The 72,089-nt window shown below is 36.0% G+C and overlaps 2 pseudogenes; both read right to left on the reverse strand.

Annotated features, from left to right (window-relative positions):
* Positions 1-7,987: 7,987 nt before the first annotated feature.
* Positions 7,988-25,993, reverse strand: LOC114210979 (RNA-binding protein EWS-like; annotated as a pseudogene).
* Positions 25,994-46,359: 20,366 nt separating this feature from the next.
* Positions 46,360-56,114, reverse strand: LOC114210980 (coiled-coil domain-containing protein 9 pseudogene; annotated as a pseudogene).
* Positions 56,115-72,089: the final 15,975 nt, after the last annotated feature.

Below are 72,089 nucleotides of genomic sequence, written 5' to 3' on the forward strand. Positions count from 1 at the left end.
CTGCTCAGCAGGGAGTCTGCTTCTCACTCTGACCCTCTTCCCTCTCATGCTCTCTATCTCTCATTCTCTCTTTCTCTCAAATAAATAAATAAAATCTTTAAAAAAATAACTCTTCAGAGATTTAAAACAAACTATTAATATAGTTATATATATAATATATATGGGAGCAATTTAAATATGATAATAATAATAATTACAGTGTTAATTGCCTCTGAAACAGTATTATTAGCCACAACTAAAACAAAAAGCAACAACCATAATTTCTACTGCTCAGCATTGTAAAATAAGTCATTTCCAGGCCAGTTTTATGCCGTTTCAGGCACGGTACCAAGTTCTTTATACGAATTTTAGCTTTTAATCTTCCCAACATGCACAGAAGGCAGATTGACAATTCTAATTTTTAAAGCAACAGAATTGAGGCTTACAGAATAAGAATGGCTATTTGATAATATGGTTTATCTCTCTGCCCTTTTAAAACCCCACTAAAATTAAAACAGGCACTAGAGGAAAATCAAAAAACAGAAGTCTATCTATCATAAGAAATGCCCAAGAAAATGCAATTGAACATCAGTCCATCAGTTTATCACCATCAGTTTCTGGTAGTGAGAGATTTAGGGGAAAGATTTGACATTATGTGTGCTAGAATTCCATTTCCCTTTCCACTCTTCCAAAGCGAGGGACTCTTTAAAAGAACTCTGACAGTTCACATTATATTTCTAAAGAGAACCATGATTAGTGTGTACCATCACTCTCAAAAAGAGCTTTTGAACAAAAGACTAGCTGAAGAAGCCTGAGGAAGCAATATGTAAGTTGGTGTGCTGGTATAATTTAATAATCACCAGACACTACCCCTACTCCTGGTCCTGCCTCCCCCCAATTTTTTTAAAAGCTCTGATTTGTAGCATTTGCCGTTTCCACTATGTAAATATTCACACTGTGGTGGATTTCAAGTTACCACCATGCAGTCACTGAACACAGAATCGGAAATTGATGCAGTTTGCTTTCTTGAGCCCTAGGAGCAAGCTGCATTCCTGTAGCAAGCATTATTTTGCAACATTAAAGTGCTAGCAGGGGATGCTGTCAGAGGAAAAAGCGTCCCATGGAGGAAAAAAGCCAGCATCCAATACAAAGACCCAGCATTAAGTTACAACCGAATCCATCAAGTAAGGCCTTTTTTTGCCCCCTCAGCAATCCTCGACTCCCCGGTACCTGACACTGTGGAGACCAGAAATGTGAGGTAAGAGGTGCCAGAGAGTGAGGAAAGAAGTGTATCAAAAGAAAAAAAAAAAAAAGGAATGACCTCAATCATGACTTTCTTCCGCAGTGCAGCCTGTGACATGTGTGAGCTTAAGTAGGAGAGAAATTTAAATTGGATAGTGGTCTGTATTTTTATGAGAAAGGCCTACATATTTTGGTTATTTAGATGTTGTCCAAAAACCATGGAATCTACCCAACTTCATCTAGGAAAAGGAAACCAAAACAACAAATCTTCAGATAGAATCCGACAAATCTTCAGGTAGATACTGGAGTGCCTGGCTGGCTCAGTTGGTAGAGCATGTGCCTCTTGATGTCAGGGTTATGAGTTTGAGCCCCACATTGGATGTGGAAATCACTTAGAAAAAGAAAGTAAAAATCTAAAAGAAAAGAATCTTTTTAAATTCTTTTCAAGCTGAAAAGAATTCTTTTTAGATTCTTTTTAGAATTCTTTTTAGATTCTTTTCAAACCTGAAAAGAGTTCTTTCACTTTTTGGTAGAGGTGAAAAAGGATAGAGTTGTGCTACGTGTGCACCACCTAGTCCAACTGGTTCAATTCATTGGTTTTATAATATAGGAACTCAAGCAAGAATAAATGTCTAGCAGAGATATAATTTGAATAAAGAAAAGCCCAGACTTACCTGAGCTATGCTCTGCTATTACAATCACATTGTCAGAATTAATCACTCCCTCTGACCCCCCAGTGAAGGTTATTCATCCTATAAAGCTCTTATTTAGCACAGTCTTCCTTGGGTTTCCTCTTGACTACCTAATCTCCTCTGACTGTGAGCAATTGGGGGTGTTTACTTTCGTATCCTTGAACTGCTTGGAACAAGGTGTACTTTAACCTGTATGTAGTTGTGGACCGTAAGTACTCGAGAAACCTTTGCTCCCTTCAGTAGATTGAAAAGATTCTTTGTTCTTGGTATGGAATTCATTTGTTCAACAAGTCATTTTATGTTGACAGTATAAAGGTCAGTTTAATCCCCATTTCAGTCAATAAAGTCACAAATTTCACTCAATTAAGATGAAAACTAATGACATTTTATTACCCAGTGTGGAAAATTCACAGCTCATACAAACCTGATAACCGACAGAAGTTGGAAAGAGCACACTTAAATGTTTAGATACACTGAATCCTTAACTCTAACACCATAAAAATATTCAACCCTTCTGAAGAATGCCTTCCTCTTGGAATTTTATTCCATAAAAAGAATAGCTTCTTAACTGCATGTGTAATATGTGTCATATTTTAAAAACTACAAAGAGAAATGTTGTCAGACATTCTATAATTTTTGTAAATTAATATTAAATACATGTTAGTTACTATTTTGTGGTAACCAAGGAGAAGAATACTCTTTAAAAATTCACTGGGACAAAGTCTGTTAGCTCTTAAATTCATTCTGTGGTCTAAAGTCTGAGTCATTTTCCCTGCGTAGTGGGCTTATTCTTGATCACATCTATTTTGGAATTTCCTAATTCATGCTCTCGATGTACTTCCCTCCCAAACTTTCTACAAGCGTAGCTTTCCACAACTCAGTTGACAGTAACACTATCATTTTATTGTTGTTCTGGCCAAAAACATTAGCATCATTCATGAGTCCTTTGCCCACACTTCACATTTATTCTGCCAGGAATCTTGCTGGCTCTACCTAAAAATATATGTGGAATCTGACCTTTTTACTAGGTCCAAACTACTATCTGAAAGAGTTACAAAATTGATACTCCTATTTCTACCTTGCCCTTTTACCATTCTTTTTTCTTTCATGATAAACATTACCTTCTTACAAAAAAATATTAGTCACTTTCTAAAAATTATATTTTATTCTTCAATGGCTATTTCTCCTACCAAAATGAAAGTTCCACTGGGGCAGCATCTTTCTCTCTTTTTTGTTGACTTATGTATCAATGTTCCTCAAAACATTAGCTGGCTTACAGTAGCAGTCTTTAAATATTCATTGAATGAATAAACGCTTTTATATATATATATATATGTGTGTGTGGTTATGTATACATATGCATACATGTAAGTATGTATGTGCATTATTTATATTACAATTTATTCTTTTTGTGGACTGATTGCAAATATATTATTTTGGATCTTATTAAAAATATAATATTTATTCTTTCAAAATTCCATTCCACAAAAAAATCATGGCTTAACTTATATCTATAAATTTTAAATCAGCACTTTTAATGAAGACAACAGAAAATTAGCAAAGACTTTGAGGAAATAATAGAGGAATGGACTTATGTTGCCTCTGAATATATCCACAAAAAAAAAAACAGCGTGTTGCTTGTGTTATTTAACAGAAACTTCAGTAAACTAACCTCCTCATTCAAAAATATTTTTTAAATATGTACTATGTGCATGTTTTTGTAAATAGTTCTGTGTGAGTGTTTGTATGTACACAAAAATGAATGAGACACAGACATTGCTCTTAAAGCCCTAATAAATATTTGAATTTTATTTAATGTAAAAATAATTATAATATGTGAGTCATACTGTTATCTCAGTCATTAGTCTACCAGGAGCATATACATAGTGTTATAGCTACTCAAAGAAAGGAGAGATAAATACAGAATTTTGTGTTTTTATCTCCTTATTGTGCTGCTGTGAGAAGAGAAAGGAAATTTTTTTCAAATTGGAAAAGTTTTCTTTCTATTTTGAAATAAAATATCTGTAAAAGTCTATTAAAATTTCATATGGCAACTAAGGACATTTTAGAAGTATCTTTTTTTTAATTTCAAAGCTATTTCACTTTGAAACATGAAATGGTTAAATTTTTATAACATGAGGGACTACAGAGCTTTGTTTTTATTGAACATTGTATTATGGTTATTTCAACAAAAAACATCCAAACCAGACACTAATTAGCTATATATCAAAAGGGTCATCCATATAAAAAGAATCTTAAATACCCCTGGAATTAAGGTAATTTGTGTTTATGATTAAATATAGGAATAATTAGCCCATCCCTAAATTATAGAATGAAGAATATAAATTCATGTTACAGAAGCAATGATCTCAGGTAGCATTTACATTTAACTATAAAAAACACAGTGAAATACATTTGCATTTTTGAAAGCTGGTCTAATTATTCTTGACTCAAAATTCATAGTTAATCCACTTGGCAGTTTCTGAGTATAAATTTTATTCATTTGTTCCTTAATATATCTATTTCTAGAAGAGAAAAAAAACACAGATATGCCTAAGATATGCTTTTCTCCCCAAAATGACAAATCTCATAAGTTCAAAATATTTGGAAAGTTTTCCCTAATTCTGTTTTTCCCTGTTCCCATAGAATATGACCCACTTCCCTGGTATTTATTCTTCTTTTATTCTTGACATTTTACCTCCAACCTCTTTTACAAATTTCCCTGAGTTTCCTACCCATATGACTTTGTGTTTATTTTTTTCTAAAATCATCTTATATTCTGTTACATATTAATACATCCATAAGCTTTTAGATTTGGAAGAGTGAAAACTCTTATCTATTACACTGACATCATCTATAAAAATCCAGTGGTGTGCTGGTAAACTGGATCTCAAAAGAAAAAAAAAATACTAATTTATACTGTTTGCCAATTTCTCTAGTGTAAATATTCCCAGGTTGTTGATTTCAAGTTACCAACCCAGCTGGCAAAATTCCTAAATATTTAAAACTAGGCTTTCACACGCTGGGAGCTGCTAACTCAGGCACATGCTGAAGATACTCAACTATCTCTATTTGGAATTTTAAATTACCTGTAACTACTTCATGAAGTAGCCCATGTATTGATGGACAGTTCAAGTTTAAAAAAAAAAAAAATCTCTTATGTTGGCCCAACATATTTTCCCATGAAATTTGTCCCTGCATTGGCATTAATCACAATTCAAAAGCTATACAATGTAAATAGAAACCCTTTGCCATATGACAGTCATTCAGACTTTAAGGAAGCTTCTGTGAGTGTCTTTTCTCCTAGGTTAAATACAGTTCCTTCTAACTGTTCATATCTGAGGGTTTCCATAGTCTTTAACAACTGATCTTATTCCTGGGGCGTACTGTAATTAACTGTCAATGGGGTCTAGAAATTAACACATAACTCCAGATGTGGTCTGGCTAAAGCAAAGAGTCAGAGAATTATTAATTTTCTTTCCCTGGCCACTATAATTTTGCTAGTACAGTTTGAGGATTCATTAGATATTTTTGGCTGCCACATCACACAGTTGGCTTGCATAGAATTGTAAAACCAACTTTATCCACCCAGTTGTTTGTTTTTACCTAAAAAGCAGTTAAGCCAGTTTTTGATCATTCTGTGCGTGTCCAACTAATTTCTGAACCTAGGTGTAAGAATTTACATTAATACCTCTTACATTCCATCCTATTAATTAGGTTCTTCTTTTCAAACAATACAATTGAATCCATAGCCTATCTACTCTTTCCATTTTTGTGTTTGTGGTATTTTCAGGTATAAAAGTATGCTTTCCCTCTTTTCACTCAAACTAAAAATAATCTAAAATGGTAAAAATGATAAAAATGAATTGAATGCCTTTCTGTAGGAAGCAGCATATGGAAAAACCTTAACTTTAGATCTTTTCATTTTCTCTTGTTCCCTGTTCCTTCCCTCAACGTCCATCATTCTTAAATGAGGAGCTGTAGCCCAGAAAACACAATTAAGCTTTTTGATATCATCTAGATGGACTTAATTCCAAGTGTATCTTTGTCTCCAAAATTATTTTTTCAGTTAAAGAGTTGACAACTGCACCTGTATGATCCAAACTCCCTGCCCCAAATCCTTCAGGCTTCAAAGTTACTAGAGATATAGTTCATGTTCCTTTCTGAGCTATCACTCATTTTCTCATGACTCAGCAGAAGGAAACAGCTTGAGCTTTTTCTAGGTTTTGGCAGATTCCTCCTTATCTCAGATAAGAATTTCTTAGAAGATAACACCTTTCCCAATAAGCTGTGGGGAAAGTTTATATAACCAACTCTCTGTACTTCAAAGAAAATAACTAGTGCTAATTATAAGTCTTTTCTCCAGGAAACAATACTATTTTTTTTGTACAAATCAGGATCTGTTTTAATCATCTTACATCTCACAAAGGACTGAAATCACTTAACAGGTTTTTGTTAATGTGTTTACATACACATCTTTTTTAAAAAGATTTATTTATTTGAGAGAGAGTGCGCCCAGGCGCCTGCGCGCATAAAGGGTGGGGAGTGGAAGGGAAAGTCAGAGGGAGATGGAGAGAGAGAGTGTCAAACCAACTCCGCACCGAGTGTGGAGCCCTACAGGGGGCTGGATCCCACGACCCTGAGATCACGAACTCAGCCAAAACTAAGAGTCAAACCCTTAATCGACTGCACCACCCAGGCACCCTTACATATGCATTTTAAGTGAGAATTTTCTCAAGGGGCTAACTGATATAGTAATGTGATTATAAGATTAATTAAAATCTCTCTGGAAACACTGCTGTTTCTGTATTGAAATAACAACCATTTTCTCCATCATTCCCCAATGAATTAGATACCAAGAAATAATTTTATCTTGCATTCTTATATTCCAACTCCTTTTTTAACAACCCACTTCCCTTCTCACATGTAACTTGCTCCTTTTTACTTTTTGGTTTTATTGCTTCCAATTAGATGTTTCTTTCTGTCCTTATTTTATCGATTTGTGTTTCTCATATCAAACTCAAGCTCCCAACAAAGCTTTTCTAGGTAACCTTTCCTTATTATCATACTTGACCTTAATCAATCCTTTCTATGCATTCCCTCGAGCACTGAAGTACCCAGTGTGATGCACACTAAATCAAACATATTAATATATTGTTGATATATTAGTGCTCATTATTTTCAAATCTCTTTTGCATGCTTCCCCCCCGATATGACAAAAGTTAGTATGAAAAATAAAATTTCTAATTAAGAAGATTTTTAGAGTTTAATGAGACCCAAAGACTTTTTTACAGGTACTGTAAAAACTTTTTACTCTTCCATTAATTTTCAGATCTATGAAATGGTAGAAGGGAAGCATTAGGATGCTCATATGACAAGTTCCTTAATCAAAACACATGGCAGTTGCAATTTCAAAAGGCCATTGTAAAAATCAGTATAGTTGTTTAGAACCAAATACGACAAACTTTTTGATGTGTTATAAATTGAAGCAGGCTTAAGTTAACAATGACATTCAAAAATACTAGTTTACTATTGGGAGAATGTCTATAGGTAAAAAGTAACCAATTATATTTAATTCTGAAAGACAAAAATACTAGCAACTGCACATTCAGAATCAAGTCTATTCATTTCCACAAAATCTCTCCTACAGTGGATATTCTTTATTTTTTACTTATACATTGAATAGCTTCCTAATGGCTTTTTCCAGCTTCAATTTTTTTTTTTATTATTGTTTATGAACATTTGGAATTTTATTTAAAAACAAAACAAAACATCACAAACACCACTGTTACAGTTGGAGGCCCTCTTGGGTCTCTACAATGATAGCGTGCTCACAACGGGTTCCCATTATTTAGTCTTAAACAACCATCTTTAAAAGAAGGAAGAAAAAACTTGCCCCACTACCATTTCACTTGTTTTAATGTTTCTTCACAAATGGTAAAAAATACTAAAGTACAGAAAAGGAATAATCATAATGCTCTGGCTAATATTATAAATGTGAAATTATAAATTTAAAACATTTTCTGGTTTAAAAATAAATCTGTAGTCAAAACAGCTGTGCGGGGTCTCTGCATCTAGTAGGGCTGGTCTCTGCGTTCCTGACAGTGCTCACTTTTATCCATTTTTCCAGGTCCTCCACGACCGCCTCTTCTTCCTCCCATTTGTTCTGTCAAAGGTCCAGGGGGCCCACCAGGGCTGCCCCATCTTCCTCCACTAAAGCCACCTCGGTCCATGCCCCAGCCACCATGGAAGCCCCCTTTGTCTCCACCATGACCACCTCTGAACATCCCACCCCAACCACCGCGGTCCATGGGGCCACCTCTTCCTCCCTGCCTGCCACCAGGGCTGCCTCTGCCACAGTCACCACCCAGGGATGGAAAGGATGGTTGGAAGGAAGGCTTCGAGCTTTGGAGCCTTAACATTGCTTGCATTCTGTTCTTCAGGGGAAGTTCTGGTTTCCACACCCTGGACTGGGGCACTGCCGGTCTCCAGCTTGGTGTTGGACGTTTCCTCCTCCGGATGGGTTCCCTCTGGAACCTTGGGGCCCTCTTGGGGGAAAGCCACCCCGTTTCCTCCACGGCCTCCCATGTGACCCACTGGGGCCCCCAGGACCTCTTTGGCTCCTCGGACCTCCAGGGAGTTGCTGCGGCATCCCACTGCCCTTACGGGGAGGCATGCCACACTGCGTGCTGTGCATCAGAGGCTTCTTCCTAGCAAGAGAAAACTTGAATTTGCTCCCTTAAAAATCTTTCCCATCAAACCACTCCGTGGCAATCTTGGCAGTTGGTGGGTCTTCATAGGACACTGCAGCATCACCTTGAGGCTTTCTTGTTTCCTTCTCCAAGTAGATCTGGATCGTGGGTTGTCCGTTTCTCTTGTTCATCTTAACAACTCCATACTGTTTAATGAAGTCTGCCAGATCATCTAGAGTCCCATTGTCATTTAAGCTTTGCACATAAATTGCACTGTTGTCAGAGTCTTCGTCTGGATCTACAGGTGGGCCTAGATCAAGATCTGGTCCTTCGACCAAGGGCCCATTGGACGTATTGAAGCCACTTTGCTCTCCAACACCCATTCTACTGCATCCTCCTTCCTGCCGACCTCTGCTCATTCCTGCACGACCAAATCCCCCTCTTCCCCTGCCCCATTATCAGGGCCACTCATACTCTGATTCTTTCCTGGTCCAGAAAATCCTCCAGACTCCTGCCCATAAACACCCATGCTGCTGGGGGGGTCCTGTCGGAATGAACTCTGCTGCCCGTAGCTGCTGCTCTGTTGGTTATATTGACTTGGAGCCTGGCTGTAGGATCCAGTTTGGGAGGGATAACTAGTGGGCAGCTGCTGCCCATAGCTGCTTTGTTGACCATAGCTACTTGCTGTCCATAGCTGCTGGGCTGCCCATAGGTGTTCTGCTGAGAGTAACTGCTCTGATCATAACTAGTTGGCTGTGCAGAGGAATAGGGGTAGGAAGATAAGATGGTGGTGCCCTGACTGGCTGCAAGAGGTAACTCCCAGGTATCTGGGGATAACTATAGTTACTCTGTCCATATCCTAGGCTGGGCTGGTTGTAACCTCCTGTGCTAGATTGAGGTTGACTAGTCTCAGCAGATTTGTTACCATCCTGCGGTTTTGCAGGTTCAATGGCTGCCAGCTGCTGCCCATAGGCTAGGTAAGCAGGCTGAGTGCCATATGCAGACTGAGCTGCATAGGAGGCCTGGGTGGTAGTGACCGTAACAGTGGTGGTATCATGAGCACCAGTGCCGTCCCTCTGGACAAACTGTATGCCTGGGGTGGGTGGAGGGGGAAGTTGGAGTAGTATAACCAGCAGGATGCTGTCCATAAGAAGTTGCATAGGTGGTCTGCCCATAGGTCACAGTGGTCTGAGCCTAGGTATAGCTGACATCAGTGGGCTGTCCATAGGTTCCATAACTTTGCTGCCCATATGCCTGGGTGGTCTGTGCATGTTCTTGAGTGGACTGGGCAGCATATCCACTGTAGCTTTGCTGGGCTGCAGCTTGGCTGTAGGTACTGTAATCTGTGGACGCCTTTTTCTCTACTTCCTTCTCGGTCTCTCCTTTTCCAGCTTTAATCTTGACCTACCATAACAATTCCTTTGAAAATTGGCCAATATAGTCTACCGAAAGCATAGTTCTGATCACATGCCATCTCTACTCATTAATTTTTAGATGACAGGCATTCTTGAAAATTGCAAAGTGATTAAAAAATTTTAATCAAGTTGAATTTTCTCAAAAGAAGTACAAATGATAGAAATCCAAGAGAAAAATCCTTTGTGTTTTAACATGTTACATGAATCTAAATAAAATATTAATATTTACAGAGAAAAGTGAAACTTCAGACAGCATTAGTCTATAACCATGAATTTATTATCCTGCCTCTCCATTATAAATTTCTTTTTATATTCAAATGTCTGCCATGATTTTTATATTTAGTTACATTATACTGGCATTGATCTGGTTGAGTTTTCACTATGGTGAAGCAAGTTGAGAGCCACAACATATTCTTGTATTCTCAATGATGAGCCCCATTTTTCCTTTGTGGTGATGGCCTTTTAACAGTTATCAGAGGTCTTCTCTTGAAATGAAAGGATTTTTTTTTTTTACTTTTGATTTAATTTAAAATAAAGATTAAAAGAAAAAATAACTTGGGATAAGTCTACATTCATAAACCTAGCATCTGAACAATATGAATTCAGTGTCATTTGGGAAGGCCGGGTCCACTTAGGAAGTCACCTGTCATCTTGCTCAGTACTTATCTTGCTTCCTTTATTTGCAGGGATACTGAAATGAGTTCCTACGAAGGACAAATGCTTAATACTCAAATGATGGGATCTCTTAGTTTTTAAATTTCTCTTATTAATCTGAGTACACATTTTAAAGAAAGGACTACATCTCATCTCACCACAGTGTTTCTTTTTTTTTTTTTAAGATTTTATTTATTTATTTGACACAGAGGGAGAGAGAGAGAATGAGAGAGATCACAAGCAGGGTGGGGGGGCGTGGGCAGAGGGAAAAGGAGAAGGAGGCTCCCGGCAGAGGAGAGAGCCTGATGCAGGGCTCGATCCCAGGACCCTGGGTCATGACCTGAGCCAAAGGCAGACGCTTAACCCACTGAGCCACCCAGGCACCCCTCACCACAGTATTTCAAAAAGCATATCAATTAATCATCCATAAATGAAAGGCAGGTATATAGTATTGGGATTCTTATATTCTACCTTGCATTCTACATACAGTTATGCATTTCATTCTCTCCTAGTTGATCTGGAGCTCCTGCAGATCAAATACCTGCCTTGTCTATTTCTTTTAGCACTGACAGAATATAATACATTGCTTTATTCATCAGAGTAGGTACATAAAAAATGTTTATTGAGTCAAATTGTATTCGATTAAATTTCATGACAGGATAGCTATTTTGAAGAGAGGGAAGATGTATTTATTGGTATTGTTGTTTTGTGATTATACACTGCAACATTCATTAAAAGGTCCAAGCAATTTATATTTAGAAATGTATACTCCAAGCAACATTAATCTTGATTAACAAAAATTCCTCTACCAAAATTTCACCACACTAGTAGAAAATGGGGAGTTTCATTGCTGGCAAGAAACATTCACATAGAAACCAAATGATGAGAAATATCCAGCACCTGCTGCCTTTAGGCAACTCTAAATTAAAGCTTTCTATGTTTAGACATACTATACATCTAGATAGCTAAAGTGTAAAATTATTTTGCTTGGCAAGATTTTCCTACTTCATCTTCTTGATGTACAGATATCTGCATGAAATAAGTCAGTCAACCACTATTTTTTGGCTAGGTGACAAAATCTTTGTACCTTCCTATCAGAGAGTTCACTGAATTTATTGATTGGTCTTCCCAGGGTTTCCTTCTAACTATACAGCTATTAATTTATGATTTACAAAAATGCAAAATCATAACTCTCACATAAAATGAACATGAGCCAAAATTTTTATTTAACTCATGAATTGATGAGGGAACCAATAAGATACTATAATGAATTCAGAGATTTTGGCAATTGGGCCTTCAGAAATGCTGGAATTAACCTGCAAAATTAATTAGATGCAAAACTGCTTAATCTTCCATACAGCAATAATGGGTAATATTTGGTGTTATGTTTTCTAGAGGGCAGAAATAAATTTTATCTTTCTTTCTGGGCCATACTGATTTGTACTACTAACATTTTTTTTAATGTTATCTTCTACTTTTACAGAGATGTAAAATGGCCCTAATCAGCAGAAAACCAGTTAAAGCTACATACCCTGGTGTGTAGAAAGCCAGTTAAAGCTACACACCCTGGTAGAATCTGTTAAAACCCAGAGGGTCCACTAAAAGCATATCCAATACTCTTCTTTGTCAGTTTGGGCAATTTTTTCCTGAAAGTTTATCTAATGTTGGAATGTGACCTTGATATTTAATCTTTTTCAGGACTTTTTTTCTCAGCAGTAGAGCTTATTGCAGTTTATTAACACACTGTTACTCAACAATGTGATTGCCTTTTTAAGGGTATTAACTTTTGACGGGCAACATACTGGTTCAAGATTTAGCTAGTTACAAGAATCATTCAACTTAGGAGGGAACACTTAGGAATTTCTGATTCTGTGTCTTTCCTGAGCTCAGTCCTTTCCAGTCCAAACTGTACCTTCCTTTCTCTGCTTCTCTAACCACTAAACAAGGATTCGTTATCTGTTTTCAAATATGAGCCCAACGCCCTGATTAAATTCAAAGCTGCTTCCAGTTCCGAAGATCAGAAACTCATTCTATTTCCTCCTTAACTTCCATGTCCGGAAGTTCTTTTAGTCCTATGATATGTGGGCCAGGACAAATTTCTTTACTGTCAAAGAGAGTCAAGACTGGGAGTGGAAGGGGAGTTTAAACATTTTCTGTGTCAGTGGATCACTTTATTCCCTGAGGAAAGCCAGGAGTAGTTGCACTTGCAGGAGTGGTTTTGAGGGGTGGATACATGAGCTTAGAGCCATGTTTCAGCCAGATAGATAATGATAACCCTTTAAAAAATGCCTCAGAAAGTATCTCCCCCCCTTCAAGTCAGAGGGAGCATTTGTACGGAGCTAGATTTCCAAGGACTCAGCCTGTAGGAGTATAGCTTATGGGGGTGAGGAACTAATTATTTTACAAGCAAATCATATTCTATATTTGGTGACCTGAAGAATGACATTCCAGATTATTCACCGACTATAACAATATGATTAATTGCTCCTTGAAGCTACTTTCAAATATAGTCAAATCACACTCTACTGATATAAATTAAACATGCTTTCATGTGCTGTTACTTGCAGTGGTATCAAAGGTGAAGTAAAGACAGGTAAGAATGAAGGCAAGGAGCCCAATTAAATGGTTACTTTAATAGTCCACCTAAGATGTAATGATAGTCTGGACCTAGGGCAGTTGCTATAGAAAAGAAGGGATAGTTCAAAAGCATATTTAGCAGGACGTGATGAATTAGGTATGAGGGAGAATGCAGGATCTAAGATGACTCAAAGGTGTCAGCATCTCTGTAAACAGCATCTCTGTAAACAGTAGAGGTTTCAGGATATTACATGAGAGTAGAGTATAAGCGTTTGGGAATCAGTAATGATTATGATCCTTCCAGACTTTGAGCATGTGGAAAAACAAATATTTTCTTTTGGGGAAAGATTTAAGAGTTTTCTTCTAGTAAGAGAGGTAGAAAGAGTTGGCTTTTTATTTTATTTTGTTTTATAAATATTTTTAAATATTAGACTAGTAATTCATTAGGCATATTTAAAAGGTACGGCAAGGGGGGTGAGGGAAATAACAGCTTTGTATGAGAGTGAGATTGGGTAAATGGTATATAAAAGAGAGGTTTCCATAATGAATGGTGATCAAGATGTAAAGATCAGGATTGTAAAGTTGCAATGATCTGACCATAAAGTTTGAACTCTAATATCAACTTGGGCACAGAATCTGGTGTCTCAGCAAGAGAAGCTCAGATAGGGGCTTAGAGTCTTCTAATTCTTTTGGAGTCAGAGTTGAGGGAGTTTCTCGCTTCTAGTCTGAGTATAGTGTTTGCCTTTATGAATAGCTTTTAGATGTTCCCCCTTTTTTCCACGAAACGATCTCCTATACCATTGTTTCCTTTTCATCCAAGATTCTCTCTTTTGAGCAAGATTTGTCTTTTTCAATGTCTTTCTTGGTGTGGTACTCAGAAATAGTGTACACAGTGGTATCCTAACCTAACTAGATAAGAAGACTAAGATATCCCCAATGGATAGATGAGTATAAGTTCAGGAGCATACTGTGGTTAGCTCATTTGACATCATACTATCGACTTAAATTGAAGTAACTTCCAATAAAGCCCTAATTTTCTTTTTCAATATGTATTATGTATGTGTGTGTGTGTGAAATATAGTTAGGTTTGATCAGTCAATATTATATGGCATCATAAATCCTGTACTTAGAATCCTTTCCAATACTGTGTTTTCAAGCATGTCGATAAGTTAGAATCACCAATGATAATTACAAATGTGAATTACAACAAAGATAGAGCCTGTGTCATGATGTTAGAAACCTCTTTTCAAATTGACATCCATTGTGTATAGTGATTTATTCACTTACATTTAACTGCACTATCGTCTTTTCCACATTTATGTATTATCTATAAGTATCCTACAAACAATGTTGCAGATTGCTCCATTAGTGCTATGCAGTCTCTTTACTTGAATCCAATAATCCCATAGATCCACATGTTCTAGAATTTTTAGATATACATATATGTACACATATATATTAAATGTCTAATATGTTAGACATTTATATATCATATCTAGATACTTTAGATACGATGAAAATACTTTGCTAAATCCAACCTCTGAATGCTCTTGTTTCCCTATTTCCCCCAATCCCTTCAACACATAACTCTAAACTTTTGGTCAGTTAGTTTTGTTGAGACGAGTATTTTGACTAACGGTTTTAATATAAGGTTTCTAGAGTATCTTTAACTGGAGAGTCTGTGGAAAGTTTGGGATAATCATAAAAGCTGATGTCTAATTTATAAATGGTCTGACAATAAATATCACTCTCTCTCTCAAGACTTAATCAAGTCATTTATTTATCAAACAAAGGACTCCTTATATCTTACACATATTAAGGTCACTTTTTGTTAACTATTGTATGTACCAGGCCTAGGGCAGATATTGGAGATACAAAGATAAACCTTCATTATTAGTTCTTATCCTAAAGGAGGTAAGTAAGCATCTAATAACAGAAATAGGTAGTACCGAATGGTAAGAGATATGAATAAAATATTATGAGAATATAAAAGAACTGAAGCATGTGCCAGCTAGAATTTAAATCTAAAGAAATTTATAATTGTTCTCAAATTAATACTACTTATATAGAGTTTTATCTGAAACTTTTATATTCTATAGAAAAGTCTGTTTCGAGGCAAACACTTCCATGAAGCATTGCATCAGACCCGCCGTGGCCCACCAACATGAAACTGCCACCCACACCCATATTCACCAACCCATTCTTTTATATTTTTGTTGTGGTTGTGTTCTTGGGTTTAGTATACTACAGTCAGAACCTTCTTGGGTATAACGCAGAATGCTGAATAACAATCAAGTTTAGTCTCAATTTCACATGAACCTGGGGTCTATTTCCCCACATATATCGTTTAGCACAAAAGAAAAGAAATGCATTGCTTTGTGGAGGAGAAAGCAGGCCTAGGCTTGTTGACACCTATCTGCGGCTCCTTTCCAAGGGCTTATTTTCAAAAGCCAGATCCCCATCCTTTTGTTGAGTTGAAAAATTGAAAACAAATAAAAAGCTATAGGAAACTTCCTTTGTTGAAGAAGAAGCCATGTGTGAAGAATTTTCATCCACCGTGCACTGCCAACGTTTCTAAGTGTAAATAGCAGGAGCATTGCCTCATGATTGAATTTGCCTACAAGTGATTAAGGTCATACATTACATAAAGAAAATGAGCATACTGCTAAAATAATTGCTCCAACACTAATTCCACCCTGTTATGTCTTGCTAGGAATCCTTTGCCATTAATGCAGTCCCATCATGTTTATTGCAGGTTTCAAGCCTGGCCTATTATGATAGGCTTTTTCACTAAAACTTACTCCTTTATTACCTTTCAGGATCAGGAGGACTAGATAATGAAAACTTAAATTACTCCCATTTGTAATTCTGTTGCTTACAAGGTCGTCAAAAGCTACAGAATTTTATTGGTATGTTTAAAAAGCCATATGAAAGAATTAACTTTATATGCTTTTATGCTGGCGGCTCTATTACGATATTCTTTTTCAGTTTCTATGGAAAGTACTTTCATCCACAGAACGACAAAATTAAGAGACATGCTGCAGTGAAATAAGTTCCTTTCATGTTTTAAGGACTACAGTGATTTACAACTCCCCACTGAGATGAAGGTGCTCAAATTATTCCCCCCACCCATCTTTCTTTTCAAGTTTAAAATGAACTAAGTGAGTTTGCCTTTGGTGTTTTATAATGTCAATGAACTTTAAAGAGCTTTTGAACAGCCACCAGGGACTAGATCATCATTTTCTTTATGTTCCTATCCAGTTGAAACTGCCTCACTGATTTAAGCCAGGGCTCCCCAACCTGGATGCCTTGGTACTTTAGGGCACCATGGACACTCTTCCCAAAAAACTTGCCCAACTGGGCTTTCCTTGAAGATGAATACATTGCTCTCCTGTGAAGAAGGACTACAATCAGAAGATGGGCTTCTTACACACAGGTGATTTGGCCCCTCCTTCAAGTTAAGTCTCCACTCTCTCAAATAAAATCTCTCTCTAAGACTCCTGTTGTGTACCTGACATTTTCGTAAGAGCTTCATCCTTTGACACCGGCATGCCTGCCCACCACCCACCACCTACATCCCATTCAAATTAGAAACTGTCTCATTCTCCTTTCCTCAGGCACCAACAGATTTAGGACAACCACTGCTGTTTTAGTTGTGCGGCAGCTAAATTGCCTTCGATGAACAGAAGTTGAGCTTGCTTGTAAAATCAGACATTCAAAGCTTGGGACTTAATTTGCCAAACAGGTACAGGTACAGAGCATAACTAATATAAAAGTAATAGTTCTTTTCAATTCTGAGGATTATTAGCTGTCACAGACCAAGCAGGCTTGGGCCTGTATCTCTCAGGAATGATAGACCTTGAAATAAACACATGCTCCTTCATGAATCTTGTTGAATCTTGAGAAACATTTTTTTTCAGGGTTGATATTATTTAGAAAAAAACTAGATAGTGCTCTCTTGAAAGGTTTAGCTATTTAAAGGTATATTTAACATAATATGTTAAAAGTTTCTTTTCATAATAAAGGCTATAAGTACCTCTAAAAAGGTAAAAGCCTTTCTAAAAAATTAGAATAGTTTTTTAAAGTAAAGTCAAATTTATTTCTTTAAGACGCAACTCAAATGTTACCATTCTGATTTTTCCCAACATAATTCAATACAATTTCCCTTCCTCATCTATAGTATTATTTTAGCCTTGATTATACTCATTTATTATACTCCATCTTTGATACAGATATTCATTTAGCCTGATTACAATCTAATACAAATTAGATTTGTATCCTAGATATTTAAATAAATGAGTGAATTGTATTTTATTATAAATAACTATATTTCACAATTTGGTAAATTGTTTGATATGCCCTTAGGCAGTTCTGTAGTAACTAAGTTTTGGAAGTTTTAGAATGGTCTAACAATAAGTTTTTGAAGGTAACATAACTCTAAGTAGAGTTAGAATGGTTTGTTAATCTGTTTTCAACACACATCTGATTGGGCATGTCATATTTTCACAAATAAATATATCCTTCTAAATCCAAAGATGTGCTAAACATACAAGTAGATGAATTCCTAAATTTCAGTTTTTAAGAACTGAGCTTAAATAGAAAAGTATTTCAATTAAGAAAGCGTGATGACATCTCCCTAAATGAGTATGCAGGTATACACCTTGGATTTAAAAGTTGTTTCCTACTGCTAAGGCTGGCAGACATGATGAAAATGGCTCAGACAAATGAAATTTCAGTGTTCCCCACCTGACTCTGATCCTCATATTTACTTTTTCTTCTTATTTTTAACACACTGAATCTGCTCATCGCATTTTAATTTAGGCTGACGGTGATACTGTCTTCTGAGATTATACAGGTATTTTATGGGAATTTTTATTCCAGAGCAGCCACTTAGAAAGCTGAATTGGGTTATAAGTTATTAACAATTAGAAAACAGGGGATGTTTTCTTCAAACATGTTTTCTTCCCTAGAGAACATATATATGCTTATCGAAATATTATTATTCCTTGAAAACATTTATTCAGCTGAACAATGGTTCTTGTCATGTTATAACATGCAAGATATCAGGATGAATGTTAATGGAGGTATACCACCTTTAGGGAATGAAAACAAAAAGCAAAAAAAAGCCTATTCATTTGAAATAATATTTCTAACTCATTCAAGAAATATATATTCATGGAATTCAGTAAGAATTCTGGATACAAATATGTGATTTTTATTCACATTGGTCTTCTTTCTAAGGAGTGTGGCATTATGAATTCTGTCCAAATATATCTATTTTTATATAAAATATGGTTAAAAACACTAAATATGTGACTTAAAAACTTTTCTACACAGGGTATATGGATATATGGCAATAATTTAGTTAATCTGATCCCTGAAAGGTTCAATATGGGAGAATTCAGATGAAACTGTTGGTTCTACTTTTTTAAAATTTTGCATCTAAGTTGACAAAAATAACATGATTATTGCTAAGTCATCATTTTTTAGATAGAAACAGATTGTAAATTATGTCTATTTTATCATTTGTTTACTTTTTAAAGCAGTTATTACATTTTTTTAGAAACATTTATTTTTTTATTTTTTTTATTTTTTTTATTTTTTATTAACATATAATGTATTATTTGTTTCAGGGGTACAGGTCTGTGATTCATCAGTCTTACAACAATTCACAGCACTCACCATAATACATAACCTCCTCAATGTCCATCACCCAGCCACCCCATCCTTCCCACCCCCCCTTCACTCCAGCAGTTTGTTTCCTGAGATTAAGAGTCTCTTATGGTTTGTCTCCATATCTGGTTTTGTCTTGTTTCATTTTTCCCTCCCTTCCCCTATGCTCCTCTGTCTTGTTTCTCAAATTCCTCATATCAGTGAGATCATATGATACTTGTCTTTCTCTGACTGACTTATTTTGCTTAGCATAATACCCTCTAGTTTCACCCATGTTGTTGCAAATGGCAAGATTTCATTTTTTGATGGCTGCATAATATTCCATTGTATGTATATACCACATCTTCTTTATCCATTTATTATATTCTTTAGATCTTTAGTATATCCTCTACTTGGTCATCAACTCACCTTATATGTGCTAATTTTATTCTAAATAATGATATCAAGTTTTCCTAACCTGTTTGTCCATCCCACTTGTATGTGTGTGAGTGTGTGTGTGTGTGTGTGTGTGTGTGTTTATTAGGCCTAAATGGAGATGGGAAAGTACTAATGTTTTATTTAGAATGAAATAGAATTTTTTTATTTTTTTATTATTTTTATTTTTATTTATTTATTTATTTTATTTAGAATGAAATACATTTTTGTAATCCATAATAAGAAATTTTAAGTTGCTGTTTTGTATTAGATATAGATCGTATACTCACCCAGTAATTTATTAATTCCTTCCACAAATATTATTGAACGCCTTTTATCTTCTAAACATGTGATAACAAATAATTATTCCCATCTCAATTCAAATCTAATTAAAAGATATCTACAATTCTCTTTTCCTCCTGATAAATCAGATTATACAATCCAATCCAGATTAGTCATATACCAAAAATTGGTTTCTCTGTCCCAGAAATCCAATGGTCCCGTGAAAGAAAATTGCTGGTTCTCTCTCTCCTAAATACTGTGTAACTTGAATTATACCTACTGTACACCTAGAAAAAAATTCTCATGTGTATTTACTATAACCAGTGTTTTGGTTTTGTTTAATATGAAAGCCATGAAGAAAGATTTGTAATTTTATAAATAGCAACTTACAGTATTCTTAAAGTATCTAAAGATCTCTTCCAATCATCCAAACTATCATGTAACTATAGTTCTTTTTATATATTAATATTTTGGGGGCACCTGGGTGGCTCAGTCAGTTAAACGTCTGATTCCTGATTTCAGCTCAGGTCACGATTTCAGGGTTGTGACATCAGGCTCCATGCTGGGCGTGGAGCCTGCTTAAGATTTTCTCTCTCCCTTTCCCTCTGCCCCCCATCTAAAAAATATATATGTATATATTAATATTTTTTTCAACTTTTTATTTAAATTCTAGTTAGTTAACATATAGTGTAATATTGGCTTCAGGAGTAGAATTTGAGCACTGAGTATTACATGTAAGTGATGAATCACTAAATTCCACTCCTGTTACTATAGTCTTTATAAGTTATTTTAGGGCCAAAATTCATACACTTTTATATTTACTATTATTTTAACTAGGGATAATATTCAAATAATAAGTAATTTGATATCTCAGATAACTAAGGTCTATGCTATAACAGGCTATAAGATCTCCTAAAACATTTACCTGTAATAATATTATTCCTCAAGCTCATCAAATATGTATTCATGCCTAAAATTTTCTTTGTAATTTTTATTATTGGACACTTAAAGAAAAACTACATATTTGTTATTATTTTAAAATAAAAGTACCATATATCATTCAGGTGGTTCAGACATTATAAGTGGAAAGTAAAAGTACTTCACCTACCTGGCCCTACTCGGACTTCTCTCAAAAATTAACCACTATTGAGTTTCTTATGTATTCTACTAAAATAATTTAATTAATATATTTAAAAACTATACAAATATGCTTATAAAGATTCTGTTTTAATTTTTACATTAAAATGAGATCTGACTATATCAATATAGATAGTCATTTTTTTGTCTGCATAAAAGCTTTGTCATATGCCATGGTATTGACACATTATAACTCATTCCACCAGTTTTCTACTTAATACTGGTTATTGATTTTATTTCTAGTTGTTTAAATTATTATGTTGCAATGAATAGCTTTGAACATATGTTTTGATAATTCTTTCTTCTGAGTCTGTCCAAGATCACATTAATAGATATGAAATGCTGGAACAAAGAGTACCTACATTATACATTTTGATAGATATGGCCAAATTTCCTTCCTTACATCCTTTTATTTCCCCACTCCAAATTTGTGGCAGTTCTTAGTTACCTACCCTCTCACCAATACTGGGTATTAGACCACTTTTCATATATGTCTATCTGATGGGAAAAACAGAATCTCATGCTTTATTTTTGTATCTTTATGTATGAATGAGGTTGAAAATCTATTTGTACATCTATAGCTTTTTTTTAACTACTCTTTCTTAATCTTTTCCGATTGTAATTGCAGTATATGCCATATTATTTTATTGTGGCTTTGTGTATATATGCTATTTAACTTGAGAAAATAAGCTATATGCTATTTTGGTTGCTCAATGCTGCCAATACAAATTGACATTTTCTACTTTTTTTTTTAAACACTGTGTATCTTTTCTTTTACGTTTTTATGTACCAAAAACGTCAAAAATTCTATCTGGTTTTGTTTTGCTTGGAAAAGCTATGCCTGGCTCTAAAATTCTATTAATTCAACAAAGATTCTTCCAGTATTTTAATATTTTCATTAGTAGCATTTAATTATTAATATTGATAAGTATATTTCACATTTCAATATGAGTGGTGAGGTGAGGAAACACTTTAATTGCACTTTATGTGCTCAATAGCCACATGCGGCCACTTCTCTTGTCCCTGTCTCTTTCTTTCTAAACATTCCCACTATCCAACACTCCCCCTTTTTTTGAAGTATAATTCATGTTTCTTACTTCTGTCTTCCAACTTGCAGCCACACCTTTCAAGGTGATCACCAACAGAGACTCTGTTGCCAAGCAACCCAAGCCAAAAAGTCATCAACAACTCTTAGTTCATTTATTAGTCGCTCTCAAAGAAGTTTGTGGTAGTCAGAATTTAGTCTACCATGTAGCATCACGACCAGTTTATAATGAAAGTAACAGATTCTCGGATCATATCTGCCACATATAGACGTTTAGTAAATAATCATGTATTATTGTGCAGGCATAAAACTCTTTCATTCACACTGTTTGGCAAGATTCATGATATATTCCTGTCTTTTCAGAGGTTGTTTCCATGACATGTTCACTTGACATCATTCCAAAGAGTTCACTCAGAATTATGCCAGAAGCAGAAATCTTTTAACCTAGTTGTCACCAGGGAACCAGGAGTCCTTCTAATGATGGCAGGACATAAATCCACTTGGGAAATGAAACCTTGGCTTCCCTTCCTAGACAAAGGCCCCAGACCTGGCTGGAGTCTTATACACTGTTCATGCGAAGAAAGTGTCTCTAAAGAACTTAGCAAATCCACAGATCTTGAATACTTATAATTTCACCTGTGAAAACCCATTTCTAATGTTCATTATGCTAATAATAACTCGACAAACTATTAATATCATTATTATGCTAATTATCAAAGCATCTGGCTTACATCAGGATAAATATTTAATATGAATTAAGACCTTTCTCATAAAATGGTAAACCATCACACCTGGGTCCAGGTTCTTGATTAGAATACTAACTGCATCAAGTTGTAACATTAACTAACTCCCATATGCCCACTTTTTAATGTTGAAGTACTTAAATGTCAATGTTATTGACATTTATTGACACACTGTGACAAAGTGACAAAGTTATTGACACACTTATCCAATTAATATAATCTATTTAGGAGGCAATTGGGAATAAGTAACAACTAAGTTTTTTCTGTTACATATTTTATATATGAAATTAATTTGGGTCTTGTATGTTGTAATTGAGAAATGCTTAAGTCTAAGTTTGGTGAGGAGTGAGTGTTACCTCTATGGTGTCGTATGAAATGTAGCATTGTGTGAAAAAACAAATTCCAGGGAATTATTGAAGCCAGGAAAGATAATTCTTCACAATTTAGAGAGGAAAGATTTTTATGTTATTTAGTAGGCTATGAGAGAATTAGTAGTTCACGAAATAAGGTAATTAGCAGAAGTGGTGAGATATATATATATACATATATATATTTCCCAGAACTGCCTAATAGAAGAAAAATATAATTACACAGTGGGGGCTGAGGAGCAGTTCTCAAGCCCTATTTAGAGAATTTTCCTAAAAGACTCATTTATCGTAGAGTAAAGGTGATCCAAGGAATAAATAATCTTTGTTCCATTAAATTCACTTTGAAGAAATGGGAATCTATTGAGGCCTATTGATACTGGTAGACTGAACATAAAGATGCAAAGATTTTAAAGACAACCAATGTCACCTCCTCCATTTAACAGGACAATTCTAAGTCCCTGAACAAGAATATGATCATCCAACCAAAGTGTAATAGACGCTGTGGGTGGGAATCAGATCTATAAACTTCTTGTCTAGTGCAACTTCTACAGCAAATAAAACAAAACAAAACAAAACAAAACAGTATTGTTGGCATTTTCCTGGCACCAAATTATGAAGATGTCTAACCTGGCTTAGAAAAAAATGAAAGCCATGTCTTACTGAAGGAAAGGCTATGAGGAGAAAAATAATGAAATTCCCAGCTCAGAGAATAAAGAGATGGAAGAATTAAGCAGCCAGTGAAAGAATCAGAGAGAAGTCTAACATCTGAGTCCATGTTATGTGGAAATGGACTGTGGAAATGATCTAAAGAAGAAAGGGAAAAGTCCAACAGGGAAATGGTGATCAGATTTCTATGTGTTAAAACCACATGAGCAGTGGCGACTGGGTGGCTCAGTTGGTTAAGTGACTGCCTTCCACTCAGGTCATGATCCCGGGGTCCAGGAGCCCACATCGGGCTCCCTGCTCAGCAGGAAGTCTGCTTCTCCCTCTGCCTCTACACTCCCCTGTTTTCTGTCTCAATTAAATTAAATTAAATTAAATTAAATTAAATTAAATTAAATTAAAAAACTATAAGCAGAAGGTCCCACAGAAATACTAATTGAATTTAAGAGCTGAATTATCTACCTATCTAATATTGTGACCAGTAATTCATTTATTGACTGATATGTTAGGAAATAAATAAGGATCATAATTATTATGATGTAAGCATGTTCAGACTAACAAGATGGTTCCTTTTAAATAGAAACCAATCAACTTATAAGAAACCTTATGTTTAGTATCTATAACTATAATGATTTCATTTGATAGGTTATAGGAACTCCCTTCATTTGTTCCGACAGAGTGAGTATGTTATTACAGCAATTATTATGAAGTTACAATACTTTACTATTACCAGAGCAATAGACCTGGCTCTACAAGCATATTCTTGAAATTCATAAACCATTTAGTTGGCACTTTAAAATTTTAAATTGTGAAAAAATATTTTTATGAAGATTACCTCTTCCCACCCCTAACGAAGTACAGTGTTTTAAAAGTTGTGGACAGGCAAAAAAATAATTACTGATAGTTAAAAACAAAACAAAACAAAACAAAAATAGTATTTACTTTAGGTCAAACAACAAAATAATCATGGATAACTAAAAAACAAAGCATTTAGTTTAGAAAATTATTTTTCCCTATTGTTTTATTGCAACAGTGACAGTAAACTGAAGAGAGTAAAATAATTCTATTTTAGGATTTCACACCTTAAGGTTTAACAAATGAAAGTTAATAAAATTTCAGTAAGTCCAATACTAGTTTATTGGTTTTGCTTCTGTTATATTTTTAGAAAAAGAGGTTGTGAGAATAAGCAGGGATCTGTAATCCTTAAGAAAAAGAACTCTTTTTACTGTACTGAAACAGTGAGCTAATCATGTGTCTAAAGAAAAAAAAGTCAAAAAAAAAAAAAAAAGAAAGAAAAAAAAAGTCATCCAAACCAAACATCTTAGAGTTCTGGCAAGAATTCTTTACCTTAGGCAACTAAAATAATGATCTACCTTAATTTAAGAAAGTTTCTCAATCTTAAGTAACATTTGCCACTATAAATTATATGGTTGTTTTATTACAAGTGTGGTTCCCATGAGACAGAATATAGGCAAACCACCAAAAACATAATATGAGGGATTCCTAAGCCAGAATAACTATGGTGAAAAGATGTATGTGTGCCCGTAAGGCAAATGATATCTTATTGACATATGTACACATCCTGTGTTACCTCTAAATTAAAAAAAAAAATGAGACTGGTAATGAGTAGGGATAATGATTTTCTTACCTCAGGGAGTCCTGAGGAAGAAGGGGGCTGGGACAGGTGCAAAGAACAGCTCAGAAGGGAAAAATGAAGAGATATCATAGCTTAGAATCTATCGGATCTCTAAAACCTTTTAGAATGTCTAAGATTTCTATGAATATTTAAGACCTAATATTTCATTAGAAATCAAATAACTGGATCCTAAGAGGAAGATCTAGAATTACTGACCCATAAAGAATGAGTTTAAAACTCAAACAAAAAGGCAGAAATTTTTTAAAGCTCCCATATCCTTTAGAGAAGTCATTGCATTTACTTGATAAATCAACACTCTACAGATTTTATTATTTCTCTCATTTTAAAGATGAGGTTCTGCCACTGTTCTAATGTTAACCCTCTTCTCATAATAGAGAAAGAAATCACTTACTTACAAAGCCAAAGTTGAATATGTGAATTGGCTTTTCTGCTGCCACCATCTTTCTGCTACAGTCACGCCATCTCCTCTTACCCCCCCCCCCACTTTTTTGTCAGAATTGGAGCTGCTTTACTTGTTCTTCCGTAAAAGTAAAATCAGTCATGAACGTTTCAAAATGTCATTCACTTTCCAGATTTCTGACACTCCAATTTGCTTTAGCCTCTTCCTAAGAAATATTGCTTAGATTGATTACCATGTTCAACTTTTCTGTAAGATTTGTGGAAGTGGAAAAATTACACAGCCCCAGGCAGGGCCTAATGTACTTACCTGCAGCAGTGATGAGGAGCCCGTTTTCTGGTAGCTGACTCCCAGTCTTTCCATGGCACCCACAGGTGGGCCTAGTCAAGTTCTCTATATCCCTTCTTTTTTTTTTTTTTTTTTTTTGGACACAGGCTCAAAGGTGTCATCTTGCTTTTCTCTCTTTCTGATTCCCAGTTACTCCTTTCATCCCCCCTTATGCTTGGCTCTGGAATTAAATGCTGTTTTTAGATTTTCATCTAAAGGTCCCCTTTCTGGGGACCCTAGAGGAAAAAAAGCCCCCTTTGTTTTAAAGACTATAATACAAAACCTGCAGGAATTTGGATTTAAAGTTACATAAATTATGAACATGAATATGTAACAATGACCATAAAATACAGTCATAGCAAAATCTGATCTATATAGTTCTCCACTTCTTTCTGAGATGATAAATACATGAAAGTTTCTGTTGGACACCTGTTCAACACTTACTTTGAAGGGTAAGGTTCAACTATGCCTTACCATTATCCAACCTGTGTCAACCACCACATCTTACCCATGTACCATTTGTTGCCTCCAATGACTTCCTACCACCACTCGCTTCTGGCCTTTGTTGTCATAGTGGGGTTTGATGAATGCTTCCCTCCAGATCAGTCCATCATAACACACTAACGATAAACATCAACACATACCAGTTGTCTCCTTGCTACAGGAGGAATAATACTTCCCTGAAGAAATGCAGATTCTGAGACAACAATTTCCCACACTGATCTTGCCAGAAAAGATTGTATTTGTGATATTTTCTCATAGCTCCTAGTCCTTATAGGGTAGAGACAAGTGAATAATACCATCTGGGTACAGCCGAATAAGCTATTTTGCTGCTTCAAATTAAATCTATAGTCATACATTTAGATAAATCATTTGCATAACATCCCTTCCTTTAGAGAAGATGATAAAATAGACAGTATTTATCAATACTGTCATGAATAAAAATGTAAGAAGCAATATATCGCAAGAAGTTTTTGTTCTATATTGTTTTTCATTTATAGGTTTAGAAATGTGCTACAAACTTAGTATCTCTTCTTAAGTATTTTTTTTAAAGTCTAACAGATTTCTTGACCATTCTGATTTAACCCCACCCATTTTGTCTTTGCAACTGTTTCCTGTTTGTCCAACATCTCCCTTCTTTATTTAACCCTCAAAATAAAGATAAACTTACATGAAAAATTATAATTAATCATGCATCCATTTTCCTTAACAAACTTAATTCTCTCCCCGCCCCAACCCTGGAAATAAGTAAGTCATAAGAAATCCTTTTTTAATTATCATAGTTTTAAATGAAGAAACCAAATTTTAAGGATGCACGATTACAAAGCCATAAGTTATGAACAGAACTTGGTTGAAGAAGAATTATTCAGTTTACTATTTTTGATCATTCCTTCTCTGAATTCTAAGTGAATGCTAAGCTATATTTATGTGTGTTCCTGGATTTCACCACTAATGTGGCATGCAACAAATTGAAATAGTAAAGTTACACTCAGAATCTTTGCTTTGTTTCATCCATACGTATCTCAGGAACAATAATCACTTATCATCAAAGGTAGAAAATTATTTCCTAAAAGAAAACACTAAAAAGCTGCCAACTAGGGGATTTTGATATATATATACCTTTGATATATATTACCTTTGATTTATTAAATGACGCTAATTATATTTTCTTTCAGAATTGGCTTACTTTACTTTTTTTAAGATTTTTATTTATTTATTTGAGAAAGAGAGAGAATGTTTGAAGGGGGAGGGAGCTAAAGGCCCCCTTTAAAATCAACCAATCAAATTTCTTCAGACCAATGAGGGGCTTTTATTAGCAACACAGCTGAAATGTCTATTAATCTCTCAGAAAAATATACAGGAAGTTTCCAGTTTATATATAGGTTGGTTTCCCTAAACGTCACTAATAAGCCATTTGGAATTGAGAACACATGTCACTTAGAAAAGCAATGTTAAAAACAACTGTTAGGTTTTCAGATTATTCATTGATTTGCCAAATACATATTAAGATCCTACTGTGTGTCAGAAACTAGTGTAAGCACTGAGGAATGAGACAGAGAAGCTAAGAGAAAGGTGTGAGAAAGACTACCCCCAAGAGACTTCAGAGAAGCATGACCCTGCAGAAGTTCTAGCCTCCAGAACCATGAGAAAATAGATTTCTGTTGTTTTAAGCCATTCGTTTCATTGTGATTTGTTATGTCAGCCTTAGGAATCTAATACTGTGGTATTTGAGAAAACAGGGAAGCTCTCTTTCTCCAAAGTTTCCTTTCTCATCAGACAATGTAGGACATTTTAACTCTCTAGTCCATGCTCCTGCTCAAAATAATCCTCCAAACCATCCCCTGGCCCCCAGCAATTTCAAGCTTCAGATGAGCTCTACCTGCATCTGCCTATGACCCATGGTCCCCTTTCTCTCACCAGCTGAATACAGCTTTAAAAGAGGTACTTGCCCCGTCAAGAAAGTGATCTTCCCCAAATCACCTTTGCTCAAGTCACTCTTACCTAATAATGAAGCAGAAAGAAGCTATCATCCACGGAGTTGACCCCTGCGAAAATGAGGGAGGGATATATAACGCTTCTCTTTGAATAATTTCACCTTCCCCAAAGAGAGTAACGATGGGAGCCAAAATGATCTATTTAGAAACCTTGGCCCCATGAAAGTACTAGGTCAAGAAAGAAATTCAGAAAAATAAAAATTAAGTAGGAAAATTTTCTCTATCCAGAGAATTTTCTTTATAACCAGAGGCATGATTATGGGGATGAAAGAACAGAAGTTTTTTTGATGTTCATGAACCATCAGATAATCATGTTTTTTCCCTGTCATGAACTGCCTGCAAATCCATTCCTTCATAAGAGGGTTAAGGAAAGAGGGGTAAGGAAAGCAGACTTGTTCTTGTGTACTAAAGTCAATAAATCGGGTGTTTATACCATGGGATTGTATGAAATAATTTGTAATTACAGAGTGAGTAAATTGGAGCCATGCAATTACTTCTTTCAGCACCTTTGCCTTAACATAACTTAATAGCATTGTGTTTTGGTCTATCCACCATTTTTCAGCACTCTTAGCTAAATTTATTTTATTTAATAATTATTTACCTGATTTTCTTAAAGGAGTTGAATAGCAAATAATAATAGTAGAAATAATAACAACTGTCAGAGGACTCCTTTTGCAATTTATGTATTAAATACCTTTCCTGACTAAGTGCTCTTTGTCCTTTGAGTCTTGGCTCAGGCAGAATCTCTCCCAGGAATCTCTATATGACTGCCCATTCTCATCCTCAGTATGAAGGTAGGAAGAGACTTTTAGGGCTTAAAGTGTCACTCATGCTCTTCTCAAAACACCAGCTATGTTTTTCTGTCTTCGCCCTTTTGCCAGTATTGTAATGATCAGTTTACTTAACCCTCTTGCCAACTATAGTGCATATATTCTTTGTTTTATTCAGATTTTTCTTTTTCCGGGGCACCTGGGTGGCTCAGTTGTTAAGCATCTGCCTTCGGCTCAGGTCATGATCCCGGGGTCCTGAGATCGAGCCCCACACTGGACTCCTTGCTCAGGGAGAAGCCTGCTTCTCCCTCTCCCACTCCCCCTCTCCCACTCCCCCTGCTTGTGTTCCTGCTCTCGCTATCTCTCTCTCTGTCAAAATAAATAAATAAAATCTTAAAAAAAATCATTTTTCTTTTTCCTTTCCTTCTTTCTACAACAAATGAGTTAAAATATGGGTTCAATGAACCATAGCATTTGATGCATACTTATTAGATATACAGTTCTCTATTGGGTGGTCCCATTTTCTGGTCCCTGAGATGGACACTAGAAACACTGTGATGAAAAGGTAGAGAGAATGTCTCAGCCTTTCTAGAGCTTATGTTGAAGATGAGGGAGAAATCAGAAATAAATAAATAAGCAAGATCATTTGAGATGTTAATTAGAATTATGAATATAAGAAACAGGGCAAAGTAATAGGAAGTAACTGACAAAGCTTGCATAGGAAGGTTTTTCTGAGAGAGTGAGACTTGTATCCCAATGATTTAGTTACTTCTTGGGTAATTATTTTTAAGGAATAAATAAAACTTTTATTTGTTGTTGAAATAAAAAGTAAATGTAAAGTGCCATACTTCTCCTGAGTGAAGTTAATGATTTATTTGACTTAGGAATCAAAGAATAGATAGCAGTCAGGGCCATTGACAATGGCTGTGTAGTATGTGGTCCTTGCAAAGGTACCTGGCCGATGGGTGGATGATGGCTAAAGTCAGACCAATTTCAGCTCACAAAGCCACGCAACACGTAGAGGCTCAGGCACCCACACAGGGCTCAGTCAGCTGGCAAGGAAAAGCAGACTTTTTTTTTTTTTAACCCTGTCCAGGGAAATCACCTTTTCCTAATTCTTTCAGAAGGGTGCATCTTTAAATTTACACAAAGAATCCATAGGTTGGGACATCTGGGTGCTTCAGCAGGTTAAGGTCTGCCTTTGGTTCAGATCATGATCCCAGGGTCCTGGATGGAGCCCCTTTTCAGGCTCCTTGCTCAGCGGGGAGCCTGCTTCTCCCTCTGCCTGCCGCTCCCCCTGCTTGTGCTCTCTCTCTGACAAACAAAAAAAATCTTAAAAAAAAATAGGAGAACCCATAGGTAATATCAATTGCTCTGATAACCTTGATAGCCCTACTGATTTTAAGCTGTAATTTAGTCAGAAAGGGACTCAAAGGATTATTCTTGGGTCATTCAGTATAAACATGATAGTCCACAATTATTTTCTCACTTTATTATACTTGGAATTTACCAAAATTGAAAGTGATCCCTTTTTGAGGAACAGCATAATTTTGGCTCTTTTATGATAAGCTGGAGGGAAGAATTTCAGGTTCTCAAGGAATCTGGAGACCAGTGAAGAGGGCTCTTTAATTTCCTATTTAAAATACCATACAACATTTAGAGAGTATCACATTGATTCTAGCTCCGATGCAATAATATGTAAATGTACGTTGATTATTAGAGTTTTTTATTTTTATAAGTCCAAGTATAGCTGTATCCTCTCCTATACACACACTCTTCTTCTTTGGGTGATTGACAGAGTAGCTTTATTTGTAGTTGGGCATGAATTTGAAAGATACCACCGGTTTTATAACTTCTCTTAGTACAGAAATGACTGGCAGTAGCAACATCCAATCAGATTTCCATACTTTGTTTAAGGTGAATTCAAAAACGAGGTCCCTCTGTTCATTAGAAGCAATTTTTTTAGAGATTTTATTTATTTATTTTAGAGAGAGAGACAGCAAGAGCTGCAGGGGCAGAGGGAGAGAGAGAGAGAAAATCTCAAGTAGACTCCACACTGAGCGCAGAGCCTTATAATGGGGCTCAATCCCCAGACCCTGAGATCATGACCTGAGCCAAAACCAAGAGTCTGACACTTCATGGACTGAGCCACCCAGGCGCCCCTGTTAAGTAGCAACTTTAAGCAGCAAACCAGCACAGGTTTTATACAAAAATTGTCTCACAGGAATTATATATCACACATTTCATTTGTACTGATAGGATATTTATCTTTATGAGAAGAAAAATAAAAGCACACCTCACAAGAAATGTATTGAGAACAACTTTTACGACCTTTAAAACCCTTACATTTTAAGACTTCTCAGCTTTATTGAAGTACAATATAGTGGGTGTAGAGCCACAAGGGAAAGAGAATGCCCTTGTACCCACTAAGAACAGCTTCTCTGTTTGCTATAATCCTGTGGGACTCATGAATTCAATCAGAGCCATATGCTCTGGGGAGCTCTCTCTCAGGCATCGAGCAAAAACTGAGCTACAGACATGTGTACAAGCTCCTTCTAGGAAGATACTGGTGACTGGGAGCAGGCTAGAGGGAGCTAGCTGGGAAGATGTCTGCCAGTTTCCCCAGGGTCCAGGGTGGACCAGAGCCAACCCCCAAATGACCATAATAGCTTTCGAAGTATGCAGATAGACCTCTATCAGGGAAAGCCTGGGGTGTGTGTGTGTGTGTGTGTGTGTGTGTGTGTGCATTTTTGCCTGTTCCCTCTGCCCTGAGCCCCGAAGGGAGAGCTGCTGTGAGTGCTTAGGTACTTTTAACAACTGCTACTTTATTTGTGAATCTCGTGAACCCAGGCATTGGTTTTCAGAGCTAGGTGGAGACCTGTACCTTAGGTGGGAGCCTTAAATGTTGGAGTATTACATGTGGGTTCCAAACCCTTTGCTCTTCAGGGTGAACCTGGGAGTTGCGAGTTCCCTCCTAATTTTATGGCTCTCTGCCAGGGGTGGCATTTAAGGTGAGACTCTGTCTCAACTTTTCCTACCCTTTCAATGTGGATATTTTCTCATTTGCCTGATGTATCAGCCACTTTCTGAATTTCTTTCAGAAGTAATTTCTCCTTGTGTAGTTATATTTTCAGTGTGTCCGTGGGAGGAGGGAAGTTCAAGAGCTTTCCACCTCATTCAACACTCCTTCACAATTTCTTATTTATATCCTTTTCCCTAAGGGAGAGTTAAAAAAAAAATCATTAGGTCAGTGGGGATTATAACTGTAAGTGGAACTTAACTAAGAATTTCTTGGAAACATGGAATCATTAATAAAATTACTAGTTATCTTATTGCTCCTTGCACATATACACATAAAAAGCAATAAATCAATAAATCAGGATAAAACAAAACCAATTAAAATATGAATTTAATTTAGATATAAAATCTAATGTAAACTGTTATCTAAGAAACATCCAAATAAATCAATAACCTCTATTATATTTTTGGTTACATGTACAAAAAGTAGACATCTTTCTTAATGAGGGTTCTAGTATGTATGTAGGCAACAAGATAGATATCACCTTATCTAGATATTGGCTACATGAACCAAAGATCTCAATCTTAACAAAATATATGTACATCTGTTGGACAATAGAGATTATATTTTAAAAATTTAAAGTACCATTTTATTTAGCATATTTTCTTTTCGATAATGGTTGTCACAAAACCTTTTTTTAAGTTATTTCAACTTGTTTGTTTTACTAGCCTTCCAGGAAATAGGAGATATGTAAGTAAATCAAATTAATAATTACATGCTTCCATTTCTTTTCATTATTGAAAGACTTAATTGAAATATATTAACCTCTGTGTTTATTTTCTTATAGAAAGCCATGTGTTTTAATGCCTAATAAATTGTCTTTCCCCTGCATCCTGACTCTGTTAGCAGTGAGCCAATCCTTTTGAGAGTATACATTCACACATATAATCATTGTTTTTCTAGGAAATTAATAGTCAAGGTTATGGATGTTTAAAATGCTTTTTAAAGTTATTGAAATACAAAGTTAACTTATACTTTTGATATGAATTCACCTAACTACCACCGTTGAAATGAAGAATGTCATCTATTTATTTTCAAAGAAACTTGTTTCTGAAGCATATAACTTCCTTTTCTGCCAGCCTCATGAAAAGGCAAACTCTCCTTTGTGTTTCTCTGATACAGGAAAGCTCTGTGCAGCTGAACCGTGGTAGTTGCATCAGTTGCTCAGTGTCCTGGGTTGGCCATTCACTTGAAAGAAGTTTTACAACCTGGTTTCAGCAAGGGGTAAATTGATCATATTGTTTCAGTCCTTTAGCTCTTGAAGGTGGGGGATTTGTGGCAGAAACCTGTCTAAATCAAAGTCATTATACCTTCACTTTATTAGTCTCACCAAATCCCCTTTACTTGCCTGGTTCTCACACCAAGGAATTCTTTTGAGTTATGAATAAAATTTTTATTTGCCTTTCCCACAACTTACCTCCAAGCATCCCTCTAATTATCTTGTTTCCTTCCCCAGAGAACAACCTGTTCATAATTAATGTTAATTTTATTTTGGAAAGATTCATTTATCTTTTGTTAATCAATGAGTGTTACACAAAAACAGTGGAAAATTATTTCCTGTGTATTCATCATCGGAATGTTAACCAAGGTGCTCTAGGGGATTATATATTCACTTCTGATGTCATAAGTGTTTTTCTGGATATTTTATTTCCTGGACAATTTGTGCTTTTCTGTTATGGTAAAAGATAGTTACAGTTTAAGTTAGTGATTTTTCTGCAACAAACATTTTTGAATTAGACTAAAGATGGAATGATATGCTGATTTTGATCCATATGGGTTTATGTAATTGTGTTATATATCTCTGATCTTATTTTTTTTAATAAAGATTTTATTTATTTATTTGACAGAGAGAGAGCGAGAGCAGGAACACCAGCAGGGGGAGTGGGAGAGGGAGAAGCAGGCTTCCCGTGGAGCAGGGAGCCCAATTTGGGACTCCATCCCAGGACCCTGGGATCATGACCTGAGCCAAAGGCAGATGCTTAACGACTGAGCCACCCAGGAGCCTCTGATCTTATTATCTTTTGATAACTGTATTAAACAGCAGTCATATTAAAAGGCAGGATATGTTGATTTTAGATTCAGTAGAAAGCAATACTACATGATTTTAATGGAAATGATCTACTTCAGAACTCAACTATATTGATTGATAATTACCTTGAATAAAATAATCAGATCATTTTAAACATTTGCTGTCATTTAATTGGAATTAAAGTGAAAACTTCAAGGAATTTTGTTGTACTCTAGTTATCGTATCTGGATGTGCAATATAAATTAACCAAGTTGTCAAAAAATATTATTATCTGCTGAATTTAAATTTTGCTTTCTTGATTAAGATTTCATCTCAAATAATTTTCCCTAACTTCCCCAAAATAAATCACTCCAACTATTAAACTAGTTTAATATATTTGAATCAGAACATAGTTTTGGAAGCAAAAGAGTATGTTATTACTGAAATAGAATTCTGCTACTATAGAGCAAATTATGTTCAGTCTCTACTGATACCTTTTCCAGTTGAATCACTTGAAATGCTGTGTCAATTGCTAACAAAGGCTTATTGATAAAAACTAATAAAGAGTTCAGTCTGACTTTCTTCTTCTCTCCTAAAAAAGCTACTGAAGGCCATCTAAAAGGTGTTATACAGCTAATTTTTCAGTCAGCCAACATTCTTTGTCTCATGTTTCTTGGCCTCTGGAAAATAACTGTGTCTAAAATATTCGTACTGGGCGCCTGGCTGGCTCAGATAGTCAAGCGTCTGCCTTCAGCTCAGGTCATGATCCCAGGGTCCTGGGATCGAGTCCCGCATCGGGCTCCCTGCTCGGCGGGGAGCCTGCTTCTCCTTCTGCTTCTCTCTCTCTCTCTCCGTCTCTCATGAATAAATAAATAAAATCTTTAAAAAAAAAATAAATAAATAAAATATTCATACTGAGTTGAAATTTCTATTGTGCTTTATTTATATAAAGTACAAACCATATGCCGCCCCAGTTTTATTCATCGTTGAAAAATTAACTGTTTTTGCAAGTTCAACAAAAAACACAAAAGATTCTAAAATGTGCTACTTTAAGACAATTTAGCTGCATAAATTGTCTTTCCAAGTCTCTCAAACTTAATAACAAAGTTAAAAGAATAGAAAGAGCTTAAAATTGGGCCTGGAGAATATCAAATTATTATTCTAGTCCTCACTGAATGGCTGAGTTAAAATATTGGTAATATTTTGAGAGCTGAACAAATAACAGATGAATGTAATTGATATTATAAAGCCTCTGGCTAAATAGCTCTCATTACTGGCTAGAACTAAATAAGAGAAATATTTCAAACTCTGCTATGTCTTTTCTAACTTACTTTATTTTCTTCTCCTTCTCCTTTTGAATAGTATAATTAGCCTATTAGGTAAGAAATTACCATTAGTTTGGAAAAGAAAAATATATATTTGATCTATTAATTAACATCAAGAATTCAATACAGGATTCAAAAAGTGAAGTTTTAAATTCTAATAGAGTAACATAGTAGGGATGATAATGTTGTAAAGAAACTCAGGAGTAGGAGTGCCTGGGTGGCTCAGTTGGTTAAGTGTCTGCCTTGGGCTTAGGTCTTGATCTCAGGGTCCTGGGATAGAGCTCCCCATCAGGCTCCCTGCTCAGTGGGGAGCCTGCTTCTCCCTCTCCCTCTGCAGCTCCCCTTGCTTGTGCTCTCTCTCTCTTTCACATTCTCTCTCTCTCAAATAAATAAATAAAATATTTAAAAAAACACCCTCAGGGTAGAATAAGGGGACATTAAGAAAAACCAGGGCATCAAATATTATGAAGAAAGAGACAAAAGCACAATTTTATAAGAAGAAAAGCTATTAGAGACTCGAGTGGTTGTTCGGAATGAAATCCATGTTCCACCTCTAGCTTCCCCTGTCCCTAACTAAAATGAGATTTCTGTCTCAGTATTTAAGATAGCATAAAGAAATACAATCTTGACCCAGCTGATGAATGAAAAAACACTTGGATAAAAAATGTGTTGTAGTAGTTGACTGGATAACTCCTACCAATCCTTCTGGTTTTGGTCTATAAACCACTTCTCTGATGTCTATCCTGACTCACCAAACTTGCTTATGTACCACCCCATTGTGCTCTCCAGAAAGATTCTACCTACACTTATCACAGTATTGTAATTGGGTTTACTTGTCAGTCTCCCCACAGTCTCTCTTTCATGATCATATTCTTTTAACTACCATTTAGCACATAGTAGTCATTTAGTAAATACAAAAATCAAAGAAAGGAGGAAAAAATGAGAGAAGGAAGGAAAAACATAGGGAAGGAAAGAAGAGAGGAAAGAGATGGCGGAAAGCATTACATTCAGTGAAAGAGACTCTACAGGGAAGGGGAAGATCATCTTCCTTTCCTAAGCGTCCACATGGTACATAACGGGTCATCTGCCTGCCAAGACAAGCAGTGGCAACAGCATAGAACAGGTGTTTCAGCCATTGTATCTTCAATTTCCCTGCAATAAGAAACAGTTCAGGAAGCAGAAATCTGGGGGTGGGGTGGGGGACCAGACATAGTTGCAGCTGAAAGACAAAACCAAGCCCCATTATTCTCTATAATCTCTGTAAGAGAATAATCCTCTTGCAATGTATACACACACTTATTGAATGCCTGTATTTATTGTTTTGTAAGGATATCTTCATATGCTGATACTTCAGTGAAGATACTAGTGAGAAACCCACTTCCCAGTGTGTGAAGAGAAAGATACCTCTTGTGTGAATAATTACAGAAGATATAGAGTTGGACCAAATTAATTAAATTGAATGGTGGCAATTCCAAACCATTTCAACAAAACTGATAGTCACCTGATAAATATTTTTCATATCACAAAAATTATATGGAAATCAATCCATAGGATAATTAGTGGGTAGTTACTTCTACCCAGTTATTTACAAAAATCTACATATGTCATATACTTTACATTAGAGTTGGGGATATCTATATATTTTTATTTTTAGTATTTCAAATTTTATTTTCCCATTAATTAAAAGGACTATAACTCAAAAAATGCTCTATTCACTTTGTACTAACTCATTATTCCATTTGTTGTAACCACTGGTTCATATCCATTGGTGTATCTTTTTAAAGCTACAGCATGGTCATATGTCAAGACCATAAAGATGGTCATATGTCAAAATAACCTTAACATTTTTATATAAAATTGGAAAATCAGCACAATCATGAATGAAATAATTTTAAAAGTAAATCATTCCACAGTTTATATATTTGTATACAGCCTAATTAGTAAACCACATCAAAAGGGAGTCAGACACATGTGGAAAAGCTCTCTGCATTGTGCTGAAGAGAAATGTTCTGCTAATTGTAGTTTCGAAATGAAAATGTAAGGCATAGCCCAGAGAGCAAGAGTCATGCAACAACGTGACTGTAATATAACTAACTCAAGTAGGAGGGAAAAAGAAAGGGAAAACTCCACATGTATGAGTCCAGTTTGTTTTCCAGAGATAGAAACTTGGATGCCAGGCTTGCCAGTTTAAGGAAACATTCTGACATTTGGCAATCTCATTTATTAATTGTCGGAATTTTAGAAAGTGTAATAATTTATATATTTAGATATAGTTTATGACTTTCCACCAAATACAGAAAACATTGAGTTAGGACCACTTTTCAAAAGGAACACTAAAGTTTAATGAGGGGTGGAGTAATTGTAGTACGGGATGTATTTTTAATTCACTTTTGGAACAGTATCTTGGATACAAGAGAAAGAATGTTCTTTAATGGAATTAAGATCAGCAAAGCCTATTTCCAGCTTAACTTTAACCCATATAGTAAATAATTTAAGCCAGCAATTTTGTATACTTCTTTGACACATTTGTCATAATTGTAGCTTTGTTACATTGTACAACAAATTTAGACAGGAATTTGGGTAGGTACTTTTACTTGCCAAAATTATACTAGCTGAACAGGTAAATGCTTGGCCAAATTCTAGGTCCTTAGATTCAAGAATTTATGTAGTAAAATAGCTTTTAATTAGAGGAAATAGATTAAAACACATTTTCAATGGAATTAGAATAATAGTGCTTAATTTCACCACTGACAAGAAAATCCTAAATGAAGTTTAAATATTTTAAGGAATGGTAGACATTTTTTCCATGAGAATAATTTAGGTAACCAGAATAAGACATGAATTTACATTTACAAATAAATTATGTTTATGATATTATCCTTAATAATTAGCTGGAACTTCATAAAAATATGTTTTTAAATTTTCTCTTAAACTATGCTGAATTACAACATACACATACTAGTAACATTGATATGCAATTAATTTCACAATAGATAAGAGGTATACATTATTTTCACTGAATGTAAAGTTGCAAATTACTTTAAAGTTTATCAAATTAAATATTTCTAAATAACTTGAATCTGGTATTTTATTTCCTAATCTGAATCTGGCAAATACAGAATTCTTTAGGTAGTATATGCTTTAATTCTTATAAGACATTTGATAGTACATAGTATATTAACATATTAAAACACAATTCTTAGAAAAATATGTATAAATCCAGATCTGTTGCAAATGAAACTAAAGTTTTGCATGTCTTATCTAATTTAGATAATCAATTGGCAAATATGGAAACAAATGTTTTGCTTACTAAATTGATAATTTTGACAGTTCTGATATTTGAGTAAGTTAGGCATTTCATCACAGAATGACAAGATTTCGTCGCAGAACTTATTAGATTAATTTAGTAATAGCTATAGCAATAATAAAAGTCTACATTTTAATGATGTCTATGATTTCAAGCCAGGTATAGATTAGATAAATCTGTATATAGGCAAAGAAATACAAAATAAATTAAATTAGATAAATCTGTATATAGGCAAAGAAATACAAAATAAATTAACAGAGGGAGACAACATTTTGTTGTAAATTTTGACAATTTTGTGTTTATTTAACTATATTGCATTTATAAATGAAAATATTCTGATATATTTCATCAAAAGGTGGTTATCCTTAATAAAATATAACCTAATATGACCAGTTTACATTTTATACAAAAAAAAACTTTAAATCATAGGTCATGTCAGTATGTGATCAAAAAAAAATATACCAAGATTGATTCATTTGTCTTGTCTCAAAAAGTGATAACAATTACCAACAAATTGGTTTATTGGAAGGAACTGCTGATCATGAAAGTGGCCAGGATGCAAACCCCGTCCTCTGGTTTCCTTCCATTTGTCTATGTAGTATAGTCATTGTTGCACCTAAGAAATGTTAGAGAGAGAAAAAAACTAACTAGAAAAATGCAGCTGTAAGTTACTAAATCTCAATTTACTGAAGCCATACAGCTAAATTTCTGGGACAGTAACAGGCAATGTAATACAATGTAATAGGTATTACCAAGCATCTACTAAATATAATGACTATCTGAACCTATTTGAATACCCAGTGTGATGGGGAACTCATCATATTGCAAGTGAGTTTCTATACTTTTAATTATTACTAATGGGTCTTTACTTCCACGACTTGGACAGAAATATTGTTGGAACATGCTGAAACCTCAACAGATGTCCAGTTAGAAATAGTGAAAAGTTGGAATTGGGAGGTGTTAGGCCTTGGGAAACTGATGTTGCTGAAAGGAATGACATTCATAATTGACAGGCAATAAAGCAAATCACATGTATGTCTAAAGATATGCATTGAATATGGGCTGATTCAAGAAGTTGTATTAAAGAAAATATTTTTCCTTTAATTTCAACTGTTTTATTAAGGTGTAACTTCAAAAACAGTAATAAGCACATATTTTATTTGTAATGAGTTTTAACTAATGTATACACCCATGTAGTCAACACCCAGTTAAGATACAGAACGTTCCTTCTTGCTAATTTCCAGTCAAATCTCCCTGCTCCCACTGCTGAGTCAATCATGATTTATTTCACCAGAGAAACATCTTGCTTGTTCTTGAACTGTATATACATGCAATTAAAGAGTATGTACCCTTTCTGTCTGGCTTCTTTCATTCAAAATTATGTTGGTGTTATTTATTCATATTGTTGCATGTATCAGCAGTTCGAACATCTTTAATGCTCAGTTGTGTTCCATTGTATGAATATATTGCAATTTATCCATTTCCAGTTGATAAGTATTTGGAAGGTTTTCAGGGTTTTTAAATTTATTATGAATAATAATGCTATGAGCATTCTTTTTCTTTAAATTTTTATTATGTTATGTTAGTCACCGTACAGTTCATCATTAGTTTTTGTTGTAGTGTTCCATGATTCATTGTTTGCATGTAACACCCAGTGCTCATTATAACACGTGCCCTCAATACCCATCACCCCTTCCTGTTCCCCTCTGAAATCCTCAGATTGTTTCCCAGAGTCCATAGTCTCTCATGGTTTGTCTCCCCCTCTGGAGGGAAGATGCTATGAGCATTCTTATACAAGTCCTTTTATGAATGTAAGATTCCATTTTTTGTGTGTAAATTCGTAGAATTGTTAGGAATTTTTTTAACTTTTCAAGAAACTAGACAACTCTTTTCCAAAGTAGTTGCACCATTTTATGCTCCCATTATCAAGACTTTGATATGAATTCTTTATCATTATCAAGTATGAATTCATTATCAAGTTTGTGCTGATATTTGGAAAATATCCCTTCTCCTATGCTTCCATAAATGTTTAATAATGTTACCAGGAATAGGATATGACCTTGAAATTTTCTTTGTGAAAAAGTTTTTATGTGTCAACTTATTTTTTAACAGATATAGGGCTACTGTATTGTTTTCCTATTTCTTCTTGTGAAAGAAATCTACTGAGAAATTCAAAAATCATATTTTCCTGATAGCCGCTAAAATAAAAATTTGAAAAGTAAAGGTGTTAAATTTACAGATGACCTACTTCTTTTTCTTTTCTTATTATTTAATTATTTTTATTTTAGTATAGTTGACACACAATGTTACATTAGTTTCACATGTACAAGATAGTGATTGACAAGCTTATATGTTATGCTATATTCACCACAAGTGTAGCTACCACCTGTCACCATACAACACTATTAAACAAATTTAAAAATAAATAAAAAGGGGAATTTATTGGCCCACTCAAGTTAAATGTCTAAGGTTATACCAGTACCAGGGCTTCAAATTCTATTACTAGGACCTACTCTAAAAATGTCTTAATTCTGTTCTCTTTCATGTTGGCTTCTGTCAAAGATTTAATACAAAGACAATAACTTCTCAGAGTCAAGTACAGTTAGGATGGAAAGGGAGAAACCCAAGTATCTTTTACTACAGTTTAAATATCCTGTAAGTGTCATTGGACAAAATTAGGGCACATAATTATCCTTAAGCCAGTCACGATGCCCATACCCAGAGTATGTCATTGAGTCAACCGCATACAAAGCACAGTGAATTGGGACTGTGGAAGGGGTAATTCAAAAGTAATTCAAAAGAGAGAATAGATGCTAGGTGCCCTGCAAAACTACTAGGAGGGTATGAAATTGCTCAGAGCTCATCGCAAGCATTCCAGACACTTAATAGAAAAATGCTAGGCTCACTATCCCAGAATGCATTCAGCATTCAAGCAGAAATTCTCAGTACAGTTTCTGACTTAAACAAGACATGTTTAGAAACTGGGTGGAATTGGAGAATGCAGGAAGTGACACAGTGAGTTTGTAAATAGTTTCCTCTGAGTCTCCTTCATCAAGCATGTATAAAATATGTTCTCTAGAGTTACATAAGAAAAGCCTAATGTTTATTTCATTTAGAATTCTTTAGGTTAGGCAAATATTTTACTCTGAAATCTCTTTCATATAAAGCTAAACTTCATTAACTTTTATGGGAATCTCTTGTATGTTATGGTTTCCAAATATATTCCTTCTTAAAGAACTGTGTATTATTCTAGATGTGGTCTTATAAGTACAGAGTAAAGCAAAACTCTTGCCTGCATTTCTGGACACTGTATCCATGCTAATTAGGTAGTTTTGTTGGCATCTTTAATATGTCATTGACACACTGTATTTGTAGTTGACCAAAACCCTTTAAGTCTTTCCTATATTACTCTTATTTTGTTGCACCTTTCTGATATTAGTCTTGTAAAGCCATATATATATATATATATATATATATATATATATATATATGATTTGTTGTTTTACTTTACTTTACCTTCCGGCTTTATTTCTATTCTAAATTTCACCTATTCAGATTTTGTCCCCTGTAGTTTTAACCACTTGGGATTATCTTGCACTCAATCTTTCCAATTTTGCATATCACCATTATTCCTGGTGTTTTCTCACCAATAAATTTCAATTAACATGTTATCTGTGTCCAACTCTAATTGTTACTGTGTGTCTTGGACGTGATACAGAACATTCATGTAGACTTAACACTGTTGGGATCTGGCCATTAAGTTCATCTGAGTATTTTATTGTCAAAAATAGCTTGAACTTACTATATGTTACAGACAGCTCCAAGAACTCTCTGTGTTGCTTTACCTAATCATCAAAATAACCTCTAAGGAGTAATGTTATCATTCCTATTTTGCAGATTAGAAAACTGAGTCACAGAAAGTTTATGTAAATTTCCCAAAATCATACCACTAGTGAGTAGCTGAGCCAAGATTCTAAGGTAGACTGCCTCCTGAGCCTGGGCTCTTCACTTCTCATCATTTTCCCTCACCAGTCATCCCTGCAAGAATATGAGACAATCTCTCAAAAGGCCATATTGAAATTCATGAGAATTCTGGAACCCAAATCGGAATCACTAGAATTGTCACTATTTTCCCAATTGATTATAATTCGTCGTGACTGCAAAGAAATGAGTAGAGACGAATATTCACTAAACCATGTGCTGCTGCTATAAGCCTAATGGTGACCCACAGGACATTCCAGTTACAGACTTACCCTTTATTATCACCTAACTTTTAGCTGCATTCGTCATACAAGAACCTCCATTCTGTTGTAAGCTGGATAAGCCAAATTTATTATATAAAATCTTAAACCAAGTCTATGATCTTGTTTTTGCTACAATACTGATATCAATATTTGTTTAACCATTTCAGGTCCAAGGTTCCTTTGACCTTTCCTACTATTTCTGCTCCCAAGAGACCTACCTCACAATTCTGTTCTTATATTCCTAAATCAAGAATTCCCTGAGGCACCTGCGTGGCTCAGTTGGTTGAGGGTCTGACTCTTGGTTTTGGATCAGGTCATGATCTCAGGGTCATGGGATCAAGCCCTGCATCAGACTCTGCACTCAGCAGGGCATCTGCTTGGGATCCTCTCTCCCTCTGTCCCTCTCCCTGCTCACATACTCTCTCTCTCTCTCTTAAATAAAATAAATAAATCTTAAAAAAAAATAAAAAAATAAAATAAAAGAATTCCCACCAGCCTTGGAGATTCTTCCTTTCATCTCACACTTGCCCCAGCTGGTGAAATTCTCTTCACATTCTACCTCCATATGTAAAAGAAGTTTTACCTAGAGCTGTTATTCTTAGTAGTAATTACCAATACTATGCCTCTAAGGACCCAGAAAGAATATGTACTCAGGGTTCTTGAAGTCTGAAAATTTAATCAAGGCATTGATAATGAAACAAAGAGGAAAATAAATTTGTGTCATCGAAACTATATGGCAACAAATCTAAAGACCTGTATACTGAAATTCTGCTTATTATGAGTTCTCCTCATCTATTTTGATTTGTGTTCCTTTCTCTTCTTCTCTCTATGTCCATACATAATCAAGTTAGCTAGACCTTGTTTTATTTGTAATTCTATTGGTAAAAGCATCAGAAACTCAATTAAAATCAGTTCAGAAAAAAAAAGGAAAGATCACCAGCTTGCTTCAGAAACCCAGAACAACAAAAAAGCCAGAGACTGTGCTAACACTAAAGCAATTAGGGAACCCTAATTCCACCATAGCCCAGTTTTTCTCTTTCTCACATTTCCTCCTCTCTCTTTTACTTTTCTTCTTTTTTCTTTTTTGGTTCCTCTGTGGGTTGGCTTTATCCTATCAAAGCCTTAGGATATTGGAGGCTTGGACCTGGCAACTCTGGAATCTCATTCATTTCACCATCAGAGACTAATTGCCCCTTTTTCTTTAATTACAAAAATCCTTGGGGGAAATATGCTGACTGCCCTGACCTAAGTCTATGTCCATCCCTGTGGATAATGGATTGGGTTTCCATGATGAAAATTTCCCAACACTACCTCAGAATGGAGTGGAGGAAAAGCTATTCCCACCAAAAAGTGGAGAGGTTTTTTTCTGGAATAAAGGAGAGTTTTTTCAAAAGACAACTGTTGCCCAAGGCCTGCTCTCTTGTCTTTATCACTTTATTTTCCCCTTCTAATCCACAGTAATGCAGAGGTTCCTCCCTTATGCTGTATTCTCTATACTGACACGAGAAAAATAACCTTTCCTACTCTGGACTTTATCTGCAAAGTAGGCATCTTGCACTATCAAGATCTTTGCACTATCTTTCATTCAAGTCCCAAAGCACGCATTCTTTCCATTTTTTACTGAGCTCATAATGTTCACGGACAAATAAAATCCCTGCCAAGAAACTACCCATGGCTACTTATAACCTACCTAGATACACCTAAATATTCAAAATAGACATAGCTTAGGCTCTGGCTTTGGAATTTTTACCACATAAAATTAAAAGATTATGTAGCATTCCCATACATTAAAATGTCAGTTTGAGGAATTTAAAAAGGATTAGGTATAAACCACATAATCAGTCGAGTATATGAATCACCTGTGTTGCTTTGCTAGTTCAAATGAAATGAAGATTAAAGTTATTTCAAAAAGTTAATTACTTTTAAGTTGATCCAAGACCATGGGTTACACCCCTAACTCTCACAACTGGTCAAAACATCATGGATGGAAAACAGAAATGTTTCAATTTATTTAACTTTATAAGAGAAGCAACAGAAAGTTTTCCTTTAATATATTAAAACCCCAGTTCTCCATGTCATTTTCTCTACACATTTGTAATTTGCCATGAGTTATGATGTCATAAATGTTTTATACTAGCAAAAATGACAGTATCAAATTTATAAATAATTGCCTTTTCAGTAACTCTATGTGAATTTCAGTTCATCCCATACTGTCATACATTATTCTCATTTACATCTGTCCAATATTCTTCCTTGGATGGAAGGGAAGCTAGTGACCTTACAGTGAGCACATCCAATTAAAACCACTGTAGCATATTTAGTAGGGATGGATCTGACCTGGTTTGCATCTGGAAAAGAGCATATTGTGAACAGTAACAAACTAGGAAGCAGGGAGACAATCTGAGGGTTGCTATAGTAATTCTGCAGAGAAGGAGGAAGCTAAGACCAGACACAGCAGAAAGGTAATTAAAAGATAATTATATCCTGCCACTTTACTAAATTCCTGTATGAGTTCTAGCAGTTTTGGGGTGGAGTCTTTGGGTTTTCCACATAAAGTATCATATCATCTGCAAACAGTGAGCGTTTGACTTCTTCTTTGCCAATTTGGACGCCTTTTATTTCTTTTTGTTGTCTGATTGCTGTGGCTAGGACTTCTAATACTAGTTGAATAGCAGTGGTGATAGTGGACATCCCTGCCGTGTTTCTGACCTTAGGGGGAAGCTCTCAGTTTTTCCCCATTGAGGATGATATTTGCTGTAGGTTTTTCATAGATGGCTTTTATGATATTGAGGTATGTACCCTCTATCCCTATACTCTGAAGAGTTTTGATCAAGAAACGATGCTGTACTTTGTCAAATGCTTTTCCTGCATCCCCGTTTTTTTGTTTTTTTGTTTTTTAGCAGAAGCACTGTGTTTAATAAGAGAGGGGGCCAGTAGCCGAGTAATTCCGAGTCCTGTGGAAGAGTCACCGGCTACCTGCCAGGGCCCAGATTTAAACTCCAGGAGGCAGCAATCTAGGCCTGGGGACTGGCACCTAGCCCCCATTGCTTCCATTAGGTGGGTAACTCGGGGGCGTCTCAGCCCTCCCGGTGCCACGGCGCCCTGGAAGCGGGAGACTGGACTATTGCCCTGGCCCCACCCGGTTCACTGTCCCTGGCTCCGCCCCCCTTACATTTAATCCTCTCCTGGCTGGAGTGTGACGGAAGCAGAGGACAGAGGAGCAAGGTGGCAGGGGGTTAGTGCAGAGAGCGGAGGCCACAGTCGGTGGCGGACCGGTGGCGGACCGGCCGCCACCACCTTGCAGAAACGCACCCTCTGTAAGTCGGTGATCTCCGCGGTCTCCTGGCCCTCAGTACCCGCCTCTGGAGCTGCCTCAGACCCTTCCTCTTAAGCTTGCTGGGTTCTTGGAAGGCTGGGCCCACTCTCAAGGGAGGCAGGGGCTGGCTGGTCACCTCCGTTGGGACTTCCGGTGCGGCTTCGGGGAGGGCTTCCGGTGGGCTCAGCCTCTTGGAATTCATGACCTTGGGCTGGTTCTTGTTCCTCCTCATCAGCCTCTTCTTCTTCCTCGACCTCCTCTTCCTCCTCCTCACTCATGTCTTCCCACTCCTCATCCTCCCCCTCGTCCTCTTCCCTCAGGTCCTCCCCCCCCCACGTCCTCCTCCCCTCATCCTCAGGGGGCCGGTGGGCCGGAGGAGCTGGGGTCTCCGGCGGCTGCGTGGGCGTCTCCTCAGGTGGGGCGGGCTGTGGCGTCTCTGGGGCTGGGGGCACTGCGTCCTTCCTCTCCCAGCGGTCATCATGGTCACTGTAGGCAGGAGGGGCCGCCTTGGTCTGGGGTCGACTACTCTTCCTCCTCCTGCGGCTGACCTCAGCTTTGTGCTGGGACAGGAACTCCCTGAAAGTGGGGGGCTTGGGGTCCAAGTCCAGGCCTGGTCATCATAGCGGTGGGATGGTTCAAGGGCAGCAGCTGGGCCATCCTTGAACATGCTGTCACTCTTCTCAGCATCCCACTCCTGCCGCCACTGGCTGGTGGGCTTGCGGTGTCTCTGCAGCCACTCCTGGTCGATCTTCTCCCTCTCCTGCTTCCAGTGCAGATACTCTGACCGCTCGCGGCCCGTCATGGACAGCATCATGTCATCAGCGCCACCCAGGCCGGCCAGCGGCCCTGCTGCTCCTGCTCCAGGCCGCAGCGCACCCACTCGAAGTCGCGCCCCCCCCCCCCTGAGTTGCACCCATGCCCTCTCCGGCTCCTCCAGGGGCCGGCTACGTCGCCGGGGGTCGTCCAGGAAGTTCCGCACCAGGTTGGGCTCCAGCACACCTTCCCGCTGGTTTCACTCCTACTCTGCAATCTTCTCCATCTCCTTGTTCATCTTCTGGATATTCTGCCGGCGCCGCTCTGTCGGTAGCTGAGGCTGCTGATTGATTTGTGGATGTTGACCCAACCTTGTAGCCCAGGAATAAATCCCACTTGGTCATGGTGAATAATCCTTTTAATGTACTGTTGGATCCTATTGGCTAGTATTTTGGTGAGAATTTTGCATCCATGTTCATCAAGGATATTGGTCTGTAAATCTCCTTTTTGATGGGGTCTTTGTCTGGCTTTGGGATCAAGGTAATGTTGGCCTCATCAAATGAGTTTGGAAGTTTTCCTTCCATTTCTATTTTTTAGAACAGTTTCAGAAGAATAGGTATTAATTCTTCTTTAAATGTTTGATAGAATTCCCCTGGGAAGCCATCTGGCCCTGGGCTTTTGTTTCTTGGGAGATTTTTGATGACTGCTTCAATTTCCTTCATGGTTCTGGGTCTGTCCAGGTTTTCTATTTCTTCCTGGTTCAGTTTTGGTAGTTGATACAGCTCTAGGAATGCATCCATTTCTTCCAGGTTATCTAATTTGCTGGCATAGAGTTGCTCATAATATGTTCTTATAATTGTTTGTATTTCTTTGGTGTTGGTTGTGATCTCTCCTCTTTCATTCATGATTTTATTTATTTGGGTCATTTTTCTTTTTGATAAGTCTGGCCAGGGGTTTATCAATCTTGTTAATTCTTTCAAAGAACCAGCTCCTAGTTTCATTGATCTGTTTTACTGTTCTTTTGGTTTCTATTTCATTGATTTCTGCTCTGATCTTTATTATTTCTCTTCTCCTGCTGGGTTTAGGCTTTATTTGCTGTTCTTTCTCCAGCTCCTTTAGGTGTAGGATTAGGTTGTGTATTTGAGACCTTTCTTATTTCTTGAGAAAGGCTTGTATTGCTATACACTTTCCTCTTAGGACTGCCTTTGCTGCATCCCAGAGAATTTGAACAGTTGTGTTTTAAAATCAATGCATAGAAAACAGTGGCATTCCTATACACCAAAAACAAGACAGAAGAAAGAGAAATTAAGAAGTCAATCCCATTTACAATTGCACCCAAAACCATAAGATACCTAGGAATAAATCTAACCAAAGAGACAAAGAATCTGTCCTCAGAAAACCATAAAATACTCATGAAAGAAATTGAGGAATTCACAAAGAAATGGAAAAACATTCCATGCTCATGGATTGGAAGAACAAATATTGTGAAGACGTCAATGCTACCTAGAGAAATCTACACATTTAACGCAATCCCTATCAAAATACCATCCACTTTTTTCAAAGAAATAGAACAAATAATCCTAAAATTTGTATGGAACCAGAAAAGACCCCGAATAGCCAGAGGAATGTTGAAAAAGAAAAGCAAAGCTGGTGGCATCACCATTCCAGACTTCAAGCTCTATTACAAAGCTGTCATCATCAAGACAGTATGGTAGTGGCACAGAAACAGACACATAGATCAATGGAACAGAATAGAGAGCCCAGCCAGAAATGGGCCCTCAACTCTATGGTCAACTAATCTTCAACAAAGCAGGAAAGAATGTCCAATGGACAAAAGACAGTCTCTTCAACAATTGGTGTTGGGAAAATTGGACAGCCACATGCGGAAGAATGAAACTGGACCACTTCCTTACACCACACACAAAAATAAATTCAAAATGGTTGAAAGACCTAAATGTGAGACAGGAGTCCATCAAAATCCTAAAGGAGAACACAGGCAGCAACCTCTTCGACCTCAGCCACAGCAACTTCTTCCTAGAAATATTGCCAAAGGCAAGGGAAGGAAGGGCAAAAATGAACTCTTGGGACTTCATCAAGATGAAAAGCTTTTGCACAGCAAAAGAAACAGTCAACAAAACCAAAAGACAACCGACAGTAAAGGAGAAGATATTTGCAAATGACATATCAGATAAAGGGCTAGTATCCAAAATCTATAAAAAAAACTTATCAAACTCAACACCCAAAGAACAAATAATCCAATCAAGAAATGGGCAGTTGACATGAATAGACATTTTTCCAAAGACATCCAAATGGCCAACAGACACATGAAAAAGTGCTCAACATCACTTGGCATCAGGGAAATCCAAATCAAAACCTCAATGAGATACCACCTCACACCAGTCAAAATGGCTAAAATTAACAAGTCAGGAAATGACAGATGTTGGCGGGGATGTGGAGAAAGGGGAACACTCCTACACTGTTGGTGGGAATACAAGCTGGTGCAGCCACTCTGGACAACAGTATGGAGGTTCCTCAAAAAGTTGAAAATAGGCTACCCTACTACCCAGCAATTGCAGTACTGGGTATTTACCCCAAAGATACAAATGTAGGGATCCGAAGTGGTATGTCCACCCTGATCTTTATAATAGCAATGTCCACAATAGCTAAACTGTGGAAAGAGCCAAGATGTCCATTGACAGATAAATGGATAAAGAAGAGGTGGTATATATATACAATGGAATATATGCAGCCATCAAAATGAATGAAATCCTGCCATTTGCAATGACACTGATGGAACTAGAGGGTATTATGCTGAGCGAAATAAGTCAATCAGAGAAAGACATGTATCATATGATCTCACTGATATGTGGAATTCTTAATCTCAGGAAACAAACTGAGGGTTGCTGGAGTGGTGGGAGATGGGAGGGATGGGGTGTCTGGGTGATAGACATTGGGGAGGGTATGTGCTATGGTGAGCGCTGTGAATTGTGTAAGACTGTTGAATCACAGACCTGTACCTCAAACCAATATTGCATTATATGTTAAAAAGAAGAAGAAGAAGAAGAAGGAGAAGGAGAAGAAGAAGAAGATAGCAAGAAGGGAAAAATGTAGGGGAGGCAATCAGAGGGGGAGACAAACCATGAGAGACTATGGACTCTGAGAAACAAACTGAGGGTTCTAGAGGGAGGGGGTCAGGGGATGGGTTAGCCTGGTGATGGGTATTAAAGAGGGCATGTACTGAATGGAGCACTGGGTGTTATACGCAAACAATGAATCATGGAGCACTACATCAAAAACTAATGATGTAATGTATGGTGATTAACATAACATAATAAAATTTTAAAAAATGGCCAAAAAAAAGAATTAAAAGGTAAGACAATTTAGAATACAAGTTGAGAAGATACAACACAAGTCATATAGCCAGGCCACTTTTAAAAATCACTCAGAGAAACTCATTTTAGATAATAAGGAATTAAATATTTACCATAGAGGTACCCTGTGCAGGACAATTTTGTGAATACTGCTGATATTTTTACAAACAAACAATGAAATTTCCTGCTGTTATGAAGTTCACATTCCAGGTGGGAGTGTAAAGAAAACGGACAATAGTAATAAGTACAATTTCTACTACATTTAATACTGATAAATACTGTAGGGAATAATAAAACAAGGAAGGTGTTAGAGGTATCTGAGAACTGAAAATGTCGATGTTACTAAAAAAGACCTCGCTGAGAAAGTGGGTCTGGGATCAAAGTCCTGACGGAAGTAAAGGAGCCAAGTAAGTATACAGGAAAGAGAATTTCTAGCAAAGGAAATATCTGTGCAAGACAGTGGTGTTTCCTGGGATGGCAACATGACTATAGAAGAGTAAAGGAAATGAGAGTAGCAGAAGATGAGATCAGAGATATCTGGGAGTTGCAGGGTCTAGGTCACAGAGGGCCTTGTAAATAAATCATGGCAAGACTTGGGTTTTTATTCACAATAAGAGGGAAAAGCACTGGAATCATTTGACCCAGGAGTGGCATGATCTGATTTACTTTTAACAGAATTGCTCTGGCTGTTATACTGACTTATAGGAGGAAGGAAAGACAAGGAAAAACAAGGGTGGAAGGAGGCTCACCAATTAGGTGAAATAAGTTGGAATAAGCCACTGAGGGATGATGGTGGATTAGACCAGGAAGATAGCACTGGGGTGGTGAGAAGTGGGTGGATTCTGAATATACTTTGAAGGCAAACTTAATGGGATCTTCCAATGGACCAGGTAAAGGGATAAAGCAAAGATATGGGTAAAGAATTCTGCCAATGATCTTGGATTAAGCAATTGGAAAACAGGAGTCAGGCCATGATTCTGCCCATTATAAATATGTATCATTTGTAATGTGAGAATCAAGCAAATCATTTCTGAAAACTATACTGGAATTATTCAACTATACCTTTTAGACAGTATTATTCAAAATCTATGAAGAATATGATTGACAGAGAAAAAGTAATGAGATCTGGATGGAAAATATGACACGTAGGCCACTACCTGAATTTTTCCTCTTTTAATTGTGACATAATAAACAGATCATTTACCTTGCTTTTGTTGCCTAGGGTAAGGATATAAATTTGATTAATAATAATTCTTATTTTCTCAGGAGGCTACATTAATTTATGAACATGTAAAAAACGTTACAATAATTTAAATAGAAAAATAATATAATATTTTTATTAATATTGTATATTATTACATAATATTATAGAATATTCATCTACATATACTTTAAATAAATTTTTCCTAGCACATTCTTTTATTATCTCTCATATAACCACAACTTTGAAACATCATTTTCTATAGTGTCAATATAAAGATAATTTAGTCTTTCCTCTAGTTAAATTTTTTTTATAGATTGAGAATTTAGAAAAAATTCTTTGCAATTTTGATCATCAGATGTTTTTAATTCCACTATGTTGTAATAAAATAGTTTTAACATTTTGAAACTCTGCTGGTCTTTTTTATTTTTATTTTTTTTCAGTGTCTGGCTTTCCATTTGAATACTTCCTCTTTGTTATACTTCAATTTCAGCAAAATGATTAATTCTGAAAAAAATGTAAAAAATTAATCTGAAATTAGGGCCCGCCCCAGAGTACTTAAAAGTGCATACTTAGACTATCTTGTGTTGCACTGAGCTACTCAATCATGAAAACAAATTACTCTTATGTTATGTATTTTGAATTATTGACAAATGTGTAGGAGTGTTATCACCAGAACACTTGTTTCTTCAGGCTCTTTACTGCACTGGTATCGGTTTTACACATCATTTTATCTGAAACTTCTAGACAAAATGTGTTAGATATTCCCTATACATAAAACTTGAGGCTTCCCGATGTAGTCAGGATTTGTAGTGCTGCTATAAGTCTGCATCTACCCTACAAACAGGAATTCTGAGAAGCCCCAGTTGGCACAATTCCCTTCAACAAATAGGATGCACATATAATTGTATTTGCTGCTGAAGTGAATATATTAGGGACAAGAGGACTTCTGTTTTGGGAAGGCTTTGAAACAACTAAAATCTACTGCTTAATATTTTGCACATAGAATGACTAGAAGAATTTTCTGCAGACTAGTTCTGAATCTGGTTCTTTATATTTCAAACCTGCTTCTTCTCCACTACCCACATAAAGGTAGGAGACATCGGGCACACTCGTATTGCCATGTTACCCCTGGCATGCACTTTTGTGAGTCAATATGGTAAGTGATGGAAGTCTTTCTGGAGGCCATTCTAACTGTAGCTAGCAATAACTTAATTATACACAAAAGAAACTATAAATCAAATAATAGTATACTACTGAACCAAATTAACTATCAGTTCAACTCAATTTCCCTTTATCCAGATCCAAAAAAATGCCTGTGACTACTCCAAAGCCAACCATCAAAAGGGAAGTGTGTCAAAAACAAGGTCCAAATAGTATGATCTATGAAACTGTAAGTATATTAGGCATCAGATATACTGACATATAATTGTAATACATAAAAAAATGTGAGTTCACACACAGATGAACTCAGCACTTGTAGCAGTGCTATGGGTTTATGCCCCCAAATATGAGAATTTTGATAAAATGTATTTTGTATAATTCCATATAAGAGGGGGAAAAGATGGTACACTTATAATTCTAATAGTGAACATGTAGAAAATATTATACTTTGATTATGTTTGGCCCTGTATCTCATGATGCCAGGTGAATCTTGAATGCCCAATTTGTATTCAGATAAAGTATAAAACTATAAATGTTACAACACGACATCTTTTCACAACATGTGGCATCCTAGATATTAAACTCAAATGTCGTTCTCCTTTTATCCATAAATAATCTCAGAATCCAGATGAAATCAATGTAAAATAACATATTTCAAACTATTTTTAGTAATTTGGTGGAAATGAATTTAAATATTTATGAAGATAGAATTTATTTTTAAGTATATTGTTCACAGGCCTCTTTTATAAAACCAGAGCTTATAGGAAGATGTCAATCAAGGATCATAATTCTATTCACTATCATTTATTAAACCCTAAGCAGAACTATTTTCTATGAAAGGATGTTTTATGTTATGTTCAACTGCCAAGTGAAATAAACTGACTTAAAAATTGCCAGCCATATCTGTTTCTGGTAGTAGGTATATAGGAATTAATTTGAGCTGGCCCCCTTTATTCAAAGCAAAGCATTATAGAGCTTGACCCTTTTCCTTTTGAAGTTCAATATTATTAAAATATATTTGATGAAATTAGAAGACTTGACAGAGGTCAGCTTGCAAATATGGCCAGCAGGTACTCATGAAGGGGGATTCATTGAAAGGGTGGAAAAATAGGGATTGTCGACCTAGGCTCAAAATCAATTCCTAGAACACTGCGTGGTTGAGACAAGATCCCCCTTCTGGCCTACCCATGCTGGCACTACCCAGCTTTTCTTTAGGAAAATGGCTATATATATACTTAAGCATGTTAGGCCATGTGAAATTGAACTGTTACTTTAGAAGTCTAACTCTTCTTTATCATGGAGTAACTATTGGTAATCATAGTATGGGGTATGGTGGGTGAGAGAACTTTTCTAACCTACTGTGACCCAGTCCCAGAGAAACTGCTGCAGACCAGCAAATAGAAAGAATACCTAGTTCTCTACAGGTTTACTTGTTCTCGGTGTATAGTTCTTACTGTGTAGCTATTATCACAATAAAACAGGATTCTCTAACAACTTATATGGGCTTTCTGGCTTTCTATCCCTCAGCAATAATAATCAATTTTTGTCTCAAGGCAGGAAAAAGAATATAGGCAAAGAAATAAAGCTATTCTCTCGACCTGTGAACCGGAGCCTGGGATGATTTAATTTGAATGATCTCATATTGTGCTATTCTAAGCTGGAGTTGCATAGAACATTTAGAACAAACTCTGAGCCCCGCTTTGGACAACGAATGCTATGGTTTCACTTGATATGGCAGTGCCCTACACTAAGTATTTCAGATAATTTTGTTTCTAAAGTTGATGGAATTCTTTAAATTATCTGATAAGTAGCCAGATGGGTATCTGAAGGTTGGTATATTTAACTGGTATATTTAAATTATTTCCGTATTGCTCTTGATTAAATAATGAATACCGATATAAATTAAATTTGTAAGCCATCATGAAATGACATAGAGTACAGATGAGATTATCTAGAGAGAGAGAGAGAGAGTGTGTGTGTGTGTGTGTGTGTGTGTGTGTGAGAAAAGAAGAGACAAAAATGATGAACATGTAAACAACAAATTTCAAGAGCTGGACTGAGTTAGAACAGCTGCTAATTAAACTGAGAAAGGGTAGATTGAGAAGGAGACCAAACTATAAGAGAAATCCGGACAATAGAGGGATGATGGAATTTTGGGAAGGAGTTTTGGGAAGGAGGAAGTAGTCAAATTGGCCGGATTTGACACCTAGAATGCCAAAGCCACTGGTGATTTGCCAAGAGAGTGTGATGAAATGTTAAGGATTGAAATCCAGAGTAGAGTGAGAAGTAGGATGGAAGTTAAATAGAGATGAGGAAAAGAGGCAGTAATTTGGGCTCTGGATGTATAATCTATAATTTGTGTGTGTGTGTGTGTGTGTGTATGTTAATATATATAATAATGGTTAAATGAAAAAAATGTCTTTAGAATTGAAAAGATCTGAGCTTGAAACTTGGGACTGATACTTATTAGCTGGATGACTTTGGGTTGCCTCAGGGTTATTATTTCTTAAATAGAGACATTAATGCTTTTTTCACAAAGTGCCTTTAGAGAATAAATTGAATATCATGCATACACTCTTTAGCCAATTATAAGTACTTAATAAATGGTAGCTATTGATACCATTAAAAAGTAGCTTAGATCATCCCTCATAATTAATTTAATTATTACTAATTATATTACTCAAGATGATGATAATGATAATTCTACTACTAATAAACGTGACTGAGAGATGATCTCTACTAATTAGATGGCTAATTGATGGCTAACTTGGAAATTAGTTAACTTAAGCATTAAGGAATTTATTGGAAGAGAGAAGAGAGTGTTGTGTAGTTTACAAAATTAAAGAAACTGGATGCTGAGATCAAGCAGGAGTTGCAGGAGTCCAGGCATGGTCAAGATGCCAAAGGCTGTCACAGAAGCCACCTTTTCAGGACATGGCAGCCCAGTCAGCCAGCTAGACCTTCCCTGCCTCCTCCCCGCACCTGCTGCTGTGAATCTGCATTTTCCCCTCTGCTGTTACCGCTCCAGGGCTGTTCGGCCTCCTGTGATTGACATTTTGGACCAAACTTTGATTTGCATGGCTTTCTGGTAAAGGGTATGATGCTTAGTGGCATCTCTGGCCATTGTCCATTAATTGTTGGTATCACTTCTTGAGGCTTGGCATCAAAAATGACTCCAGACTTTATAAAAGGACCCAGCTGAAAACCACTGTGGTTTGCAGATATCTCTAAAAGTGACTTTACTCTTCCAAAATTCAAATATAGGACAGGGCATCCACTTCATTATACCTGGGTCCTACAACCAGGCTGTACCCACCAGGAGCTGAAAGTAAAATAATATTGCCCCAATTTAATTTTCCTTGTAGGAGATAGCTGACTCCCACTTTAGATTCCCCTGTTACCTATGATTTGTGTTAAAATATTGCTCCACAAAAACAACAAATATCCATAGAGCCTCCTACGTGCCAAATATTATGCTAGACCCATTTATAGTGATTTATAATCTTTACAACACTTTAAGGCAAATATTGTTTGAATTATTTTATTGATGCACAAAATGATGTTTCTAAGACTGTTTCTAAGATGCCTGCCATCGCTCAGCTAAAATCCGAGTTTGTCTGATGCAGATGTTCATTATCCTCTATCAGATCAAATTCAACTGCAATTTATAACAATTCCACCTCAAGTTACTATCTTTTTTAAAATTTTGTTTACTACTTTGAGCAAATGGTTTTTAATTATGTTAAACTATAACATCTCCATTGTGGAAATTCTCCCACATGGTGTTTACTGCGGTAAATCACTGCAGGATGGTTTTTGACTTATTATCTCTATTCAATAAACAAAAGACACTGCCTATATTTCTCATTCCAAATTCTCTTTCTAGTGTCTCTCAAGTTGAAGCTTAGTGTCATGCATTAAAAAAAAAAAAAAAAAAAACAGGTCTGAAAACTCCTTGAAAATGTTTTTCAGATGACATCTAGGTAAAAATTCCAATTCTGTTTCCTTTTTACCTAAGAGAGTTCATTTTTACTTCCTAATTGCCTATAGCCTTGCCAACTCAGGATTTCTCCTCCAAACTAGTAATCTAGAAGCAGTCAAATTAAGGAAATCCCAACATGGAAGTGTGGAATCCAACATGGATCACAGCATGGAAGCATACAGACTACACAATTAGTATATTTTGAGGATATTGCCCAATTGGTCCATGTATTTTTGGCTATGATGACTCAGAGTCCAGCAGTATTTATTTGTATAAAGGTAGTTGAGTGGCCCTTTGTTGATGACTTATTTTTCTGCGACTTGGTATCTTACTGTCTGTAGGTATCTTATTGTCTTAGTCCATATAACAAAATATCATAGACTGGGTATGCTAAACAAGCATTGATTTCTCACAGTTCTGGAGGCTAGGAGGTCCAAGATCAAGAAGGCAACAGAGTCAGTGCCTGGGAAAAGCTTGCTTTCAGGTCGTAAGTAGCCTTCTCTTTGTACTAACATTGCAGGAGGGAAAAGGGAGCTCTCTGGGGTCTCTTTTGTAAGGGTAGCAATACCATTCGTGAAGGCTCACCCTCATGACCTAATCACCTCCTGCCTCCTAATACCATCACAGTGGAGCTTAGGATTTCAACATATGAAGATTCAGGATAACCATTCAGTCCATTGCATTTATTTTCCTTTATATTTCCTCCTTTCCGCCTACATACATTTGTTAATTGACTCATTTTTTTCCCTCAAATTTTTGAGTCATTTATAGGTGTTTGGCTTCAATAAATACAAACTACCACATACAAACATGCAAAAATTGCCAAACGTTTAATACAGTTTTGTTACCAATAAATGTTTTTGACGGCACGCCCATCTACTTTCCAGAAACCTTACAGGATCCATCATTGATAATGATCATTTTTGGACTTAAAAATCTGTTGCTGTTATTATGACCCAAATCCTTTCATTCTCCGGTGAATATCATGTTTTTGAAGTTTTATCTTTCAGATAAGAAGAATGTGAGAGGCTGGCAAAAGAGAGGTTTAATCTCAATGGATTTCACTCTCTTTCCCGCAGTATATCCATAGCGACCAAGGTGCCAGAAACTAAGGGTAACATAATGATATTAATAGCCATTCTTAATTGAGTGTATACCAGGTTACATGTGCTGAGCAAAATGCTTTATAGGCCTTATTCATATATTATTCAAAACCACTAGGATATCACTTTACTTTTACTCTCTTTTTATAGCTGAGGAGTTCGAGTTATAATAAAATTGAATATGTAGTAGTAGGTCAGTACCAGGCCTGCATTCTAACTATTGCTTCGTAGTTCAAGAGTCTAATTTACATTCTTGTTACAGAAGTGTTGTGTGGGAGATGGTTAGCAAACGGTCAGTGGTATGATTTCGACTAAAGGAACAAAAGGAGTTCAGATAAGTGCAATCTCAGTAGGAATTTATTTATGTTTGTGTTTATTTATGTATGTAATATATGTATATGTATGTAGGTAGTTAACAATCATGAAAAACACTTGCTGTTCGAAGACTTTTACAAACATAACTCGTTTGGTTCTCATACTAGTTTTCTGAAGATGGTTTAATTATTATCATCATTTGAGAAGTGAGGAAAATGAGACATAGAGAAGAGAATACATTGTCTAAGTCACATTGCTAGAAAGTGGCAGAACTGGAATTCCAAACCCGGTGATCTGGCTCCCGTAGTCTTGCCCTTAATTGATATTCTGTACTGATAGGTGTAGAAGGAGTCCCATCCATTCTCACGTCCTCAATTCCTTTTACTAGGCTTAAGTGCCATGGTGAATCACTAAAACCAGTCCCTTGCATATCAGTTTTTCTTTCTCTACTTGGTGTCTTCCATCAACTTACAAATATGTTTTATTTCAAAAAATAAATACATTACTCCCATTCTTTTTTCCTTTTTTAAAATTTAAAATCAATTATTTACCATATAGTGTATTATTAGTTTCAGAGGTAGAGTTTAGTGGTTCATCAGTTACATAAAACACCCAGTGCTCATTCCATCAAGTGCCCGCCTTAATGTCCATCACCCAGTTACCCCATTCCCCCACCTGCTTCCACTCCAGCAACTCTCAGTTTGCTTCCTGTAATTAAGAGTCTCTAATGGTTTGTCTCCCTCACTGATTTCATCTTATTTTATTTTTCCCTCCCTTCCCCTATGTTCATCTGTTTTGTTTCTTAAATTCCCCATATGAGTGAAATCATGTAATATTTGTCTTTCTCTGACTGACTTATTTCACTTAGCATAATACCCTTAGTTCCATCCATGCCGTTGCAAATGGTACGACTTCCTTCTTTTTGATGGCTGAATAGTATTCCATTGTGTGTATATGTATGTGTATATATGCGTGTATATATATATATATATATATACACACACACACACACATATATATGTATGTATATCACATCTTTGTCCATTTATCAGTCGATGGACATCTGGGCTCTTTCCAGAGTTTGGCTATTGTGGACATTGCTGCAATAAACATTGGAGTGCAGGTGCCTCTTGAAATCACTATGTTTGTATCCTTTGGATAAATACCTAGTAGTGCAATTGCCCCTACCTCTTCCCTAAGTTGCAAACATATGCATCTAACTGCTTATTCTACATCTGCATTTGAGTGTCTAATAAGCATGTCAAATGTAACAGGTTCAAAACTGAGTTCCTGTATTTTCCATCCTGAATCCTGTTCCCACTCCCCCTCCCTCACAGACAACATGCCCCCTCCACCCCAGCTCCCAAAATGCCCAATGTCAACCTATTCTCCCCGTAGTGGTCCATTTCAGTATATGGAAACTACATCATTCTTTATCTGATCTCTTTATCACATATCCCACAGAATATCTCATTTGTCTCAAAATATAGCCACAAATTCACTGCTTGTTATGGCTTTCCCACTTCCACCCTGATCCCCCCTGGATTTTGCAAGTTTCCTGATTGTATCTATATTTTTGCCACTCTAGTCTGTTTTCCACAGAGAAATTAGAGTTATCCTTTTAAAACATAGTTAGATCCTCTGTCGAAATTCTTCCATTGGTGTTTCCACTCAGTAAGAATAAAATTCTAGGGGTGCCTGGATGGCACAGTTGGTTAAGTGTCTGACTCTTGGTTTTCATTCAGGTCATGATCTTGGGGTCATGAGATTGAGCCCCACGTTGGGCTCTGCGTTCAGGATGGGGTCTGCTTAAGACTTTCTCTCCCTCTCCCTCTGCCCCTCCTCACCCCCTCTATCAGAGACACTGGCCACCCTATGGATGCCTGGCATTGAAGAGTACAATAGCTGTCAATATAGTTTAGGCCTTCCTCCTGCTCATGCTCTCTCTCTAGCTCTCTCTCTTTCTCTCAAATAAATAAATAAAATCTTTAAAAAAGAAAAAATATACTTGCTAAATTTCTCTCAATTGTGACTCCAATGGTGTCCACATAGAACTACACTGGATGCTTGTCAGTCAAATCATCATCAGTTTAATAGCTCAACATTTCAGAGAAGATGGTTTTGAAATTTTATTTAGAGAGTCAGTGATTATTTGATTTACTTTCTATCCAGTTACTAGCATTTACTCTTCTCAGCTTCTGAAGATTTTTTGATATCTCAGACCACATACTTAATATTGTACACATTCAGAAGAATCTGTCACTGTGCGTATAATTTGGCTATTTATCCTTTTCTAACTATGCTTTTTGGATGAAATAGAGTTTTTTTTTAAAGATTTTATTTATTTATTCATGAGAGACAGAGGGGGGGGGCAGAAGGAGAAGCAGGCTCCCAAGGAGCAGGGAGCCCGATGTGGGACTCGATCCCAGGACCCTGAGATCATGACCTGAGCTGAAGGCAGACGCTTAACCATCTGAGCCACCCAGGCGCCCCTGGATGAAATAGAGTTTTACATTTCACCACTGCCTAGAACATTTGAGGAGAGAATCAAAGTAGTCAAACTTCTCTTTTTCCTCTAACAACCTGTTTTCCCAAGTATCTTTCAGGTTACTTTGCTTCTCTGCTGGACTTGAAGGTAAGTCCTAATGTAGCTAATAATTGACACCATCACTATTGGAACTCCAGCTGATCCACCATCAAATCTTCCTTCTCTTCCTGATAGAATGCAGTTAGTTCACTTCTATTTTATTTTATTTATTTTATTTTTTGTGTAGGCCCCATGCCTAGCTTTGAGCCCAACACGGGGCTTGAACTCACGACCCTGAGATCAAGACCTGAGTTGAGATCAAGAGTCGGATGCTTAACTGACTGAGCTCCCAGACACCCTCAGGTAGTACATATTTTATCACGAGTTTCTTGGAATTCATTGTTGCTGGTTGGTATCTTTCCATTTGATTATCACTTTGCCATATGGTTAGCTAGTGCTGTTAAACCATTCACTATTATCAGGGAAAAGAAGCAAGGGCACCACTACTCCACTTCTGGTTTTGCTTCCCTGACCCCCTGTTTTCCTGCTGCCCACAGGCACTGTTCCTGTGAGTGTGTTCGTTCCTTTAGAATCAAGACAACAGGGGATTTTTTACATTGCAAGTTTGGCAAGAAGACCATTGGTTTAAAGTAAGGTTTTATTTTGGTCTCAGGTTTTTGTTTTTTAAACAATGCATACATGTATTTTTCCATATTCTTATGAGTTCTTGCCCAAAGCCCAGGAAATGGTATTTATGATATTTTAAATTAATACTGTGACTCTGATTCTTTGTGTAGATTGTACTCAAAGGTGTATATGTGTGTATTTTTACTCACCTTACATTAAATCTTTCCTCACAGTTAAATAATTATGGTAACTTTCAGGTAGAATAATTTTATAAGAATGTTTGGCAAGAACTCTGCCATTCACATCTTTTTCAGTACAAATTGTTGCTTTGTTGATCCCTTAGATGTGAAACCAAATTTCCTTTTAAAGTCTGCATATCATTCTGGAAATACAAATATAAAATAATGCCATAGGCAAGATCATGAGGCAAATGAAATATTTCTCTAACTGGATGCAAATGTATTCATGAAGAAAGTAACATTTACACCAGGAAATCACAGCAGAAGTCAGAACTTTCAGTGGGAAATTTCTTAATGGCTGTTTAGCTAGTCAGATAATAATCTTTCTCAAGGCCTGATGATATTCATAACTACACAGACCTTCTCCCTGAGAAAAATTTACTAAGAATTAAAAAAACAAAAATGTGTTTCTTTCCTGTGGAAATAAAATCACTTAAATTGTCATTTAAATCAGGGTTCTCAACAGTGGCACTATTGCTATTTGGACTAGACAATTCTTCGTTGGTGGAGGGAGGAGGCTTGCCTATACATGGCAAGGTGTTTACCAGCATCCCTGGTCTCTATCCCTAGGTGCTAGTAGCAAATCCCCTTAGTAGTGACAATCAAAAATATCTCCTGATGTAGCCAAATGTTGCCTGGGGGACAAAAGTGTCCCCAATAGAGAACCACAGATTTAAATATATGTCTGCCCTACTCTGCTCACATTATACTAAAGGTATTGATTTTTAAACCTGGGTGTCATAGTCAGACAGTTTCTGGAAGTTTGTAGCATTTCTGAATGCTGAAATGCTAAATGAACTTCAAATGAAGTAATGCAAGTAGTCACTGAAGAAAGTGACCGTTCTTAGGTAGTAAGTCTATAGGAACAAAATAATAAATGTCTTCAGTTAATAGAGAGGAGATACTTGAGATAAGGATTTGTCTTTGCAACTCAGAAGTTGTATTAGGGACATGGGTGGAGGTTACAGTGAGAAAGATCGTGGAGGAATAGAATAACTAAATAATTAGTGTCTTGCTAACACAGCATTTTAATTTTCATCACTTCAGTTATTACTGAAGCTACACATTCTTAGTATCTGTCGATCATATCTTACATTGTGAATTACCAATTCATGTTTTTTTGTGAATTTTACTATTGTGGTATTTGTATCTTCTTATTAATTTATACTAACCTTTTGTTCAGAAAGGTCATTAACTTTTGTCTCCTACATGTAGTACATATATTATTGCTATGTTTTTAAAATCTTTCACTTCATTTTTGGCATTTTTTATACAGAGCTTTCATAAAAATTGCATGTACTCCAAACCATTCCTTTGTTGCTCTTGTTCCTCCATTTGTTTTTATGTCTACTAAGCTCTTTCCCATAATTAGAAAAATAAACACTCATCCATTTTTTAATCTGTTTTTAACTCGTTCCATAATATTTGTATTCTATCTATAAATTCGAAAGGGCTTTTAATGTCAGGATAATGAATCTTGAAAAAAGAGAGAAAACAATGTAACTGAATTGTTAGATTGTCAGTAAGCTAATTAAAGTTTACCGAGTGCCTGAAGTATGCCTGACATAGTGTTGGGTGGTTTACAGGTTGTGTCATAAATTACCTTATTTAATATGCCATCATTATTTACAGTATCAGTATGCTTGGCTTATACATGAGGAAACTGAAGCCCACAATATGTAATAGTTTGATCAAAGATACACTGTTGTTAAGTAGTGGGGCAGAGATTTAGACTAGTTTTGCTTGACTTAAAGCTCATGCTGTTTCTGTTACAGCAAGAGTCTACAAGCAATAGAGAGTCTCTTGGACTTTTGAGTGGAAAATGACATGATCAGAACTGTACTTTAAGAAAATCAGGGGTGCCTGCGTGCCTCAGTTGGTAAAGCATCTCACTCTTGATTTCAGCTCAGGCCATGATCTCAGGAACATGTGGTATCAAGCCCTGGATGGGGCTCCATGCCCAGTGGGGAGTCTGCTTGAGATTCTCTCTCTCTGCTCCTTCCCTCACTTGTGTGCTCTCTCTCTCTCTAAAATAAATAAAATAAATCTTAAAAAAATAAAATCAATTTAGCGGTAGCTGACCTGGGAGTTTTTTGGGTTTTGTTTTGTTTTTGTTTTTTAAAGAAAAATGTGGAGGCTATTGAATAGACCAAGTCAAGAATAATGAAATTCTTGTATCTGAATGGAGTAGCAGGAAGTTGAAGAGGAAGAAAAGGGGAAGAGATATTATGGAGAGAGAATTGACAGGACAGAGTAACTGAATATTGAGGAAAGAAAATAAATGTGTTAAAGATGATTAAGAATTTTCTGACAAATTGACTTGAAAAATATATGAGTAGTTTTTCAAATATGAAATATTTCTAAGGAAGATTGTAAAGTCAGTTTTGGACATCCTAAGGGGCTAAATGAAGAAGGAAGGCCGTAGATGATGGTTTAAAGTGTAATATTGAACACTGGTTCAGGGAAAAAGAGTTGGACTTGAGTTATAAATGTGAGAATCATCTGCACTGAATAATAGAACCATGAGATTGCCAAGGGTAGGAGTTGAAATGAGAATCATGAACAGATTCTTAGGAAACGTTTATATTTAAGTGGTAGGAATAAAAAAAGAATATAGATACAAAAATAAAGGCGTGAGTAGAGAAGTAGAAAGGGACACAGAAAGTTTTTATGAAAAGAAAATCATCCGTTGCAAACATGGTAAATATTTGTAAATAGCGTATGGTAACGTGAGTGTGTACCCACATCCCCTCACGCTAACCAGAGTCATGCATGGCTGCCCAAATTCCAGCTCCCAGCACCTGTATTACTTTGCCTGAGAACTTAAACCTGCGTTTCATGCCACAGGCATTATAATCCTATTAGACAATTTCCTGTCAACCCCAGCAGCCCTCAACTAATGAATGTGAATGAGTGTGCAAGTATTCCACTCCCTTGCTCCTTGAGCAAGATAACTGAGGCACATCTTCCACACGTGGTGATGGCACTTTCCCAGCATGGTTAACTTGAAGTTATTCTCAGGAGAAACTTGCCTGACAACAAAGCTTTATTGCCTGTCTTCTCTTTCATCACTGCCCTCATAGGGTTTCCTGGAATTATTTACGAAACAAACCTCTTGTGTCCTAAAATTCAAATCTGCTTCAGGATCTTCTTCTGGAAGAATTAAAATGAAAGGCAGAGCATGGTGAATGATATAGGACATTGGTCTTAGGGACAGAGAAGTCATCGCTGACGTCAGGGACAGCCCTCACAGATGAGTGGCTGATTAGTTGGGTAAAAGAAAACTAAGAAGGAGGGAATGCTTGAAGATGCCAGGTCATTTGAGGTGATGTAGGAGGGAAGTTGAGAGAAGGATTTGATTTTGGTCTGAGCCTAGAGTGAGATCGATCCTTGCTCCTCTGCCCAGAGTGTGGTGAAGGGGTAGGTGTTGAGGATCTGAGAAGAGTAATGAATTCTGGAATAAAATTCAGTTCTTATTGCTGCTGAGAATTACATGATAAGCCCTCGACCAAGGTTAAAAATATTTTAAGATAGTGTCAGGCAATAAAAAGAGCAATTTTTTTTCAGTCAGGCCGACAAACCTGCATAGGAATTCTGGCCTGACCTCACTGTGTGAGCATGTTCATGGTATTTAACCTCTCTGGCCACATTTCCTACATCTGTGAAATGGGGATGATAAGATTCATCAATCAAGGATCTGTGGAAGAAATGCAACAACACGTAGATCTGCCTGGCTCATAGTAGATAGTGAATGTGAGCTGTTACCCCAGCTGAGGAACACGAAGAATCCAGTTAAAATTTGACTGCATGAGTTCAGAGTGGCAATATTCTGCTTGGTGTTATGTATCTTAAAAAAAAAAAAATCAGAATGTTCGTCTCTATTACAGAAATCTTGAGATAAAAAATACCAATTTGTTCCAAGTTTTTCCTTTCCCAGGGGTTTTAACAGACTCCCAGGTCCTGTTTTGATAACCTACTACATTTGTCTAGGCATTCACTTAAAAAAGTAACAAAAATAATAGTCACTTCAGCCTCAACTTTGTAGTTGTTTTACATGGGTATTATTTTTCAGACAATGAATGATATCTGATTATTCTGGGAAAATCAGATTTGACTTGAGGTTTCCTCCTCAGCTTTTATTTACAAATCAAAACAATGTACTGAATAACAAGTTGAAAAGAATCTTTCAAGCACATTGTTGTGTTTCCAGAGGAAGAAGCTACAACCTCAAGTGAACTTCCTTGTTCTTAATACATATTCTCTTTTTTTTAAGTTTTTCTCTCCTGCAAATAAATTTGTGCTTTAACATTTTTAACTTTATATGCTTTAACTTTATATGCTTTAACATTATTTTTATTATTAGAATTCATTAGAAGTGGATTACAGCAGGAAATACTATTTGACTATTATGTCTATAACTATGAATCCTGTGAGTTTTCCGTCTACTGTATCTCCTAAACAGCGTGGAAGGGAAATGGTCACATGATTATTAACACTCCAGAGTTTATTGGGGTCAACCACTCTTAGTAGACACTAAAAGGAGGAAGCAAAATGTATGACTGTCAGCTGTGATGTCTGGCCTCTGAATATAAATATTCTCGTGTTCTTGCAGACTGCAAGTTTCCTATATTTATAAATCCAAATTAAAGCAAATTTCAATGCAGGAAAACAGTAAAAGTTTATTAGAAAGGATTTTTACTGCATTGAATTGCACATGAAAAATATAAAAAATATATAAATATGCATATAAATATAAAAAATATGCTAAGAAATCTTCTCCTTTGGCATCATAATAAATATGAATTTATACCCTTGTGTTCATTTAAATTATTCAACAATGACTTTTTGAAAATTACTCTTTCATACGTTCTATATTGAACACAAAAGTCACAGAAATAAACAACTCACAGTTCTTTTCTCCCAAGGATTTAACTATCTAGGGAGACAATTACCCAGTCCGCTTCCTTTTTCTGAATATAAGTTATAAAAATGGATTTTCCTTAGCCAGGAATTTAGTCAGCATTAAAATTTTTTTCTTTCTTTCTCTGATTATGTGACTTCCAGAATTTTGACACCCATCTAAGTTCTGGACTTAGCCATCATCATGTGTAGCCCAGACTACTAAAATAACCTCCTAATTGATAACTCCACTGGAATAATTCTAGACATCTTAATGTTCTCTCTGAAATTCTACCCTGCTTTTTTTCCACTCAATTTGGCAGTGTGCTCAAATCCTAAACCTAGAAATCATTATCCCTTTCTTAACATCCCTCATCTAACACATCAGCAAGTAGGCAATTCTGACCACTTCTCATTTCTGCCCTTACCTAGTCCAAACACTATCATCTTTCACCTTGGCTACTACAGTAGCATCACAACTGGTCTCTTTATTTCTACTCTCACACTATGTCTACTCGGTCACTAAAGTAATTTTTAAATCATGTAAATCGGTCATATCCCACAAAACAAGACATATCATTTGCCATATCTTCCTCCATCCACAACCTGCTTTATACACGTCAGTGGTTCCTATCACAATTAGAATAAGCTTTAAATTCCTTACAACATCCCACAATCTATGACCTCACTCATTTCTTAATTTTTCACTCTTCGGTTTGTTTATTCTGCCTCCCTGATCTTACTCTTAAGAAGGATACTAATTTTCTTCTTTTTGAATATAGGATTTTTAGCTACAATTTTTTCTTGAAGCACCACTATACCTGCACTCCATGTATTTTTGCATATGTTTTAAGTTCATTTTCAGTCATCTCAACATATCTTCTAGTTTCCCTTGTGATTTCTTCTTTGACCCATTGGTTATTTTAGGAGTAGGTTGGTCTAATTTCCACATATTTGTGACTGTACCAAATTTCCTTCTTTACTGATTTCTAACACCATTCTATTATGGCTATATAACCTACTTTGTATAAGTTCTACCCTTTTAAATAGATTGAGACTTATTTTGCATAATCCGGAGAATGGTCCTTGTGCAATTGTAAAGAATTTGTGTATTTTGTTGGATGGAATGCTCTACAGATGTCTATTAAGTGTAGTCTTTTATGATGTTGTTCAAGTTCTACTTTTCTTTGTGAATCTTCTTTCTGATTATTCTTTTCACTACTGAAAGTGGGGTATGGAAAATTCAAGTTATTATTTTTAAATTTTCTGTTATCCCTTTAATTCTGTAAGTTTCAGTTTCATATATTCTGGGGATCTTTGGTTAGTAATTGTTAGTAATAATTTTTGTCTTAAAAATCTAGATTCCCAGAAATATATTTTTCACTTTTCAAAATCTACTATGGATATCTCATCTATCTGCTTTTCCTTTTAAGTTTACTGTCAACTTGTTTGCCCCAACTTTTATTGCTGCCAAAGACAGCTACAATGTTAAAGAATTGTCGCTAATTGTTTTTCCTAAATGCCCAAAGGGAAAGGTTTTCATCCTGGGTGAAGGGTGAATTAAGTCAGATGGAGACATGTCCTATGAATGCAATTTTCTAGGGAACTGCAGATGGGTCAGTAGTGACAATTCTCTAGAAATGGGGCTTTGGAGAAACTCCAATCCTATTCTTTGCTCTCTGCTGCTAGGTTGCATGTGTTCACTGTGATTGTACAGCTGTGGTTTCCAAGGCTACTAGAGAATTAGGGAAAGGAGAATAGGAATAGGGCAAGTTACAAACGGCGCATGATTTGTTGTACTTACCCAGATTTAGCCATTTATCTTGAATAAGTGTCCTTAGATTGTTGCAAGCTTTTGGTTAGCTTCCAGAACTCTAAAACAGTTGACTTTGACAGTTTTTGCCAATGCTTTCTTTATTTTAATTTAATTTAATTTTATTATGTTATGTTAGTCCTTCCGTTACACGAACAGACTAATTCTGAGTCCCATCTTAGCACAAAGAAATTCCAGTAAGTTCAGTTTTTGTCTCCTTAAAGAACTGTACAGTGATCTATAAAAGTTTTGATATGGTCCATCTCAGAGACATTGAGCCATCGTTAATATGTTTGAGAAAAATTATCAGGCCTATGAAAAGGCCTGAAAGAGAGGAATATATCTCTGTAATTGGAATAAATTGGCCCCAGTGAAAGAGAGAACATAACACTAATTGAAAGAAATTTTTTAAATGAAAAGTGTAATAAAAAAAGAGGGCAACATGTTCCAAGAAAGAGCAGGTGATAAATGGCATCAGGATACTGTTGAAAAGGCACAGTTGGAGTTCACAATTGCCCAAGTACACATTGTTGCAAGAGATTCTTTACCTGTTCAACTTTCTCTGGACATACATGCATTATCTTTACTTAAAGCTTTTTAGGTGAACAATAACAAAATTCAGGAGGCACAAGGATAGAGAACAGAATAGGCATTGTTTATGTTCAAACCTCATCTCTTGGGTAAACACTACAAATGCTGGTACTTACGAGCTCAGACTTTAGAAAGATATAAATCTAAATTCAAATCTTGCCTCCTCTACTTAATAGTTCTATGACATTAAACAAATTACTTACTATTTGGCAACCTCACTTTTCCCCTTTGTAAAATGTAGACTTTATGAGAAATAAACTAAATAATCTATGTAAAGCTCTAGCTCAGTTCCTAGTTCATAATGAGTACTATATGAATGGCAGCTATAGTTAGTGTATTGTCCATACTAAGTATCTGTGCATATAAATGAGGAGTCCTTCTAATTCAGCGGTCTTCATAATAACATAATTTTAAAAAAGGTCTGGTCCACGTATGAATGTGAACCATATACAATTTGATCAATAGCTGTTATATATAACACAATTACTAAGTGAGCATTATGAAACTATAGTTCTATCATCCCTCCTTCCCTGTGTTGCTGGAGAAAACAACCCAGAGTTATTTAAAATGAGAGGCTTAAAATTTTATTTATTATATTGCTGCTTTATTGATCTTGTATTGTGTCCCCATGATAAGCCTGGATTGTTTTCTAAAATATGTAATTTTTTCTTTCTTTTTATATTATGCTTGTTTTTGTCATCAGAGCAAGTACACCACTGTGGAAAAGTTTTGCCATCATTCAGTTTGACTTCTGCATCATTCTTCATTCAAACTCAAATACACAATTTACATCTGCAACATTGTTATTGCCATAGTTATTTCTTTCCTAACAACAATGATAACATCACTACCATTCATTGAAAATTCTCTTTGGGCTAAGTATAGCCTCAGGGATAATAATAGTAATATCCACTATTTATTGAGAAAGATTTTATGCATATCTCACTAATCTTGACAACAAATATATTAAGGAATTATTATTCTTATTTTATGAATTAGAATACTGATATTCAGAAAAAAATACCTGAATCTACTCTGGGGCCAGTTCAAACTTCTCATAATCCAGGAACAGCCATCACCACACAACTTACCATCAGCCTCATCTAACAAGAAAGAAAGAATTTTCAGATAATTTAGTCTTCTTCCCTATAATTAATGCTGAAAGAAGATAGAGGTAGCTCATTAGCATAGTCATCTTGTATACCACACAAGTAAATAGATCATCTTCCTCCAGCCCACACTTTTTGGGTGGGTCTGATATAGAGAGTGCTTAGTTTATTGGAAATACATGGATGGGCTAAAGATAATTTAGATTGTTAGTCATCAAATTTCTCATGTCCTGAAGTGCTTCTTAACAATGCAGAAGGTGTTTCCTAACTCTGTTACGTTTTCTGTCCTCAAATAATTCTCATTTCTGTATGTCCTGCCTTTAAGGAACTATGAAAAAGTAGTAAAATAAGGCAAGATGATAAATTGTGATTATAGAAGCTTTGTGGTAACAATTTGACTTAAGATAAAGTTTAAGTTAAAAAAGAAGATAAAGTTTAAGTTGTGTTTATAAGACAGATAAGGAAGAAGCTTTTTCTTTTGAGATATTTATATTAATCTATTTTTCTAAATTAATTTGGCCTAGAATGAAAGACTATGTTTTTCAAGGTCAACTGTTACTGACAGTATGTTCTTAGGATCATATAACACTAAAATCATCCAATTATTTATATATTCCTAGGTATGTATACATTCATCTTCCAAGCACGTATGTATAGATTTTATGATTCACTTAATAGTTTTACATGTCTTTCATATGCTAAATATGTCAAAAACACATATATCAAAAGCATAACCGTTAATAACCTTATAAAGGTATAATTTAAATAATTTTAAATAATTAGTCACTCTTGCATTTGCCAGTATCTCTTAAAAATACATAATTATCAGGTTGATGCTATAGTAACTGTCACTGTTACTAACGGCAACCAAGAAAAGCAATCTTGCAGTTCAGCATTAAAAAAAAGCTCATAAGAAAAAATTGGGGGGATGCCTGGGTGACTCAGTCATTAAGAGTCTGCCTTCGGCTCAGGTCATGATCCCAGGGTCCTGGGATTGAGCCCCGCATCCGGCTCCCTGCTCAGCGGGAAGCCTGCTTCTCCCTCTCCCACTCCCCCTGCTTGTGTTCCCTCTCTCGCTGTCTCTCTATCTGTCAGATAAATAAAATCTTAAAAAAAAAAGAAAGAAAAAATTTGGAAAAAAATCTTATCAGATTATTTCTAACAATATTATGAAAAACAGCAGAGAGAACATTTTGGAAATGTGCAAATCTTGTGTCAGTTTGTTGACATGGCTCTAAGACTAATTTTAATTTTCCCAAAGAAACCTAAGCCAGAAGAATTTAATAAGTTTTAATTATTATCTAAATGTAGTTATCAATTCATTATTTATATTATTTACATAATTTGAAGCAAGGTTGCATAACTTTTGATGGTTTATTTTATTTTTTAACAGATGTGTGCTTCTCTTACAGAGGAAATACACATTATTTTGGAATAATTTCAATGTTGAATATAAATTATTTCTTTGATTTAAGGTTGCAGTTTATTTTGAAGAATATATAAGTAATTACTCCAGTCAACAAAATTTTGTTTTTAAAATTATTTTAATTTAATCAAAAGATAAAGAAACCTATTTGTGCAATTTCTAGATCCACTATTTTTAATTTTTAAATATTTTTGAAAATACAGAGTATGACACCTGCTTATCTATAGGCTAAGAAGTAAATAGTGATAGTTATTCTGTGTGTGTGTGTGTGTGTGTGTGTGTGTGTGTCTATAAATGAATTAGAAGAGGACAACACTAAAGACCTATATCCATCCAAGTGTCCTTAGTTTAATTATTTGCAAAGGTGGCAAAAGTTAATTTATGTTATATTTGAATTCCTGATTTGCCCTGCAAATTTATTCCAAAGATTATACTGTGGTGCATTCTTAAAACAAAAATTATTGTGTA

The sequence above is a fragment of the Eumetopias jubatus genome, unplaced genomic scaffold (genome assembly GCF_037043125.1).
Source record: "Eumetopias jubatus isolate StellerSeaLion01/CBP00866 unplaced genomic scaffold, mEumJub1_p1.0 scaffold_8, whole genome shotgun sequence".
Taxonomy (NCBI): Eukaryota; Metazoa; Chordata; class Mammalia; order Carnivora; family Otariidae; genus Eumetopias; species Eumetopias jubatus.